We start from the raw sequence: 71,647 nt of genomic DNA on the forward strand, positions 1-71,647 counted from the left end.
GGTCTAAACAGAATCCTTATTTAGGTATTTGGGCTATAATGTTGTATGGTTGTTTGATAATTTGGACATTGGGCCTGCTAATGAATGTTTTATTTTTACTTAATCCAAAAAAAAAGAAAGAAAGACCGAGTTCTCAGTCAATGCACCGACTAGTTGACATTTGACCCAAACACGGAACGCACGCACACAGCCTAGAACAGCTGGTCAATCATCTGCCGACTTGAATTCAAGGGTCCCTTCCCAATAATAAACGCCTCCCCGTCCGTGCCTGCCTATTTCAACTTTTGAAACTTTCAACGGTCAACATTCAAAACCGCTACAACATTTCAAACTTCCTACTTCGGTTTTGACCCCGCGTATCAAAAACCCAAGAGACTATATAAACTCATTGAGATCCTACAATTCTCCCAGAACCAAAAAAAACATACATTCTCTCTCAGCTTTTGCTCTGATCAACTTGCCCTCTGTTTCTTTCTACTTTTAAAATAAATTACGCAACGAAAACAATGATTTTGTCTTGGAGAAGAAGAAAATCTACCCGCCACGCCAACAAGAAGAAGGAGTTTTTGGCTGGCGAGAATTTGGACATGGAGATGGAGGAGATCGCGGTTCCCACGCATTTTCGATGCCCGATATCTCTCGATTTGATGAAGGATCCGGTGACGCTGTCGACGGGGATGACGTACGACCGATCAAGCATTGAGAAGTGGATAGAGACCGGGAACAGGACATGCCCGGCAACTAACCAGGAACTCAAGAGTTTTGACCAAATACCAAACCATGCACTACGTCGAATGATCCAAGATTGGTGCGTCGAAAACCGGTCTTATGGGATCGAACGGATCCCAACGCCTCGAATCCCCGTGACAAAGTACGAGGTTTCGAGGATTTGTGAGAGAATTGCCGCCGCGGCACGACTCGGGGACGGTAGAAAGTGTGGAGAATTGGTGGGGAAGATCAAAGCATGGGGCAAAGAGAGCGAGAGGAACAAGAAGTGTATGGTGGAGAATGGAATTGGCTGCTGCTTGTCAGCTGCGTTAGATTCTTTTGCCAGCATTTCAATGGAGGATCATGTGGAGATATTGTTGGAGATTTTGTCAATGCTGCCATGGATGTTTCCAGTGAGTGAAGAAGGCCAATCAAAGCTTGGATCTGCAGGGTCTTTGCGATGTTTCTTGTCGTTTTTGGAGGGCAAAGATCTATCAGCAAGGCAAAACGCAGTTTTGGTACTGGGAAAGTTGCTTTCTTTGGATCAAAAACATGTGGATGACTTTGTTGAGAGTGAAGGAGCAATTGAAGCATTGGTTGGGATAATTAGAGAGCCTATTTCTCCTGCAGCTACTAAGGCTGCTCTGACTTCTGTTTTGTTCATGATTTCATTTCCATCAGCAGCCAGTGATGAAATCAGATCAAGATTTGTGGAGTTGGGTTTGGTTTCTTTGCTGCTAGAGATTATTGTTGACGCAGAGAGACGCCTGTGTGAGAGGGCTTTGGGAGTTTTGGAGGGTCTTTGTGATTGCAAACAAGGGAAAGACAAGGTCCTTGAGAATGCTCTAACAATACCCCTTTTGGTTAAGAAGATTTTGAGGATTTCGGAGTTGGCGACTGAGTTTTCGATCGCTATAATTTGGAAGCTCTGCAGAATTGAAACTGAGGAAAGCGTTTTGATTGAGGCACTTCAAGTGGGTGCATTTCAGAAGCTCTTGGTTCTCTTGCAGGTTGGTTGTGGTGATGGGATAAAGGAGAAGGTTACTGACTTGTTGAAATTGTTCAATCTTCACTCAAGTAAAATGGACTGTGTTAATTCATCCATGGATTTCAAGAACCTAAAGAGGCCATTTTTGGGTTAGGTGAAATTTTTTGTTCTGTAGATTGGGTTAGAAATTCTTTTTTGTACAAAATAGAAAGATATGTAAAGAGAATACCATACAATTAATTCAATTACCAGGTCGGAACCTGGAACAAACATTCATTCATTCAATGTATGCCGAAAGGTTGCCATTTTCCTTTTCCTGTTCTTTTTTTCTTTTGACAATGTTATTCTTGTCACCCAAAAGTCACAAAAGTGCATTTGCTTTTCATTAGAGCAGTAAATCCCAAATGACTATAGATTAATTCTGAAGGCGAGAAGTTGTCCCTTTAAACTTGGGAAATTCTGCCATACGAACACAGATGACATACAAACACTGTCTGAGCGTTAGATCAGGAGGACAGAGTTCGTTTGGCAGACGATCTATTACAGCTACGAGAGAGGATATCTCCCCAATGATTTCTACTATATGGAATCCCCAGGTTCAAGACTCTCTTCAGTGTCAAGTGTACTTCAATCTGGAGTTAACTAAGATGGAAGTAAAAATCTCTCCTCATTGGTTAGTGAAGTCACATTATCTGCCTCAGAGATTAAGCATGCGTCCTTCCTCTTGATTGCTCCTTTAGGATGCATAGGAAGGAGCTCCTAAAACATTATACAGATAATACTATGCTGGCGAAGAAAAAGAGTATCTAATAAGACAGAAATCTAGGATACAATGGCAATAAGGCTATGGATAATGTTTCTTCATACTTCCTCAAATCCATTTACAAGATGAGTAGGTGCAAAATTACTTCTATTGGACTGAATATGATTCTTTGACAGTCAAAGATGAAGAGATCAAAGCTGAAGCTGCAAAGGTCTTCTGGTCCTTTTTGGCTAATTCTAGAGGGAGCACAAGTCCTAATTTGGATGGCTTGAGACTTTGGAATCTCAAGCTCAAGAAATAAGCAGGGATACCTATATAGGCAATGGGTGTGTCGGGTATGTGTCGTGTCAGGATAATTATCGTGTCAAGAATGCTCAACTCGAACCCGACCCCATTTAATAAATGTGTCATGTCAGGTTCAAGTCGTCTTAAACAGGTTATTAAACAGGTTACCTTGTTAATAACATGTTTACTCCTTCATATTTTCCAATAAATTCGTACACTTGTGAGTATTATAATTGGATGATTAGCACATTAATTTGTGTTGTTAAAATAAAAAGAAAACAAAAGAAATATTAGAAAAAATATATTTATTTCACATTAAAAAAAAATAGAGGAAACAAGGGACTACATTAATTTTTTTTTTTTTAATTTTATAAAAACAACAACAACATCATGGCACGCTTCCTGATCCACAATAGGAAACTTTAGTTTAGCCATCTAGATCTCCTCTCTCGGGTTTTCACGCACCTCTTCTTAGGGCTCATCACTTGAGCTTCCAAAAATCACTTTCTTAACTTTAGCAAAACTTGGATCTCCTCGCGCACGTTTACCCAGTCAATCCAAGGCCTCCAGCTGCTCTTGCATGTCCTTAGAGTAAAAATCTACCATCTTTGATAGTTTTTCAATCTATTCCTGCAATATTTCAAGCTGGTGCCAAGTCTCCTCCGACGTCTTTGCCCTTTACCTCATGAGAATTGACAATCTTCATCACGAACCACCTGATTATCATCCCTTATTCTCAGCACATGCCCATCCTTGGGAGTCACCAAACTCCTCGCAACTCCAATAGCAACATTGTTATCAAAGTAACTGGTCCTTGTGATGAAGCAAAGTAAGGCATCCATACTTGGCAGCCTTTTGCCCCCATGTATGTGTTGGCGGAACTAGGTTTAGATCGAGCGAAATGGGAATGAAGATGCCATTTTAGTTCTGAGTTTGAGGATACAGGTTAAGATCAAGAGAAATAGAGAGGAAGAAAATTGGCAGAGCTAGGTTATTTTATTTTTTTAATTTTCTGAGTTATGATTTTGTGTTTTCCCCTTGTTTCCTTTTATAGACGAACACGGGGCCGCTTGTGGTTTGTGGGAGCCGTTTAGCAAAGTCATATGTAATTTTTGCCCAAATTTGCATGTCATGTTTTTTCGGTGCGGATTTCGAGTCGTATAACGGGTCGTATTGGAAATTGTCACCCCTCTATAAAGAAATAAACTTTTATTTTATTATTATTTTTAAGAAAAACTGCCGAATACCCCCTTGAACTATATCGACTGTCGAAATGTTCACCCTAAATTATTTTTCAGTCAATTTAGCCATCAAAGTATTTTAAATGGTCAATTTAGCCCTTGCTCTCAAGTTTTTAGACTTCCATCCAATTTTCTGTTAATTATAAGGGTAAGTTTGTCATTTTACAAGAACAATACCAAAAAATAATAAAGAAAATGTGAAATCCTGATTTCTTCTCTCTCTCTTTATTTTATTTTATTCTTTTTCATTTCCTTCTTCTTCCTCCCTCTCTTTTCTTTATTCTCTCCCCGTCTCTCTCCAGATCTGCCTCTCTTTCTCTCTCTCTCTCTCTCTCTCTCTCTCTCTCTTTCTTCTTTCTTCTATCCTTCCTGTGGTAACCTAGTACATAACTTCTCTTTGGGATTGAAATTACTGGGCTTAAGATCTCTCACCATTGAAGCATGCTTCCCAATACAGTATCTAAAAACCAAAAACACCACAACATCAAACACCAACCTCCATTGATAAAGAAAAACCATAAGCAAAAAATCACTCCACGACTTGTAAAATCGAAAAATCAGAAAAAGTACCTAATACCCAGATGAAGATTGAGCATCAAATCGCAATTCTAATGCCCTTTTGATATGGTATGGCCAGGCATCTTGGGCTCGCCAGAGACCTGTGCCGCTGTAGAACATCGAAGCCTCCACATCATCGATAATATCACAAGTAAATATCCCCAACTTCCCCATCAGATTCCCAGATACAAAACCTAGGAAAAGTCCTATCTGCCAAGCTCCCTCTAGCCCCATCCATTCGTAATCGTCAGATTCTTAGCGATAAAAGCCCCAATGTCGTCAAGCTCCGCTCCTTCCTTTTCCTCTTTTTTTTTTTGTTTTTTTTTGGGTGTTTTTCCAGTTTTGTAGTTTTAACAATTTAATTATTTTAAACTTCAAAAAAATTTTAATTTTAATTCAACAGTGAGTTACGTGCCTAACATGTGCCATTTAGACAGAAAATTGGATGAAAACTAATGACATGGGCTAAATTGACCATTTAAAATAATTCAATGGCTAAATTGGCTGAAAAAATAATTTAGAGTGGATATTTCAACAGTCGAGATACTTCAAGGGTATTCGGCAGCTTACTCTTATTTTTATTAAGCTTAGCCTATCATTGGCTCTGAAGTAGATTTTATTATTTTTTATTATTTTTTATTTTTGGTTGCTACATTGCCACCATAATTAGGGTGTTGCTATCTCAGATGATCAGATCATTAGTCTTAACCAGGTTTTTTATTTTTGGTCTTAGTTACTGAGTTTACTTAATGAAAGCATGTGACATGCTTGAATATGAGAGTTTCTATTAAAATGAAATATTATTTCTTCAGAGTCGAGAACCACTTCCCATTTCATTCAAAACCTATAAAACAAGTCATAACATTCCAGAACATCAGAGTGGGGGTAAGGCTAAAACATGAAAGTTTGAACAAATTGTACACAGAAACCGCAAGTTAAGACGCAACAAGAATAAACATACCAAACCACGATTACAATAATTTACATCTAAGTCTTATCTCCCATCCGCAGATGTGAAAGACTCGGCGAATCCATACGGTCGTGTAGGGATGCTAGTCTGAGTATTATCCAAGCTGGGAAGAAGCGATGAAGAAGAGGATTCCATATTGCTTCTGCCTTCATAAGCCTGCCACTTCTTAAGTGCTTGTGGCAATGACATTTCGAGGTCTATACCGTATATGTCTTCAGAACTCTGATCACTTGGTTTCCAAAGCTCCACTAGAGAAGATAGAACATTGACAGTATGGCCCATGTCAGGCCTTTGATACGGTTCTCTTGCACAGCAGTGGCCTGCTAACTCAGCAACAGTGCTGACACTGGCAAGTGTTTCCTCACTGAGATCAATTGTTGGATCAATGGCCTTGCGGAACGTGTCCTTGTTGATGAACATTCTCCGGAACCATGTTACAAGGTGCATGCTCTCCTCTGGCTGGCTCTCGTCAAGTGCTTTTCGCCCGGTGATTAGCTCCATCAAAATCACCCCAAAACTGAACACATCTACTTTAGTTGTCACACGGCCCGTAACTGCATGTGTTACAAATGTTTCGTTAAAGATTAAAATCAATATTAGTTAGCAAGCATTAACCAAAAGATAAATAGAATTTATCTTTTTCTGAAAAATAAAATGAATTATACAACATTATAAATTGCAGGACCACAAGAAAAAGCGCAAGCAAAAGACAATAATTAGCTTTGTTGTCAATCTACTGAAGTGGGGCTCAGCTGACTCAAAAAAGAGAAAAACAAAAGAACAAAAATGCTAAAGGGGGTTAAGAGAATCTATTGTTCATGAGGCCAAAACCAACTGGCAACAACTACTACAAGGGAAGCTTTCAATGAAAACAATCCAATAGAAGCCAAATATCCTACCTTTGTGTTATTATAAAGAGTAAACAAAAATAGCTTAATCTTCAGGTTTTCAAGTGAGCTCAGAAAACCTAACTAGCACTGATGCCCCCAAAAAGGCCAAAACCACAGCTGGCAGAGAATAGAATGATGCACTTTAGATTATTACTGAACATGCAATTTGGTGAAGCGTGGATTATACTAATCTATCGTATGGTCACTTTCTTGTCCCTGTACCTAACCCACAAACCCCCTAAGGAAATCATTACTTCACGTTTCTAGTTTGCTTTCTTATCCCAGTGATGGCTCCATATATCATAACATGGCGGGAAGCAGACTTATTACCATCTTACATCTATGAGTGTGACGGGTTACACAAGTTGATAAAAAGCTGATGTTTGCTTCTTCCTTTTTTTTTTTTGCCCCTTAAACTGGTTTGCTTGAGTATTAACACAATCTTAGGAAATGGACGCAAAGACCTAAGGTTAAATTCTGGTGGTGCCATGTTATGCAAATATTTTCCATGAACTTTTAAGTATCAGGTACTCAAAACTGATCTGGTATCGCTCTTGCGTTTTATCTTCTATCAGTTTCTTTAAGTACATAAAATTAAAAAATTAATTAAAAAGTAAACAGAAACAAAACTTACCTGCATATTCTGGTGCCAAGTATCCAAAAGTCCCTGCAATTCTTGTTTCAATTGAAAATTTACCCTCTGGAGCAAGCCGTACGAGACCAAAATCTGCAACCTTTGCCCTCATATCATCTCCGAGAAGAATATTTGAAGGCTTTAAGTCCCTATGTATAAAGCTCTGATGTGCCAAACCATGGAGATACTCAACCCCCCTTGCTACATCTAAGGCAATGGTCAGCCTTTTTGTCCATTCAAGTGGCTTCAGTCCTTCTTCCGGCCAGTTGAAGAGGTACCTACTGAGCGTCCCTTGAGGCATGTATTCATATACAAGAAGCCTTTCATTGCCATCCAAACAATATCCCAGAAGAGCAACTAGATGCCTGTGACGAACCTTTGTCAAAACCGAAATTTCAGACTTAAATTCAGTAAGCCCCTTACCAGCTATTACCCCAGACTCCATTCTCTTAACTGCAATCTTTGTTCCATCATGCAGTTCCCCTTTATACACTGTCCCAAAACCTCCTTGTCCCAATATATTTTCTTGACTGAAATTGTTGGTCACATTCCGGAGCACTTGAATAGAAATCACCATGTTTCCTGCTTCAACCATTTGGATTTCACTGGGCTCACTACTAGGAAGAGTATGAGTTTCACTTATTGCACCAACACTAACACTGGAGCCAGCAACTGTGATCTTCATGCTTTCATTATCAGACCCAGAATGGCGGGGATGAATTACCATTGCATTCGGGCTCTGAACTCTGCTTAACTGCTTTTGTTTTGTTCTATATATACAGATAAGCAACAGTGCAATTAAGAAAATCACAAAAACACCCCCGATCACGGAGAACACAATAACTCCTGTTAGAGTTGAAGATTTCTTTCCGTGAGGTCCAGAACTGCCATTATTTCCGGAACCTATACTTGGAGAAGGGTTAGTTGAATTTTGAGATGGTGCAGCTCCCGATGAAGTACTCATGTCCTTCCCTATATCAGGGTTACCATTCTTGTTTACAAGCACATTAACCTTAAAGTCTGGAACTTTCCCATAGAGCTTATTATTTGACACATCTAAAGTAGTAAGTGCAGGCAGCGTGGCAAGCTCCTCAGGAATAGTTCCAGTTAAATTGTTATCAGCAAGAATTACCCTTTGCAGGGACTTCAGTGATGCAATTTCGGGCGAAATCATTCCAGTAAGACCCATTTTCTGAAAATTGAGGACAGTAATGTTCCCATTACTACAGGTGACCCCAATCCAATCTGCACAAGGATCATTCCCCTTCCAATTCTCTGCAAACCTTTGTGGGTAACCCAGTGAACTCACAATCAAAAGCAAAGCATTCACTCGAGGATCACATTGACCAAGACTGGGCAAGCAAAAGTTATTAGAACCATTAACCATATCTACTGCAACCCCCACCCCAAAAGCTGGCATTGGCCCTTGGAGCAAATTGTTTGTCAAATTCACCGCCTCTAGTGATTTAAGATTCAACAATGAAACTGGAACGGGACCAGTAAACATATTATCTCTCAAACTCAAGCTCCGCAAATCTTTCAAACCCGAAAAGTCTGGTAATGGACCCGAAAATGCATTAGAATGCAACCAAACTTCTTTCAACAGAGTCATGTTTTGTATCACCCCAATGCTTCCACCCAGCTTACCTACACTCTCTTGGCCATTAAGCCAAAGAGACTGAATTTGCGACCGGGCAAAGCTCTCGGGCAATTCGCCTAGGAGGCCATTGAAAGCCAAGTGCAAGTTAACCAGACTTGAAAACGAATCGCCGTCGAAAAAATCCGGTACGTTTCCGGTAATGTTGGCCGAATTGGCCGAGAAATTTTGAAGTGATGATGCATTTCGGAGAGTTGCGGGGATTTCCCAACCCATAAAAGGGTTGTTATCAATCTCAACAGATTGAAGTGAAGTCATGTCAGTGAAGAAATCACTGGGAATTGAACTAAATTGGTTGTTACTAAGCAATAGCACTTGTAATAAGCTTAACCCATTTAAGCTCGGAAGAGGACCTGAGATTTTGTTCCACTGAAGCTCTAAACGCTCTAGTTTAGTGAGGTTTTGGAGGCTTGGAGGAAGCGTACCTTCAAGATTGAGGTGACCCAGTTGGATCCGAGTCACCCTTTTGTCATCGGACCAGCCAACATGGCTCCACTTGCGGGGGTCAGGGTCGGACCATCCGAGAGATTCAGATGGGTTGAGGCTCTTCTTGAGATCCAGCATTACTGAAGCATCATTGCTCGAACTTGGTTGAGAGTTGGCACACAGCAAAAATGAAGAAAACCCAGCAAGGAAAATAGTCAAAAGCTTGAACCCAAAATGTGTTTTCTTCTTCATCTTGAAACAACTGCACAATCACAGAGAGAGAGAGAGAGAGAGAGAGAGAGAGAGAGGGTTTTGTACAAAGTATTGCAGAAAGGTGTAAACTTTCAAGAAGTTGGTTCCATATTATTCCAAATGATCGGGAGATCGATAGAGAGAAAGAGGGGGCTCATTACATTGTTGAAGGAAAGTTAGAATCTTTGAGTAGAATGGTGATGGAGGGCAGAGAGAAAGAAAGTGTGCAGTGAACAGAGAAGCTTTTTTTAGCAAGAGGGGAAGACTGTCTGGCTTGCACATGGGGAGTGAGGACCACATGGGAGTCTCTGAATTGGGAAAGGGTGGGGGGGCTTAAAAAAGGCTGTCAATGACAGAGTAAAAAGGCTGGAAATGAGTCATGAATGGAGTGGGTTTTTGATACCTGGTCCATCAGTCCATTGGGGGTCAAGTTGGCCTTACAATATGCATAAATAAATAATAATAAAAGTGTTGTAAATAATAAGGTGGAGCCCATCTCTAATTGGAAGAGGCTTTGCTTACAAAAGGGTTCACACTCTTCCTTTGTAATTAGACATTGAGAATACTAAGAAAGACAAATGAATAGAGAGAAAACATTCCCTTCTCTCCATCTCAATTCCCTCTCCAATTCCTCTAGATTTATAACACGTTATCAGCACGATTTTATTCAAACAATACCAGCTGAATTTTTATGATGAAACCCAGTCAGAAAAACACAATTGATACACTCTCTTTCTCTCTCCTTTCTCTCTTCCTCTGAGCAATTTTCAAGCTATTGAAAATGAGCTCTCAGATTTGCAGATCCGCTTCTAGAGCTGCCAGGTCCTTCACCCATTTAAATTCAAATCCCCAAAAACCCAATTTTTCTGTACCAGACCACTCTCCCTGCTCTCTCTCTCTCTTGAAATTCCAGAGAAGAAGAGAGTAAAAAGCTCAGACCCCACCACAAGTCCAATATGGCCCAGACAGAGGTGGCCAAGACTCAGTTTTGTGAGAAATAACGATGGGAGGACATGGAGCTGTAGAGGTGGCCAAGACGGTCCTTGAGGTTGCTGACGTGGCATGGACCGCCATGGAGTGCGGCAACCACCACCTTCACCACGACGCCGACCAAGCAGTATCAATGGGCCAGGAAAACAACAGCTAATTGAACCTCGTGGGATTCTCCAACCTCTGTTTCTGCCCGAACCTGACCCAAAGTCTAATGGCGAGCCTATGGCGAGCCGCGACGGGCCAGACGGAGAAGCCCAACGACTACGACGGAGTGGAGTTCTGGTTAAACCCTGAACGCACTGGTTGGTTGACCAAGCGAGGCGAGTACATAAAGACGTGGCGTCGCCGGTGGTTCGTGCTCAAGCAAGGCAAGCTCTTCTGGTTCAAGGACTCAACCGTCACCCGCGGCTCCAGCCCACGTGGCGTGATCCCAGTGGCTTCCTGCCTTACAGTCAAGGGAGCCGAGGACGTCCTCAACAAGCAGTACGCGTTCGAGCTGTCCATGCGCTCCGACACCATGTACTTCATCGCCGACTCGGAGAAGGAGAAGGAGGACTGGATCAACTCGATCGGACGATCCATAGTGCAGCACTCGAGGTCCGTCACAGACTCCGAGGTCGTCGATTACGATAGCAACAAGTGTTGGGAAAGGAGGCCAGCTTGGTGACCTACGATGGTTCTGGGGATAAGTTCTATATGGCTATGGACGACAAGGTTATGGTTCATGAGGCTAAGGATGCTCGGTTGCTTGAGTTGTATTGGATGGTGATGTTGCGCTTCTTGGGCATCGGGTGGACCTTCATGGCTTGGGCTTCAATGGCTGTGGTAGAGAGAATATGCTATCGAGTACACATGATCACAGCCCCCACCCACGATATGTTGTTGAGTGCGCATGATCGCAGCCCCCACCCACGCATGATCACAGTTGCACAGCAGCACAGGCACAGGATATGCTGTCAAGCACGTGTTCTTAGAAAATCCCAAAAGTCTTTTTCAACTATCATGGGTTATGCTATTCTGCTGCACATATAAAAACACCCACCAAAATAAAGGGATAAGTACTCTGCCTCACTCTATCTCCTTCAATTAAATACATTATTAAAATACCTGCAGAATTTAATACTCATGATCAGTGTAAATTGCAGGTGGAAAGAAGAAAAGCCAACGTGATATATCTAGCTTTCACTAATATATCAGTATAATAATATTACACTATTTATTCGTGGTGTTGATAAGAACCCACAAATAATTGTCTTTACTTTTTCCACACATTTATTTTATTTACTGTATGGTGAGGTTTATTACCCATACAACAGTATTTATTTAAAAGGATGGTGCGGGTTTATCGTCCACGCCTTTACTTTTATTTAAATGTATGGAGCAGAATTAGTGCCCATACAAGTACGTTTACTTTACCGCAAATTTACTTTTACTTAAAGTATGATGTGGAATTGACCCTCATACTTTATGAAATTACTTTACTGTACATTATTTACTGTATGGTGTAGGTTTATTACTCATACAACAGTATCTATTTAAAAGGGTGACGCAGGTTTATCGCCCATGCCTTCACTTTTATTTAAAAGTATGGAGCAGAATTAGTGCCCATACAAGCACGTTTACTTTATGAATTTAATTTACCGCACATTTAATTTTATTTAAGGTATGGTGCGGGATTAAGGTCCATACAGCAAGCAATTTAATTTATGAATTTATTTTACCGCACATTTACATTTATTTAAAGTATGGTGCGGGTTTATCGTCTATACCAGTAATTTATTTACCAGCAATTTATTTTATGGATTAATTGTGTTGTATGATGAGTTTTTACAGTATGCAGATCAGGACCAGAAGTTCCTTGATCCTCATCATACAATTACATCAGGACTTGAAGATCCTTGATGATGATATGAGAGCTGGCAGTCTCTCCGGTACTATATTTGTAAACATGTGATTGGACTTTAGGGTCCTTGATCCTTGACATGTAAATAAGGACCTGGGGTTCCTTAATGATGTAACAGTACCGTATTGGTTAATAATGCCGTACACATGGATGATAACTATACTGGCAAATGTACTGTACACATGAATAGATACGTATTCATGACTTGATGAATAGTACCGGATATATGAATAGTGACGTATACATAAATATTAACCATTTTGGGTAAACCATCACTATTCAAAAAGGGAACCTACAGTTCCTTAAACTCATGGATGAGCAATTAAATGAGATGCCAGAAGTTCCTCAAGATATGGACAATTATGTAAGGGCTTGAAGTCCAGAAATATGTACAGAAAATTGTAAAAATGTCCATACCATGAGAATATGTGATTTTGGCTTGAGGTTCAAAATCTAACAGTGTTGAGAATCTGAAATTCCAACAATTAAATGGACAACCCTTGAGGTATTATTGCAAATTGTGGTACGCCACATATTTCTTTGGCATAAGAGAATGATGAATTGAGGCTCCCCACATATTTTGTTATATCTGGGCGGAAGCTTATGAACCCAAATATATGAGATATTAGTGTGGCTTTTACTCAATTCATATTTCATGTCCATTTGAAAAGGGCGAATAAATTATGAGTTTTGTGTTTAGCCCAGGCCAAAAATTCCATACGTTAAAATATGAAATTTGAGAGAGTCGATGTGGTTATTTGAACCTATAAGGCACAAGGTTCCAAATCGTCATTTTGAAAAGACGTAAAAATCACAAGTGCAAGTTTAAGAATGTGCGCAATTATTATAACAGGAACATACAACAGATAGATTTTTTCCACCTGCAATGAAGGTGCAGGCCCTGTAAAATCTATAAAATTACATTATGTTCTGGAATCCTCTGAAGGAAGAGGACGACGCCTCTTAAGCTTAGCCATGAGCCTCTCGTGGTCTCCCAAAATTCTTTCATTGGAGACCTGCAGCATGTCTAGCCTTCTCAGTGTATCAACGGAGTACGAACTCACCAGTTTCAACAAGGAATTATTCTCTCCTTTAAATTTCTCAACCTCCTGTTGAGACTCATGAAGCATTCTTTGAAGAGACGAATTTTCAATTGTTAGCCGCTCAACCTCGCTTGCTCTGGCACGCAAACGATCAGCCATGTTAGAAACAGAAGCAGCACTCTGAATGCTAAAAGCCATTGAGTCATCAATAGCCTCTTCCTCAGATCTCCCTGTCAACAGCATTTCATCCATTGGAGTAATGAAATTCCTAGCTACTATGACAGCAGTAGCATCATTCATCATCACAGAATCATTAACTGTGAGATGACGATTTTAGGATACAAAGGATGGACGCCAAATTTTGGCGTCACTGGTTGTTGTGGGAGTATCATTTAAATTGAAATAATTTGGGCAGAAAGAAGAGGAAGCCATTTTTAAGAAGGTTTCGAAGAAAGTCTTAAGAAAACTAAAGTTTCAGAAAATGAAGGAAGTTGAGTTGAAACGCAGTTGCTCCAATCAAGTTTCGCAAAGGCAATATCTATAGGAGGAAATATGGCTACAGTTCACAGGATCCCAATATTATCTCAGATCCCCATATTCTCTTTTTCTTTTTCAGATTACAAAACTTCACGCGGCCTCCATTAATGTTTGTTGGCACTTTCGGCGTTTTCAAAGTATTATTTTCGTCAAAAGCCGATCTTGCTTTGCGGATTTCACGGAGCTATTTTTTTCAAAAGCACCCCGAGAATCTCGCAATTTTCTTATGGTTAATTTGAAATTCACCGGTTCTACCTATTCCTCTTATTTGTGTATAAATGTGTTACTAACGAAATTTTCTTTGCAGAAGACATCCAGTTTTCTCCATACCTAGTGATGCGATATCTACTTGTTTTTCTTATCAGTGAGCACTTAATATGCCCGAGAAGCAAGACTATCTCTGATCATCCATTCAGGAAGCGAGACTATCCCTGATCACGTTTCCGCCACATCAGGGAACTGTGAAGGCAACCTTATGCTCTAATCTCCGGAAGTTCTTCTATACTAGAAGAAATGAGAGCTTGTTGTTTGCTCCCACCAGCTTCCTTCCTTGATTGCTGAGCTTGTTGTCTGCTCCCACCAACTTCCTTCCCTGATTGCTTACCTTCTCTTGCAATCAATATCACAATTTTTTTGCATTTTTTCTCTTTTTGTAACTCTCTGTTCATAAGAGATTTTATTTCTTTAGAATGAACATCTGAAGAAAGAATCCATGGAGTGATCCTAACTCTGAGGGTTATTTGTTTTTTGACAGAGAAAAGAGTTGTGATTTTGCTCTTGCAGGATATAACTAGATCATCAAGCGCTACATTATATTTACTGGGCCGATACGAGCTTGAATGATACTTGAGAAAAGTTTCTCCCACCTAAGGATGTAAGCAATATTTGTGTTATTATATGCTTATATACTTATTTGATATTTTATCTTGAAAGGTAACCAAATGGGGAGATAAGTCTGTTCCAAAAGAATGACTTGTATGTATCCATGAATTATTAATGCAAATTTTACAGATTGCAAGTTGGATACATTGATAATACACTGCACAGATTAAAGTCCCATAAGAACAGAGTATGGGTATAGCAGTGATCAATATGATGCACGCCTGTTGCGTAGCAAATGATGTGGATTGAAGTCCCGAAAGGACAATCTTTTGACATGTCAATATTGATATTGTGCATGCCTAATGCGTAGCAAATTGTATGGGTTAAAGTCCCAGAAATTAATTGACATGTATGTATTAATCTGTGGCATGCCTGCAGCATGACAGATATATGGGTTCTAAATGTTCCAACTCCCTAAAATAGAGATTATCCACGCCCTACTGTAAAATAACGCTCCATTGGAGGTTATAATCCACATTCTCACATAATAAAAGCCCCATGAAGTGGCTTGGGTACCCAAAAGCAAAGAAATGCTTATAATTGATGCATGCACGTGCAAATGAGAATGATGGGATCATGAATTGATGAATAACAATTTTTGGTTTTAGAGTAGCTACTCAAATCATCAATGGGCTGGGTTGATTGGAACCACGTTCAATTATTAAATGTCGACAATATCATTGGCCAAAATGGAATGAGGTAATTCCATTATAGATGAGAATGAATGTGAAAGAACAAACCCACAGAACGAACCCCAAAAGATGTTAATACTGAAATTTATACTTGGGTGTTCGGAATAAAAAGGGAATATACCTACTTTGTATGACACAATGTTTCTGGCAGAAACAAGGAATGTTGGGTTTTCTCCATATTTACAGATTCTATTGTGCCTCCTTATTGCACATTTACGGAGACAAACATGTTATCTTTAAGGGTTATTAAATGCACGAAGCATATCGCCAGAAGCGATTCCCTAAAGATGTATAAATAGCTGGGTAAAAGCTATATAATGTGTCATAAAGTTTAATCCCTTTAAAAAAAATCCTTGAAAGGATTGAAATTGCATGAAGCAAGTCCCTGAAGGACATGTGCCTGAAGCACAAAATCTGTACTCAATACTAATGTGCATAAATTGCCTCAGTTAGTACATTGATTATAATGTGTTTGCAACACATTAAAGCTTCTGAAGAGTTCAAGAAATATTTGTCTCGACCTAACGATCGAGCGTTGTGCCAAATGAGACTTTTTTGCTTATACTAAGAAAGTATTGAAGCATTTTTATGAGGATTATCCGTTGGACACTTTAAGAATTTTCCGGAAGTATATTGGACCGTACATCATATTTTTCAGATAGAGCTCAACTCCATCACCATCATTTTGGGATGATGTGAGGCATATTTGATGCAATCTCAGCATAACACCATATAAGGGCATATTTTTTAGTGAACTTACAAATAGCCCAAGTGTTATTAGATATGCGGACTCTGGAAATCTCTATGGTCGCTTACTGGAAAAAGCTAGTCATGAAGTTTTCAATGGGAGATATTCATCAGGGGGAGCGTGGTTTTAATAAAGACTTTCATACACTGTACTCTTTTTCCTTCATCCAGGTTTTTATCCCACTGGGTTTTTCCTGGTAAGGTTTTAACGAGGCAGTGTCGCTCAAGATTGACTCACAGAAGCAGTGTCAACTACGATATTCAGAAAGGTGATCAACAGTATGACTTAAAGATATTTTGCCAAGCATCAGGGGGAGCGTGCTATCAATAAAGATCTTCAAACACTGTACTCTTTTTCCTTCGTCCAGGTTTTTATCCCACTGGGTTTTTCCTGGCAAGGTTTTAACGAGGCAGTGTCGCACGCGCGTCAATATACATAGAATTTTATGTTACACATGATTATGTACTTTTTTTCCCTTTGACCAGTTTTTGTCCCACTGGATTTTTTACTGGCAAGGTTTTTAACGAGGCATATTCCGTATCATTTGTGGTCTCCAAGGGGGAGTGTTGTAAATAATAAGGTGGAGCCCACCTCCAATTGGAAGAGGCTTTGCCTACAAAAGGGTTCACACCCTTCCTTTGTAATTAGACATTGAGAATACTAAGAAAGACAGAAATGAATAGAGAGAAAACATTCCCTTCTCTCCATCTCAATTCCCTCTCCAATTCCTCTAGATTTATAACAAAAAGTTTACTTATTACTTTTTTTGAACATTTACTAAAAAAATTTATTAAGAAAATTGTGTCAATATTAATTAATTAATTATTTATATATAAGCGATATTTTAAGAGAGAAAATATCTTTATTATTATGATAAGGAGATAAATGCTTTTAACAATTTAAGCAACTAACTGTAGCGCCCTTAGACGATTACCTTACTAATTATTATTTTTGTATGTTTAGACTTGGAGTATATCTTCTTCTACGTCTCTCCTATCCCATGCACAGGTTGAGTGCCAGAATGAAACCATCTAGATAGAGTCGAAATGAGTAGAAGAGGAGAACATGCACCTGGCCTGTTTTTATTATTTTGTGTATGAAAAGCATCAAATCATTTTTATATGAAAAAATATGTCACATCCACAAACTTTCTTAATTTTATGGGTTAATCGTTTTACTAGTCCTTGAACTTTGACCTGATTTGCATTTGAATACCTAAATTTCCAAAATGATTCCCGTGGTCCTTTAACTTTAGTTTTCTTTGGACAAATGGTCCTGTCGTCAATTTTCTCAACTTTTTCTGTTAAATACATGGACAAAATGATATTTTTATATTAAATATTATACAAGCTTCATGAGCTTATATAAGTTTTGTTGAAATTGCTTTATTTATGAGCTTTTCATGTATATGCTTATTTTAACATGAAATATTATATAAGTATTCATATAGAGCCTATTTAGAGAGAAAAATCTAAAACTAGCCATTTGTAATTTTCTAATTGGTTCTTAGAAAATTTTAACACACTAAGAACTAATTAAAAAAGAGCAAGTAGCTAATTTTAGATTTTTTTTTTCTTTTTCAAATAGGCTTTATATGAGTATTTGTATAATATGTCACGTAAAAATATATATATTTTTTATTACTAAAAACCTATTTATTTATTGGCCAATTGCCTACTTGGTAAACCACCTGATGAAATGTCACTAGTATTGCAATTCAACAACAAAATTGTTAAAATGTTAAAATATAATATTTAATTGTTGATAGTTGATTCGAATTTTGACGAACTTTTATTTAGTTGTGGGCTGGTGTAATGACTTTCGTTGGGCCCTTGTTGGTTACTTCGTGGGCTAGTTCAACCTGCTGTTCTGTATTTTTGGTTTGGGCTCTTGAGCTAGTACATGAACACCATGTTCAACAATTCTTAAGAATTCTATAGTGAGCCTTAGGCCTAGGCACGGATCGGTTCGGAATGGTAGAAGGTTTTCTCGTTAACTAAATCAAAGACTTTGATAGACCATTTTCTCTTCCATTAACCAAACTAAAGACTTCGGTAGACTTCAAATTGGTTAACCTAATATTTGGTTCGGATTGGTTCGGTACGCCGGTAGTTCCGTAATAAAAACATACTAATAAAAATACAATTTATAATACTTCCACATAACATAAGTTCTTAAACAAATACACAAACTTATCCTTATAAAATATAAAAATCCAATAGTCTAATTCATCCAAGTTCAAAATCAAATAACTTAGTCATTATATCATTCAATATATACTCAAGATGTACTGGGAGCCACTTGTTTTTGTTGTTTGAATATTTGAGTGTTATTTTTATTGAATTATCTATATTTATGTAAATAATTTTGATATTTGTTTCACATTGAGTTTTTTTAGTTTTTCATGCTGAATCCAACCATATAAAGAACATAAAATTTGGATCAACGGTTGGAAAGTTACAAGTAAAAAACGAGACAAATGTCGAAACTAAAAGCATAGGAAATTCATAAATTCCTCTCTAACCAAAAAGTGCTACAGTACCGGGTGATAAAGGAGTGACACAAAATGCTGATTGTATTTATCTTTGATTTCTTGTTTTGTATTTAAATAATAGAATAAGTATAAATATCAGATCGGTACGGGTTTCCATCGGGTTAGGAATATTGTTTCCGTTAACCAAACCAAACATCTCAGTACGGATTGGATCGGAATAATTAAAATTAAAAAATAATTATTTAACCAAACCAAACCAAACTGTCGGTACCGTATGGTCGGTATGCGGATAATTCAGATGAGATACTCACCCCTAGTGAGCTTTATCTAAGACTATTTTTTAACCGTTGAATCAACTTACTTAGCGGTTAAAAAAAAATTGGTTAGTTTGATCCAACGATCGGATTAAGAGATAGTACACTAAAAAAAACCATTCTAAAGTCTGCAATTTTTTTGTTTTTAATGTGGAAATTATGAATGTATACAAAAGAGTCCTGTAATAGTCTCAAACCCCAATCCCCCAATAATTCAAGCATGTTTCATGGTGGGACAAAGCAGAGGAGCTTCAGGTGGAAGAACCCACCTAAAGCACCCTAAAGATCCTTAAGCTTGCACACCCTTAAGAAACAAGCTGGCTTATGTTTCTTTTAAGAACGAAATTTGCGAAAAGCACTCTTGCACATATTTGCAAATACATTAAATGGCCAAATTTCTGAGTCTATGCATTCTGCAAGGAATTAATTCCACAAACTTCATGCCCAGAAAATTATCAAAACAAGATCACTGGTTTTCACTCTACATATATGATGAAGAACCCAGCACAAACAACTAACCATTCGCTAATTTAAAAACAAGATCACTGGTTTTCATCATGATCGCTTGGTCAACATTTGGAGTTTGTGTGTGGTCGCCGTCCTCCTTTTATTATACAAGCAATAAATTTCTTCACTTACAAATACAAAGAGGCCAACATACTGGATCGCACTCCTCCGAAAGCAAGTGATGGGGAGCATCCAGTTCTACAGGCTCTAGCTCTCTGGATTCCATGACGACTTGGTCTAGTTTTTGACCTTCGGCTCTCATAGGCAAACCTGCAACTCACCATACATACTCTTTAAGGAAACAACAAAATGACGTCATAAAAATTTAGAAAGAGGTTTACGATTTTGTTAGCATAATAATGTCATCAATTCTCAGTACAAGGCATCGGTCCTTTGTTAATGGATGAATTTTGTATAAAGTATCGATAATATGTTTGTACGTTTTGTTATTGATATGTTGTTAACAATAACATCGACATTTTATCAATATCATATTTAGAGTTTGTCCTTCAGAAATTAAAAAGAGAGACTGAGACAGAGAAAAAGATTATTACTTGCTGCTGCAATAACCAGGAAGACAACCAAGCAAACCAATTTGAGTGAAGCTTTAGTCATCTTGCTGGAAGCTGTAGTTGGGCCTCTAATTATGGGGCCAGATTTATAGGTTTTAATTTGTCTGCTGACGTTAATGACATCTTAAAACAATAATCAGCTTCAGCTGTCACCAGCACATCTATTCTGTATTTGCTCTCTAAACTAATTGCAACTAGATACAAGAGATATCTTTAACTATTTGTAACAAGACTTGACTAACTTTTTTTTTTGAGACTGAAGACGAGACCTCAACTAACAAAATTTGACTTTCTCACAAACTGCTGACTGTTGGCTTTGCAAGGTGTTTGCAAACAATGTTTGGGACTGCTTTTTTAGGAAGCATTTTAGCTCATAAACGCTTTTAATAAAAGCGCTTTTATTATAAAGTTGTTGAAAATTTCATAAAAAATCAAAGTGCTCTTTCTGAAGAAGCACATGACAGGTACTTCTCCAGAAACCGTTTTTATGACCCATAAATGCTTCTAAACTTTTTTGTCAAACGCCGTTAAAAGCACTTTTAGCCTTTCAAAAAGCACTCCCAAACTGGCAATTAGTTCCACGTTGAAAAACTAGAATTCCTAAATAAATGGCTTGTGGATACTGATTGTTGTTCCGCCAACACTGACTAGGCCCATGTGTCCAAGTCTCACTGTTGGCCTCGGAGTACTCCTCAAATATATTTTCCTCTTCCTTTCTTTCCCTCACCATATCTCATCAACTTATTCTTCTCTTCCTCTCTCAGCCATCACCACCGCAGACCCTGCCACCCGGAGGACTGCCCTAATGCCTCATGATGCCGCCACCAAAGACTTATGCAGCCTCCCTCATGAATTCCTTGCCTTTCACTACAAAAATAGTCCAAATGGGGACTCTCTTTTTAAAACGGATATTTAAACAGTCTCATTCTTTTTGAAATGGAAACTGTTTTTCAGATCAGTACGAGTAAATATAATTCCTACTGTCATCCGTGTGCTTTGTTTAAAAAAAGTTATATGAGCTTTATTTATTTACTACATTAACTGCAGCAAGGAGGAATTATATTCTGATTTCAGACAAGAATCACAACTCTTCAGAACAATTATGTCCGTTAATTCAAAATTTAAAAATTAAATTCGAATTAACACTTATATAATAGAAATTATTAATTTCTTGTTAAACACAATTGAAGTCAAAAGCCAAGGGCATGGGCTAAAGTCAAGCCCACTTCCGAGCCCATTCAAAGTTGATAAGAAAGAAAGATAAATCGTTATAAAGTGCTGAGTGATTTTGTATTTTTCAACGTGGGACTCTATTTTTCTATTCAAACTAACTACCAACAATTGTCCCCTGCATATTGTTGGTGAATCCCAACCTCTGTAATTCATCAATAGTTTGGAGTCACTCATGCGCTTGGGGCCTCTATTGCTCCTTCGGTGCGCTATTGGGCAGTGTTGACCACGGTTTACCATGTTATGCCGATCTAGGCATGCACGTTGTTGCAATTTGCAAAGGTCAAAAGTGTATCTATATGCTTCGAAATCTCCATGTCTTAGCCTTCAATTGTTTGTATATGTTTGTTTGAGTACTCTCTCTCTCTCTCTCTCTCTCTCTCTCTCTCTCTCTCTCCATGGACATGGATCGAGTTGGAATCCATTGAGCTTCAACCAAAATTGACCATGTTCAAGTTCCCTAATACTAACTTCAACAGTACACAATTCCTTATAGTTATATGATGATAACCACTAATCACAAATTGTATACCCCTTGAATCCACCAAGGAGTTAGCGATATTCCGAATTCATTCAAATAGAGCGATATTCTAAAATCGAACTAAGAATAACTTACTGATTTATTTGTAATGGACATTTGTCTCAATATTAAAAAAATAAGTGTAATCTTGGCATTCGTTTACTATTTAATGAAAAAGAAAACAATAATGATATAAGATTTATCGTTAAATTAATTAATTTTTTAGTATCTTGTGCTAGCATATATAAGTTACTAATGGGCTGCCACTACTTACAACCATTTATGTAAGTTGACTTTCTCCCTCTCTTTTTTATATTTTTTCTCTAGGCAAAGTCAGTTGATTCTCATTTGTCCATTCTACATATTAGTTCCTTCTTATAATATTTTGCACCGTCAATGAACCTAATCGCTTCTTCCTCACTATATTATTTTGAAAACTACGGATATTTTAATTACAATATCTCATCATAAATTGTTCTTTCTGAAAAATGGAAGTAATTAATATCTTATATGCTCTAGAGAAGTAGGATCGCAAGTGCCAACAACACATTAACTACATGTAGTTTTTTTTTAAAGTCGAAAAGCGATAACATTTTATTAGAGGAGAAGAATGAAACAAGTACAAAAACCGGGCTATGTCATTTAGTTGTATAAATCCAATACGCATATAGTTTGGTACCCTCATACCATTTCTTTGTTCTCACTCCATCTCTTTGCTTCATCTCTAAGTGGCCTGAACAAACAAAGACAGCACAAACACCAATGGCCTCGGATTCCCCACTTCAATCCAAGTCTCCCTACACCTCAAATATCTTCTTCCTTTTTCTTCTCCTTTCAACAAATCTCCTTACTTTGTTCTTTTCCTCTTCCTTTTCCATCTGCTCTCTCAAATCTCTCTCCACCGCAGCAACCACCGCCGACCTTGCAACCCCAACGGGATTAAACCTCCCGGAGGCCCCTACAGAAGACACATCCGATCTCCCGCCGGAATTCCTTGCCTTTGCATCCGGACAACTCCTCCCATTTGGCTACAACATCAACTTTGACTCCAACACCATTTACCCTGCAGTTGGTCAAGCTTGCACACTCTTCCCCGATCTCCTCAGCCGCTTCATGTCCTACAAAGTCAATGGGTCGTGTCCGGATGACGAGTTTTTAGCCCAAAGGCTCCTCCTCAAGGGCTGTGAGCCCTTACCCCGCCGCCGCTGCCGCCCCGCCTCAAATGCTAACTATGTGGAACCCTATCCTCTTCCCAAAAGCTTCTGGTCCACACCATCCGACTCCTCAGTCGTATGGACAGCTTACAAATGCAAAAACTACAACTGCCTCGTCAACAGAAAGAAAAACCATAAGGGTTTTGACGACTGCATAGACTGCTTTGACCTCCAAGGAAATGAGAAGACTCGGTGGGGAAAAGGCAAAGGAGGAGGGCTAGACTTCGGTGTGGATGAAGTCTTGGGGTTCAAGAAACCCGGGACGATACGAATCGGGCTGGACATTGGCGGCGGAGTGGCCACATTCGCTGTGAGAATGAGGGAAAGGAACGTCACAATTGTGACAACTTCAATGAACTTGAACGGTCCTTTTAACAGCTTCATAGCTTCAAGAGGGGTTGTGCCTTTGTACATAAGCATTTCACAGAGACTGCCTTTTTTCGATAACACTTTGGATATTGTGCATTCAATGCACGTTTTGAGTAATTGGATACCAACGACGTTGCTTCATTTTGCGGTGTTTGATATCTACAGAATCCTTAGGCCTGGGGGGTTGTTTTGGCTTGACCATTTTTTCTGTGTAGGTGAGCAGATGGAAGAGGTCTATGGACCGCTCATTGAGAGCGTTGGGTTCAAGAAGTTGAAGTGGGTTGTTGGGAGGAAGCTTGATCGTGGGCCGGAGCGACGGGAGATGTACCTTTCGGCTTTGCTGGAGAAGCCATTGAAGAATTCTTGGTGATTAATTTGTTAACATAGAGAGAAAAAAAAAAAGAAAAAAAAAAGCCTTAGCTGGCTTTTGTTTGTGTAAGGGTTTTGTTTTTGTTTGGTCGTTTTCAATTAATTACATAGAAGAATATTGGAGACTGAGATATGAGAGATGTGAAGGAGAAAAGGGAAGAACACACATTTTATACAATGAGGTATTCTTAAATTCCAGCATCCCTAATATGCATATGTTTGCGCGAAGAAATTAATTTTACTCTAACCAAAATTAGGGATTTTAGGAATGTGAAAGAATTTCTCATTTGATTGGAGATCATAAATAATCTCGACTCTAAATGCCAACTAATTATATAATTAATGGTATTGCCAATAACATCGCCCCTAGTATTAGAATGTGTGCATCATATCCTTTCCTCTCTCAATCCAAACGAGAGATTAGAATAGTAGAGTAGTACAACCGTGTGATATACCTTGTACGTATTATAATATAAGTTGATATAATTTATTGACACTATCTCCTAAAAGGAATTAATATATATCAACTATGTGTTCCACCCACGTTATAACACATGTACAAACTATACCACATATATCTGTAATACCGTACTATTCTATAATTTCTCAATTTAAATACTAGGCTTTTTCAGTCATTCCCGTTTGTTATGTATAAATCCATGGTTTCTCACTTTTGTTAGCTCTGATTATTCATGGCTGATCACTTAGACCTTGTAAGTTGGTGTGTTTTGTAGGACAGAGCAAATAGATAGATTTTATCCACACAAAAAAAGAAATAGATGAATAAATAAATCGTCGTGCGGCCTTCCAAAAAAATGATCAGCCCGCCATGTCATCAGCAAGGATCAGCACACATAGGCTGCATTTGGATTAAAGTAAATTTGATAGAAAAATTTTGGAATTTTTTTTGTCAAGGTTAAATTTTCTAAAAGAACTAGAAAGTATGTATTTTAAAATGGATATGAAATAACTAAAACGCAACGAGTATTTTCCTTTTATTCAAATCATGAAATTATGTAAATTCCTAATATTGGGTTTAAAATCCCAGATTCCCAGCCAGGCAAGCATCTTGAGGATGCATGAACTATCAGACAAGTTTCCAAACTGTCACATTTATGTCCAAATTTCGTGAATTACGATTTTGTCCTCTTCCAAGGCAATTTCCAGGTGGACCTGAGGTTGGATAAATATAAATATATATATTCTTATAGAAAATTAATAAAATCAATACGTTGTAATTGTGAAAATATTAAAAAAGAATGCATGCATATATAACACTTCTGGCCTACAACCTGGAAAAAAGAAGAAGAAAAAGTAACTTTTTCTTGGCCATATGCAACCCCTCGATTTCATCGACCAGTCAACAAAAAAAGAAAACTAGAAGCTGTTACATTCTAAACATGAACTCTTCCCTAATAATATTAAGTAGACAAGTTTTCCTAATTGTTTTCTTCTTCTTCTTCTTCTGATCTTCTTCTTCTTCTTCTTCTTCTTCTCTTCCCATTCTTCCTACTTTTTTTTATCCCTTTTTTTCATGATTTGAAGTGAAGGATGAGTTCATCTGCGTTTAGTTTAATGCAAGAGGTACGGGACCACAAATTAATATTGCATTTCCTTTGTCTTTGTTCTTTGCCTTGATTGTGTTTCTTTATGCATTTGAACTCAAAGTTAATCTTGTAGTTTATGCTATACTTAGTCAGCAGATGAGCTAATTAATTATATGTCTTATTCCCATCTACTTGTTCGTACCACAGGATTGGGCTAGTTGTGGAACTAGCTTCTCCAACATATATATGGTTGTGTATATTTTACTCTTGTATGTATTAGAATGGGACAATCTAACCTAGAATCAATTAACAATGTGTTGAGGGCTTCAAATCTTTTAAACTATTAGGCAAGGCTTCCCTTTCTCAGTGTCAGATCAACACACAATACACTCGAGTGTTGAGTTAGTTACTCAAGTCAAATAAGTAGACGATATATATTATTGGGTGAAGTGAAAGCACGTGTGGCCGTTATGGTCAATATGTGAATAACATGTTCTGATACCATATTAGAATATAAGCATTGAGCTCTGAAAATGAATGAGAGGGTGCACGATCTTTTAAACTATTGAGAAAGACTTCCCTTTTCCATTGTGGGACATATACTCAAAATCTTGATCACACTCCACACAAACTCTCTTGTACTGATGAGCTATTAGTAGCCTCTTGCAAACATTACTTTGTAAATTTAAACTGTTGAAGATTGTAAGAGTATCACACTAAAAACTTGAAAAAATGAAAATTACAATATCTAAGTTTGTACTCCAACTAGTAATAATAATGAGGCATTTTGTAATAAAAAAACATTATACATATTGGGCTACACAAGTGGTTAAGTTAAAAATAATATCGATATTAGTAGTAATAAACCGTTGGTTATGAAATCTCAACCTCAATGAGTAATAAGAGGCAGAAAAAACAGTTAATTACTTTTGAATGCAATCATCTTCCACTACATGCATTGAATCTCTAGATTAGATTAATAGGTAGGATCAAGCTTGTACAAAAAGGAATGTATGAAATGTAAATAGCTATAATCCTCCAAATAACCAGTACCCTCTTATTGAGGGATTTATTTGAGGGACATTTTGTAAGATTTATTATAAATTTTATTTTAACGATTCGAGTTCTATTTTTCATGTCTTCATTCATAAATCATTCTTGCAACAAATTAGATAAATTGAAAACCATTAAGACATCTAATTATGAACAACAAAATAAATAAATACGGTACTTTAAAAAAATATTAAAATAAAAAAAATTAATTGAAAGGTCAAATGGCTTTAGATTCAAACGATTTTTGCCAAAGATGCACAGTGGGCTCACAAGGGTCCCTCAAATATTATTTGATGGATCCCTCCTTTAAAGCTTTTATTTTAATATTATTATTTAAAAGATAGATTTTCATATTGGAATTCCCCCATATTATAAGAAACCACAATAAGTTATAATCAAAATAGAACTTAAAAAATATAGAAATTAAATTGTAACTGCCCAAATGTGAAAAAACGAAAACAAAAAACTGGGCATTACGAAGATGAAATGATAAGGGAAGCTATTGCTAGAGGAGTAAAGAGATAAAGAAAGTGATGATAGCTATTATAGGAAGAATAATGCTACTCTTATCACATTCTCATACCACCTTATGTGACAAATGAGGTGGACAGCCACATCAATTAAAATTAATTTAACACTTTCTTTTCTTTTATGATTTATTGATATTTTTTAATTGATGTGACTGTCTACTTCATGTGCCACTTCTTTTAAATAGTAGTATAGATGCTAACGAGATCTAGTCCAGTGAAAAATGACATTGACTTGCAAACCAGTGGTCTCAAGTTCAAAGCACCTTGATAGTGTGTATGTAAGAAACTCCCCTCCCCCTTGTAGTTTAGACTACTGTTTGTATTCAAAATAGTAGTATAGATTATATTATATTAAAATCTCATATTTTCTACAAGTTATTTAACCATCATATTAAGTATAAGAATCAAATGCCTAACCATTTTAAAGACTGGGGCTCATTTTGATTGTGGATTGAATTTTTTGGGAATAAACTTTCCATGTCTAGTCCCGCTAGATGGGAATCGAAGATGTTCATTTCCATGTTTAGAAACGCTTGGAAATGAGGACTAGGAAATTTAACTTTCTCTCATTCCCAAGTTTGGTTAGTGGAGTATAAGGAATGAAAAGTTTGTTCGGTTTTCCAACAATACTCTTGATTTTTTTTTTATTTATTAAAAGTTATTAATATGAAAAGTTTTTTAAGGGTCAAAATTGGTATTTAAAATTAATAATAAGAGTAAGTTAGACCAAAAAAACTGAATTAAATGATTTCCCAATCCCGGGCCGAGGGGGTGGGGATGGGGAGTTTCTCAAAGTGAACTAATGGTATGAAATTTCTCCTACATGGGAAGTCCATATACATGAGTCCAGAATTACATTCCCAAGAGTACACTTATCAAATATGGGAATGCAATTTGAAATCCATTCCCAAGCTCCTACACCTTGAACCAAACGGGTAACGCTTTTCCCGACCAACAAATACACGACAATTTGGGAGACGTGGGTTACACCAATTAGCCAAGAAAGTCAACATGCCCTCTTGCACTCAAGTTTGAGTCCCCCTCCCAGTAAATTAGATTAATTTAGAGTAATTTAGACTGTTGCTTGTATAAAACACATACACACACACACGACAATTTCACTCTGAGTTGTAAATGCTGAAGTATTTCATCGCAAAGGATTTTTAAAAATGTGAGAATATATCTTGCCACTATATGGGATGGAATTTTCACATGATCACCTTAAACACTTGTTGATGACGAAAGTTTAACTGTTACAATAAAGTCATGTTTACAATAGAGGAATTAATGATTTGCAATTGAATCAACTACTTCCCCTAGATCTCATTCATGAGTTGGAGTGTGTTTGATTATGGATTTTAATGTGGAACTATATAACCTTAGGGAGATCAGGAAATAGAATCATTCCAATACCGATGTGTTAGTAAACACATTAGAAGCAAGAATAGGAATCATCCAATACCCATTCTTGATATTGTAGTTATTTTCATCTATAGGGAAAATTTTCACTCACATGTTTACTTACAAGCAATGGAGGAAGTCATGAATTGGGGAACTTAAGAATAAGGGAATGTAGACTTGGAATCGGATAAACTTCTCCCCCTACTTGATCTAATTCCTTGTTTTGAGGGTATTTGATTACGATTTTTAACATAGAACTCACATAGTTTTTTATTCCTTATGTTTAAGTAACCGCATGAGAAGTAAGGAATTTGAATCATTCCAATATCCATGTGTTAATAAACACACAATTTCTAATACTCGTTCCTAATAAATAAACGTGAATATAGTTAATGAAGGTATCACTCATTTGGCAATGAAACAAAAATTTTGTCCCCAAAATATGAGCAATTATTATTATTATTTTTAATTGATAAAATGCACAATAACTTTTAGTTGATCTTTTGTGGGGTTTTGTGCATCTCTCTTTGGGTTGCATACTTCATTCTAATGAGTTTTTCTGTGATGGTTTCAACTGAGTTTGCTTGCTGCTCGTGATTGGGGTCATGTTTGGTTGGAGAGGGACAACACAGTTTGCTCTTTCTTGTCTTTAGTACAAAAATATCTTTATCCCAATTTGGGGCATGATGTCTTGCAACCTTGGCTTCCTTTCTTCATTAATAAACTCATGCCCTTGATTTCTAACTAGATAAAAATAAAACAAAAACAATAAAAAATTCTTGTTGTAAATTAGGCTCCCATTTGTTGTATACCGCTCTAAATGAATTGATTATTATATTCTCTTGTATAAATTGTGTGACTTTCAAGCATACCGCACTTTGTAGGTTGAAGCAGCAGTTCCCAGTGGAAATCAAAAGCCAGAATGGCTTGAATCATTTTTAGGAAAAAGCTTCTTTGACGACTGTTTAGCTCATCCTATACGCAAGAATGAGTTGAATAAATACTGTATCAATTGTAACAGGTCAGCTTGCCAGTACTGCATGGCTTCAGGTGCTCATCGCCTGCACAGAATATTGAAAATTTACAGGCACGTCTATAGGGATGTTGTCTCACTTGCTGCCATGGAAAAGTATATTGATTGTTCCCAAATTCAGGTACATTTGATTTCATGTATATATTATATATTCTGTGCTGTGCTGTGCTGTGCATTCCCTTTTCAAAATTAATGCTTGTGTTGTTTTCCTTCTTTTCATTCTGGTTTTCTTTCAGCCATATAGATGCAACAAGCGATTGGTTATATCTCTAAGTCCTCTCCCCCACTCCGGCCCGATATCTAACATTGGGGCAGCATGTGAGACCTGTAGAAGAAGATTAACTGAACCAGAGCTCTTTCGCTATTGCTGTATTGCTTGCAAGGAAATTATCTGACTGCAGTTTATATATATTTTTTCTGTGTATATTTATGTTATTATATTGGTTTCATTTTACGTTTGACTCAATTTGTTTAGAATTTATGCTAAAACTTCAGGTTGTAGCGTTTTCAAGGAAGGCCAGCGACTCAGATCCTCCATTTCTTACCGTCCAGAATATAGACAAGGACAAGCAGAAGAGAGTTCTGTCACCTGAAAAATGTTCACGCAAAAGAAAGGGAAAACCTTTCAGAGCTCCCCTTTTCTAAAAGCCGTACGTGAGTTCACTTGCTTCATGTTTAAAAACCCAAGTAAATCACTTTTTGCAATCATGTAATTAATTTAACAATGAAAATTTTTCTCAGTCAAACGTGCTTTCTTGTTTTCTTTCAGCTCTTTTTTCAATCTCTCATATCTAGAATAGCATGGAAGGCTTCTTCAAGAACTGTACAAATGCAGCATCACCAGACAGGCTGACTCTGTGTGTGGAAGTGAGAGAGAGAGAGGGAGAGAGATGAGCATGACTCAAAAGAATTCTTTATTATTGGCTTTATCTGTCCAAAAGAATGAACTCAAATCCGAAATTTACAATTACTATTTTCGAAGCAACAAAGATTAGCAAATCTATATGCATTTCCCTCATCTAGTTATTCAGTGTGTGCAAAAAATAGAAAAAGCATCAGAACAGTCAAATCTAAGACAAGGTTCAAATTTAGGCGGCACCAGTGAAACACAACATGCTGAGCACACAAACAGTGGAGGAACAGTATCAGCATCCTCAATTCCACAGCAGCGTGTATGCTGCCACACCTCGCAGATGTCGCATGCCACCATCCTCTCCCCATCATCATCTCTAGCTCCACACTCACATCTCACCATCCAAGTGTCTGATCCACCTTCATACCTCAAAGGCGTGTCTAAATCTATCCCAGTTCCTCTCACACCAACTTCTGCTCCCGATTGAACTACTCCAAAAAGTACTTCCATATCCTCCATTTCATCCAACCCTTCAATTCCCTTGACCACAAACCGTTCTGTGATACAATAAGTATCCCTCAGTGCGGTCTCAGCTGCTAGCTTTAGCTCTCCAATGGTTGCATGCAGTGGCATTACTACTATCTCACCAGGTGGCAGCTCTCTCTTGAACTCAATGTCCATGTCCATCAAACTGGGCAAGAGTTGGCAAATGAATGTCAACAACTGTTCTTCCTCATCCCTAAATGAACATTCCTTTACGAAGTGTTTGGTGTCCAATATTGCTCGAGTAGCCAACTCCACCAACTCCGATTCTGGGTATCCCAATAGCACATGCTCATACAGATAAAGCACATCGTTGTAAACATCAACTCCAGGAACTAGAGATGCTGATGGAAGGGACTGAGGAAGTACCTCATTTTCAGGTTGAGAGACCTTAACTCCATCTGTAAGATCATGAACTGTGTACTCCAAAATCCGAGTTGTTGGGTTCACTGCACGGCAGACAATGTGATTCCCAACAATCACATTGCTCAGTGATTTCAGCACATAATCCAACAAACCTGTATCTCCAATATGTAATCTAGCTGTATCTCGCACATCTTGCCGGGTCATCCCACCATGACTAAAGTCTCTCTCTTTCTTTTCTTGCAATGCATTCACAATCACATCTGCCGCAAACTCTAATCTTCTCTGAGGCCATCTGCTATCCATGTGAGCAATAACAGTAGTGAACTTCCTATACCTCACAGACTTTTCCTTCATCATCAGGGGCTTAATCTGGTGGGCTGCTCTGGTTGCAGGTTTTGCAGTGGAAGATGAAAATGCAGAAGTGGCCATTAATGATTTCTTCTGTGCAGGAACACTAGCCTTGACAGTCAGCATAAACCTGAGAAGATCTTTGATGGTGATCAATTGTGTTTCACTCAAATTTTTGTAATAACGAATTATTTGTTTCAGTTCGTCACACTGGTCCATATCACTAAAAGCCTGGATGATCCTTTCAAGTTCTAATGAGCTCAGAATCTCAAGTGCTCTTTCATAATTGTGTTCTGTGACACCAAAGCTTCCATGGCTAAACCTGTATCCCCATCGACCAAACCAAGAATGCCCATATGCGATACCATGGAGAAGGCGAAGATCCATAGACCGCTTTTTGGAGACATCCTCAACAGTGATTTTCCTGCAAAATAGAAGAAAGCATCAAAACCAGTTCATTTATTTTCAATAATATAATTGCGAAATCAAGAAATGTAGGGTTTTCCTATTACCTGGTTCGAAGATTTGTGCAAACTCTGTCCCAAAGATCCATAATCTCTCTCCCACAGAGATGCTTAGAACCCCCTTCGAGTCCATTGACGCAGACCAAGTGAGCGTACCCATTACAGTGAATCAACCCATGCAATAGATGGGTCGGAAGATCACAGATGCCATCTTCCAAAGGCTTATGCCACTCATCATCCATTGGAATTATAATATGGTACTTTCGCTTCGAAACAAAATGATTACTCCAACCTAAACAAAAATAACATGTCATGTCCCAACCAGAGAAGAAGCTGAGTTGCTGAAGATAGAAGATAAAGAGAAGCTGGAATGACAGTGCTATAGCAGAAAGGATAGAGTGCCGTGGAATGACTACACAAACAACTACCAGAGTGCTGTGAATAAAGAAACCCAAAGGTTCTGGCATTCGTTTTATAGAAAAGGGAAATGTAAGTCATTGAACATGGATGGAATGAAAGAATTAGGAATCATTTCTAGAGTTAGGGTTACAAACACGTTCTCTAACTACATCCAGCAACCCTTATATGCTCTAGTCTGTGTCCAGCCCTCATGCTTCAGTTGACGTACGCAACAACAACAAAATAGAGCAAAAAAGGTTTTCAGAAACAGCAAATTTTCAAGCAATATCCAATTCCCGGACCTCACACCAAAATAGCAGAAACCCACCGGAAAATCGAAAAACCAAGGGACAAAGGTAAAGATAAGCAATTGTTGGAACATCAATGACCTTTCTAGCCCTAAACAAAAACTTGCAGAAACGCAATTGAGAAATCAAAGAGAAAACCACATTGGAACAGAGTAACTAGAGTTCTACAGCATAAACAACTTAAAAACCAAGGAATTGAGGAACATAAGCAATTCTGGTAACACCGATGACCAGAAACGTAAGGAATTGAGAAACATTCATATTGGAACAGAGAATTCGAGTTCTATAGCAGAAATCCACTTTACAAACCAGCAAATAAAGTAAAAGATAAGCAATTTCTGAAACACCAATGATGAATTCCTAACCTACTCAAAAATTTGAAAAAACCCAATTGAGAGAAATCGAAGAAACCAATCACATCAGAACAGAGAAATTCGAGTTCTACAGTAGAAACCCAAATGAAAAAAGAAGGAACAAAGTAAATCATGAGCAATTTTGGGACAAATGACCAATCCCTAACCGTGAACAAAAATTTGCAGAAACCCAAACGAGAAATCGAAGAAATAACCAAATTAGAAGAGAGAAATTCGAGTTCTAACCTGTGCAACGGCAGTGATCACAAAAGGGTCGTTCAGAGGTCTTCACATCTTCTTCAATGATGTAAAGAGGAACAACAAGGCTTCTGTTGTCATGCACAAGAAGAGTGCACCAAGTGGGCATGCCCTGGACACTGTAGTCTTCAAGCTCAGCACATTCTTGAAGAAAGAGACGAATGTTGTCTCGAAATGGACCATTTGGACCGATTGGGCAACCAGGGTCGCAAAACGAACTGAACCCATAAATCTTTGGCCTTCGCTTCCTCTTCTTGCAAGCTTCAAGGATTGGAATTGACATGGTCTTCACTTAAAATTTCTAGCTTTAGCTTTCTCTCTCTCCTCCAAGACTTTGCTTTCTTAAAATCTTTAAAGACTTGGAGTTTGTAGCTTTAGCTCTCTCTCTCTCTCTCTCTCCTCCAAGACTTCGTTTTCTTGAAATCGTTAAGGACTTGGAGTTTGTTGCAAAGGCGTTCGTCAGTTACAGGCTCTGCCTTTTCAGTTGCTACCGATACAATTTTCCCGCTTGAATTGGAATATGACTCAATGTACAAAATGACCCTTACATATGACATATTTTTCAAGTTTACCCGTGGGCGTTAGTTCTTAGCTGCTTGACCTTGACTTAGAGCAAGTCCAGCAGCTAAGGCTGGACTCGGGCTAGGGGTGGGGGTTCGGGAGAAAAATGGGTTTTCAGCAACAAAAGGCAGCCTGGGTAAGAGGTGGGGGCCACAAGATTGGGTTGGCCCGAAGTGGAGTTTGGCCCGAGCAAGAGCCCGAGGGCGGTGACGTTATGGCTAACGCCAGGATGGCGTCAACCCTTCAGCTTTCAATTTTTTTTTACCGTTAGCACGTGTATTGCACGCGCCAACGTTAAAAAAAATTTGAAACGACGTGCTACAGTAGCTGCCAACGGCTACCTTACACGTGTCGGCCTATTGGCTCTCCGATTCGATTTTTTCCTTCAATCCAACGGCAGCCAATTTTTCTGCAATAAAAAAAAAGAAAAAAAATGTTAAAAATTACTGAATTTTTTTTGTATAAATACCAACCAATACTCTTCACTTTTAACACCAAATCCTCTTACATTTTCTTCTCCGTCTACTATTATTCACTTTCAACTCAATATTTTTTTCACTTTCAAGTTGTATTTTTCTCTATCATATTATGGGTTCTTCTAGTGAAAATGGAGGGGCATGGAGCATGATGGAAGATGTTAGCTTGTGTGAGGCTTGGGTTCAAGTTAGTCATTGTCCCGTAACAGACAATGAGATTAAATTTTCTCATATGTGGAAAAAAATACATCAGGCATTTTGTGAAAGGGCAATTGGTTCGACACGTACAGAAATGACATTATCTAGTAAGTGAAAAATTCTTAATAAAGAGTTAGCGAAATGGAGAAATGCCTTGGGAAAAGCGATGGACAACCATAGAAGCGGGGAAAACCTTAGAAATGAGGTAAATTATTTGTCATTTTCGTTCTATTAATTTCTATGTCATATTAATTTTTATTTAAATGTTTCTTGCAATTTATATATTTTGCTAATATTTATTGTATTTTTTTTTTTTATACATGTTGCATTTTTTTTAAAATTTATTGCTTTTGCATTAGTTTTTTTTTTACATGTTGCATTGCCAATATTTTTTTAAAGTTTCTTGCATTTCCATTTAATTTTTTTTATAGATTATGCAAGCACAAATGTGGTTTGGTGCTACTGGGTAAGGCAAAAAAGAGTTTCAACCATACCCATTGTTGGGAGGTGGTGAAGAATTGTAAGAGATTCCAAATTATTCCAACGGGTCCAATGGTAGTGTTGAACGAGACGCCACTCCATGAGACGCCGGCATCGGATTCACCTATGGATTCTCCGATGAGTCAAGACTCATCCATCGAAAAGGAGCCAAGGCCTATTGTGAGGAAGGCGGCAAAGGCGAAGAGAGGGAGTAATTTTAGCAAGAATGCATCTAAATTTTTGGAGGAACTTTCAAAGCACCAAGCCATGAGAATTGAAATGGACTTGAAACAACAAGAGCACGATATGGCTATTCAACTACAATATGCAAAAGAAAGGGAGTATGTACGCAAAGAAAGGGAGTATGTACGCGAACAAAACATTGAAAAAAAAGATTGGGAAACCATGGCCATGGATACAAGTCATATGTCCCCTGAAACAAAACAATTTTGGAAGCTAGAACGAAGGGATGTTATGAGATGAAGACTTTTCGTGACGATGGACCTAGCAACACAGATTGGTTAAATGATGAAAACCATTAAAATAGTTTTTTTGCCTTTCATGTCTTAGTTTACTTGCCTTTGATTTCAGTGTATTTTTTGTTTTGTTTAATTCATGTATTTTATTTTATTAGTTGTATTGATTTTCTTTTAGTGAATAAAGAAAATATTCAACAAAATTCCTTTTTATTCAAAACATTTCATACATAAAAAGCAAACCACAACCAAAGCATAAAAAATAAACAAACCACAACCAAAGCATAAAAAATAAACAACCCACAACTAAAGCATAAAAAAAAAAAAGCATAACTAAAAATACAACATAAACATAATAAATTAAAAAAACATCTTCACTTCACTTCATTCACCTTCATTGCCTTTCACCGCCCATAAATGCTCCATCAAGTCAACTTGACGGCGTTCATGAATATACCACGATTGCATCTCCGTGTAGCGATCAATCATACGGGGCATGAAACTACCGTCTCTAACCAACGGTTCATGTTGCACTGGTTCTCCATTTGGCCCCACTGGTTTTTCATAAATTCGTGTAGGGCCATGTCCATGGGATTTGGTTCATACACTTCATCAGCATCGTAATCATATTCATCTTCCACAATCATGTTATGGAGGATGATACAAGTCATCATTATAATCCTAAGCACCTCCTCGTCAAATAGACGCGCCACACCTCTGATAATAGCCCACCGGGCTTGAAGGATACCAAAGCACCTCTCAACATCTTTTCTGTACCCCTCTTAATAGCGAGCAAAAAAATTTTGCTTATGAGATCGAGGATGTGAAATTGTTTTCACAAATGTTGTCCACCTCGGGTAGATGCCATCAGCTAGATAATACCCGTTCTGGTAGACGGTACTGTTGATTTCATATGTGATATTTGGGGCTTCACCTCTCAAAACATCATTGAACACCGGGGATTGACCCAGGATATTCAAATTGTTTTGAGATCCGGCAACTCCGAAGAAGGCGTGCCAAACCCATGTATCAAAACCAGCAACTGCTTCCAGGATGATATTTTATGCCCTTTTCTATTTTCGTAATCCCCTTGCCAAGCAATTGGACAATTTTTCCACTACCAGTGCATGTAGTCAATGCTACCAATCATGCCAAGAAATCCTCAAGACTCAGCTTTTTGGAGAAGTCGTTGCAGGTCCTTGGGCGTAAGTCTGCGTAGGTAGTCTCTGGTGTACAGAGTTTCCACTGCATCACAAAATCGCACCAAGCTCTCCAAAACAGTGGACTTCCCCATTCGGGCAATCTCATCCACCTGATCAGCAGATGACCCATACGCCAACATTCGTATCACAGCTGTGAACTTTTGCTCGGGAAGAAGTCCCAAATTTTCAGCACAATTTTTCTTTTGAACAAAATATTCATCATAATTGCAAATATCATGCATGACTTTATTGAACAAATGGTGTTGCATTCTATATCTCCCTTGAAAATGAACATCAGAGTACAGAGACTGTGGGATAAAATAATCTTCCAGAAGATTCTTACCCTGAAAATGTCTATGTTTGTCCACATTTGGGCCACGGCCTTCTCGTGAACCACGGCAACTCTGGTTTTCTTCCTCCAGCAAAGCAACTGCTATGCCAAGTTGCTCATCTAGTTCTCTCTACGCCCTTTTGCTTGCAGCTCGTCTACGCATTCTTTCTCTAGTTTCTCGCTCTTGCCTCTCCAAAACCTCTTGCATGTCTGCCATTGAGAATGGAGAATGAAATCTAAAATATGAGAAATGGAAATGTAGAGAAGAATTGGTGTGAGAGGTATGAGCTGAACCTCTAGTATTATAGAAAAATTTAGACAGATAGATATGTAGAGGATGAAAATCTTATCTGAAATTTTAAATTCAAATGAAATTTGAAATTTGAAATTTATCTGAAATTTGAATTTCGAAATGTATCTGAAATTTGAAATTTATCTGAAATTTAAAACCGAAAATCTTATCCGATATGAATAGTATTGACACGTAGGAACCCAAAAATCTTATCCGAAAATATTATCCAAATTAATTGTTTAAGTAAACAAAGTTGTGAAAAAAAAAATGAATAGTATTTGTCATGGCAAGCCTAAACTGGTGGAAACACACTTTGCTAAGGGGGCTAGGGCAGCCACTATTCACGTGAATAGTAGCTGTCCTAGGGCTCCTCTTGCCATGGCAAGGGGCTAACTGGTAGAAATGCTCTTAGGGTTCGTCATCGGGCCGGGCCAAGGTTTCAGAGAGCCAGGCCGCCAGGGGCCTAAACGGGTCGGATTTAAAAAAAAAATTTATTTTTTTGTAAGTCCATTAAATCTTTTTGTTACACATTTTTTGTCAAAAATGATGAATGAATAATTTTCTCTTAAACAATAGTGCAGATTACTATATAACTTAATAAAACAAAACTATAATAGCCAAACACTTTTAACAAACCAATACCAATAGCCAATATATTTGAAAAATATTATATCTAAAAATGAATCTATGAAAATGTGTTACTTATATCCCAACCTAGGATTGACATCATGAAAACTAAAGCAATTTTTGTTGCTTTGAGGTTGGGGAGCCTAGGACGGGTCTAGTCGGGCCGAGGGTTTCACATCCTAAGCCCAAGCCCTACCCAACCTTAGAGTAAGTCAAGCAGAGCGGGCCTAACCAACGGGTTAGGCCCTGCTTTAGCCCGTCGGAACTCGGGCTACCCACTTCAAGCCGCGGCTCGCAGGCCAAATGATGATCTCTACCTTGACTTGAGCAAGCATTAAGTTAAATGAGGTGATTATGAGTATGGGCATTTTAGTCATTTAGGGAAACGCTATAGCCCATCTGAACTAAGGGCTCGTTTAGGAGTGATTTTGTAGAAGCGATTTTACTCATTAGTGATTTCAGCATAATCACTTTATGTAGTAGCGCTTTTACACAAAATCAGTTTATTGTTTGGCTACCAATATAGAAGTGCTTTTATACTGCAAATTTGATTTTGATTTTGATTTTTTTTAAGAAATAGAATGCATTCATAGGATTAAAGTAGCGCACATATAACGATACGAAATAATGGCCTTGTTAAAACTTTCATCAGAGACATGTCATAAAGCAACAAGAGAGTTCGAAACAGTCATGCAGTACCAATGCCAGAGCAAGATAAAATAAAATAGCAAACTAATACGTAGACCTTCGTCGCAAAGACCTCCGATGAGAACACTATAACACAATCCAACTGTCAAAAGAGTCCTGCTATGAAATCATAGTCCTTTGCACAGCCACAAGACAGTGAAAACATCATACAGAGAACATAATACGCCAAGAAGAAAGAAAACAACCACTAAGCACACTATCTCCAGCTACCTCCAATAGCAATTGGCAATGAAAGAAGAGAAATCTGCAAGGAGCAACATAAAGAAGAGAATAACTGTAAACAAGCCAGGAAAGAAAATAAATAAAAAAGCCCCCAAGCACGCCATAGCATCTCAACACTGGCAAAGAAACCTCCTATGAAAACGTAGTCCTTAAGACATGTACAAAATCAAAGATCAGTTAAGGGGAGAACGAAGAAAACACTATGCAACAATAAGAAAACTAGCCTAGCCACTTAACCTCAACACAGAGATCTGGTGTAAGAGAATTTGCCTGATGTCAAGCCTATGAATACTCCAAGAACACATTAAGGAACCCGTCTAGTAGACTCTACTTGGCCAGTCTCCATAGGTTTGTCAAGAAGAACACCAACATCACCCGAATTCGCAGTTCCCATCGCAGAGTAGCCAGCCAAACTAGTAAAGATGGGCAAAAGATGGTGCCCAACAACCCTAGTTGCCAAAAACCTAGCCCAACACCATGAAAAGAAGGATCAAAGTTATAAACCCTGAAAAGCCACCCACGCCTAATCTCTAGACAGCGACCGTCTTCTCCTAACGGTAAGGCTTGAGATCGCAGATCGGATGACAAAGAGGGAGTGAGGAAAGCCACCTTCACAGTGACCGCTGATCCCAACGAAGCAGCTTGCATCATGATCATTGTTGACTTGGAGATTGTCGGCACATTAGCAGGAGTAAACCCACTAAAACCACCATACCAAGGCAACCACCAGAGACGTTGACGCACCAAGGAGAAAGAGAACAATGACCAACGCCCAGGATATGAGAGAGACAACAATGAGGCCAACACCCTAGAGTCAAAGAGAAGAGTGACGGCAGTGACTCAACGTGGAAGAAAAGTGACTCGACGCTGCCAAGTCGAGGACGGTGACGACGGCTGCTGAATGTGGATGAAAACGAGCATGGTTAGGCCAAGGAAGGGATGATGGCTAAACGTGAGAAACCTAAAACCTAATATTTGATGCATGGCTCTTCTAGTGTAGCGAGAAAGCGACCCCTAAAAGGATTGTGATGTTATTCGTAGTGTTTGGCTTCCTAAAGAAAAAAAAAAAACTCTGTTTTCTAGTTTTTTAATTTTATTTTCATAATCAAACATTTTAAAATTGATAACCAATCACATAATATTAAATCTTGGGCATTCTTAAACGAAAACTGAAAGTATATAGCATCAAATCATACCAAATTTTTCTTTTGAAGAAATAAGAATAAATATTTTTTTAGGATGAGAAACTATATTTTTAAGTGACACAAATATCAAGTAGACATAAGAAGATTTCTGATTCTCTCACATTCCTCATCTATATCTCGTGTACAAGTTACATTTTCTTCTACAATAGTATCTTTGTACTAGTCCCTTCCTAATCTGTTTGGGGAAGTTGCTCTTTGATTAATACAAGTTATATCTTACAAGTGCATGAATCAATCTAATAGTATAGTAAGCAAATACCAGAGTCGTTTCCGTAGAGATTTGTAAAATTTATTAATTAATTTCAAATACAAATACCATAAGAAAAATAGAAAATAAAAACAAAATATTACAATATTAAAATAGCGAAAATAAGTTACTCAATATTAATCTAAGTGTCGAGAATTTAAGGCAATAAAATAAAATAACAAATGTTGGAAATTGGTTTTGAAAATCAATGAATGAATATTAGGTCTCCGATTTCACCACAATAATCATATTCTATGTATCGAGTTAATTTGAGAACAAAATTGGAATTCAATTCCAAGTCTTCGTTCTTTTGTTATTATGATGATTCATTCAGCTGCGATGTCACCAAGTATTGTCCATTAAACCCAACTAATGAACCCCATAACCAAATTCAATCGAGAACCCATTAAGTTCAAGAAGAACAATCAAAAGCCAAGAAGTGTCTTACCGTGAATCTGGCTTCAACAATAACTCATTCATTCATAGTGCATACAAGTATAAGGATGTCGTCCAATCTTATTTTAGACAATCCAAATACCTATAATGGCCAATTACAAGTATCACTATCACAATTATAATAATGAATGAAACAAGGAATATAAATTGATTAAAAGTAAAATATTAACTCAATAACATAGAACTTCAAAATATGGTCGACAAGATGTATTTATAGGCCAGCTTCTTGGTTTTGGAGAGAAGATAGGAATTAAATCCATCTGGAATAGGGAGTTTCTTTTCCTATTTGGATTAGGTTTGACCTTTGATGCATCTCTCATGTGCTTTTGCCTAAAATCACTTTAAGTGATTTTATTACCTATTTTAAGCGCTTTTAATTTCCAAACACCCTTTTTTTAAAAGCAAAAGTGATTATACTCAACTTCAAGTGATTTTCGCCCTCCCAGAATCACTCCTAAGCAAGCCCTAATTCTATGTGGTGCACTTGGATAGGGTTGGTTTTGCAGACGGCCAAGATGTGTTGATTGTTGAGATCCAACAATCAACTTCAAATGTTTGTTTGTCCACTCAACATTGTGTCGTGGCCTATCCAAGAACTTTCTTATCACAGTTGTCTTCTAAATTAACCAGTGGGTATATTCAATTAAAATTTTTAGGGTGTTACTACTTGGACGACATTGATGTCCACCCTTCTAATACATGTGCGTCTCACATACACTTGTGTCGCCCACCTCAATTAGAGAGGCGGTCAGCAATGGGGTCAATAAATGTCTTCCAAATAACATTATTTAGATTTTAATAGATTTTAAAGTAGTTAGAACTCTATAGGTTTTATTTGAGTTTTCCATATATACTTTGATTGATTTCATAAGTATTTTGACGAAATTTGTTGGAATCTTATCATAGAGTTTGATAGATTTTTATAAACTTCTATAAATTCGAAATAGTGGTGGGTCATCATGTTTGATGTTGGTGATGATAATAGAGATAGTGCTAGTGGGGATGGTAGACAATTAACGGTGGTGGTAATGAACATGTCAAGTGATGGCGGTGGTGCTGGTGGTGACAACAAAATTATATCGATGGAACATGGGTGGCATAAATGGTTGTGGTGATGGTGGTGCTGGTAGCGGTGACGACAGTGGCGGTAGTGGTGACGGTAGGGGTGGTAGTGGTTGTGGTAATGATGGTGGTAAAGGTGGCAGCGATGGTGATGGCTTTGGGGTGGCAGTGACAGTGACGACGATGGCATTGGTGATGATGGTGGTGGCAGTGGCAGAGGTAGTAGTGATGATGGTGGTGCCATCGACTATGACAGTGATGGTGATAGTCATGACAAGATAGATGGTACACTACGCCAAAAATTGAAAGCTACATCACCTAAAAGACGTTGAAAAGTGAATTTCGCGATGTTGTTTTAAAATTGGCTACAAATCACATCAGCATTTATAGAAGCGACGTCGTAGGATATCTAATACGGTGGTTTATGAAAACATATTTCAAAACCACGTCGATTGTCAAGACGAAGCGAACACTGTTCACTTAAGTGACCTAAATTTTCACGACTCCCTCTTGCTCTTCTAAGTTTCCCTCTCGATGAAAATTTCCAATCTCTCTCGACCTCTCCGTATCTAGACCTCACTTGGTTCAAACCATCTCTCTCTCTCTCTCTCTCTCTCTCTCTCTCTCTCTCTCTCTCTCTCTCTCTCTCTCGTTCTATCATATCTCTAAGGTCATCATCTCTTTCACATTCATTGTGGGTTCCGTGGATTTGGAGTTGTCTTGTCGTGGCTACCGTAGACATTGGCGTTCACTGCCCTGCCCTTGGTTGTCATTGACATTCACGTTCATTGCCGTCGATTTCTCGTTCCCTGGGCTTACGCCATTGAAGGTCACTGAGCTCTCTCAAGTTCGCGACCCTTCATCAACACTCTCAGGTACTTTCGCTAAGCCTTTTACTTTGTCAATCACGAAATTGGGTTTGGGATTCTCCCTCTTTTGAGTTCAGAGATATGTTTTTTTGGCTTGTTTGGTTAGATTGGAAGGTTTCTCCCTTAAGAAATATTGTTGTTCATATTTTAAGAATTACTCAGGTTCCTTCATTTTGCTTGATTTGGTTGTTGCGGTGCTATTTTCATGCGTTGTTTATTTGCTTTTGTTTTGTTTTTTCAGTAGATTTCTTATCCACTCTCTTCAAAAAATATTTGGAAGGCTATCATTGGTAGATTTTGATTGACATTGTTGGGTTCTATAGATTTCTGTTTATAGCAAAGTGGCATGCTAGAATACATGATTTTTACACTTTACTTTGGTACACTAGCTTATTATTGAATCAGTTATTTTATTTTTTGAAAATGCATTTGGAAGATGGGTAAGTCATGGATGTTTGCTGATATATGACTGAAAATATTAGAGTTGGGTGTGAGGATATATGGGTGGTGGATAAAGTAAATGTCAATGACTGAATGAAGTTAATCATGTATGACATTTCTCTATTTGATTTGTTTCAATGTATAAAGTTTTCTATAGTTTTAGAATTATATTGTTGTAATGTACGAATTTTACAAATCAAAAACTATGATATGTGTCTCTACATTTAGTTACTTAAAGGTTATTTGATCATTATACTATAGCTGTAATTTTGTGCACCTTACTTAACGTTCATCATTTTTCTATAATTTTCCTACTATGGTTGTGATATTTTGCAGGTTTATATCTTTAAAATTCCTACACTATGGGGACATCAACAGGCCCTCAAAAAAAGCCACCCAATTCCCCCAAAAAGAAGCTTTGCATGACTTCTAAAAAAATGAAATTGGTTTCAGCTCATTCGAACGATTCAAGTCCGAGTACAATTACATCGGATTCTAGGAAAAAAGCCTCGCGGTATGAACACAATGCCCCAAGTTATAAAGAGGAAAACACAAGGGGTAAAAGCAGTAATAGAGTACAACACCAAGTGTATTTGTTTCATCCCACGAGTCCTTGTGCGTTTGAATTATTCTTCAGTTTTTTTGAACGTCAATTATGGTCTTTCACTTGAGAGCAAAACTTGCTAGTAATAGCTTCTCCAAGTATATTATTGTTGTGCTTCTTTTGTGAGATCATGCTCTAACTCTTCTTTTTTTATTTGCATATTTATATGTTTTCACCATCATTTTATTTATATTTTTTTTTTCCTCTTGCAGGTTCTCTATGGTCTTTTTTATGCTCATTTTTACAGGTTTTCTATGGAAATATAGCCCAATGGTAAAATTTCTCTTTCACCTAATTTTATTTGTTTATAATCTTAGTTTTTTTTTTCTTTCTGTCATTTTGATTTATTTACAGGGATGATGGAGGAGACTTCAATTGTGCATCATTTGTATGTTTGGTTGCGGAAGGCTTGGATTAGGAGTACGTAGGTCTTATTAGGAAAAGCTTGTACTACTTAATTACCATGTATTAATTGAATATTTATATTTAATTGGTAGGAAGTATGTTTGTTGTAGACTAAAGATTGGTTAACCATGTAATAACTATTGAATCTTCAAGTTTTATGAAAGAAACTATTTTTGAGTGCATATATTCATTAATAAAGCATTATGGTTGGTTTTCTAGTTAAAATCATTGTATAGCATCATAGGAAACCAAAAAGAACTAAAATGTAATAGCTTGGGAACCTATTAGACGACGGTTTTTATAATAAATCGTGGTCTTTATAAATAATTAACTACGGTTTTTATAAAACAACCATCATCTATACAAACAATCCACAATGGTTTTATTAAAAACTGTCGTCTTTCCTCCTATAATTAACGATCTTTACATCTAAACAACGACGGTTTTTAAGAAAATCCGTCGTCTTTATAGGAAAACAATGACGGTTTAAAAACCGTCATCTTTATGTTACAACAACGACAGTTTTCTTTAAAAACCGTCATCTTTACAATAAACAACGACGGTGAAAAGCCGTCGTAGTTTGACACCCAAAAAGATAGCGGTTGATTTAACGATGGTTTCAAAGCATTACAACGACAGTAGATCCCCGTCGTCTATTTCGTTTTTTTGTAGTAGTGGTAGTAGAGATGATGAAATAATATGTTGGGAATAAATAAATATATCTATCAAAATCTGGGAGGGGGGAGGGGGGGGAACAAAGATTTGTCATGGCCTAAAATTAGTCTAGAATCAATTGAAATCCTCCATTTTTTGTATTTCCCTTAAAATCATTGAATTTTTTAATACACCCAAACTTTTAAGGAATCCTTTAAAGTCATGATTGAATACAACCAAATTTAAATGGAATTTAAAAAGTGTGGATTGAATACACTCATAATTTTATATGCTTTTATAAAATCATGATTAAATACACCTGGACTTGTAAACTTCTTTTAAAATTAGTCATGGCCTAAAATTAATCTAGAATCAATTGAAATCCTCCATTTTTTGTATTTCCCTTAAAATCATTGAATTTTTTAATACACCCAAACTTTTATGGAATCCTTTAAAGTCATGATTGAATACAACCAAATTTAAATGGAATTAAAAAAGTGTGGATTGAATACACTCATAATTTTATATGCTTTTATAAAATCGTGATTAAATACACCTGGACTTGTAAACTTCTTTTAAATATTTTAAAATTTCAATTGAGTACACTCTCCAAGAAAAAACGATTGGAACATGGCTCAAATGGCTAAGAAATAGGAGTTGGCGTACTTTGGTTTCATCACATCATTGATTATTTAAAAACAATTAAGTTTTTAATCCTTTGGTAAAACATTGCCTAAATGACTCCGCTGTGCGATATAACTAATTGAGTTCTCAAACAATTAAGTTACATACCTCATTTCTCCATGCAAATAAAAAGTAAAGGTATGTAACTAATTGAGGTCTCATTATAAACCTACTGTTTTACTTCAAAGTTTCCAAGACTAATTAAATTAATCAAAGTTCCCATTTTGGGTTGCATCAACTTTCGGTGGAATGTATATAAAGAGTAATGTTCTTCATTGTTTATTCTATAAGTTACTAAACAATTCTTTCACTTTCCCACCCAAAAAATATAAGAAAATATATATAGAAGTATGACTATAACTTCAATGTTGTATATATGCACTTATTTCATGTATTAAATTGAATCTAACCTCAATTCTACTAAATATGTTTTTCTTGGAATCCTTAATGATCCCTATAAGTCTCTTATCTTTCTCAATTTTTCTACAAGCGACTTGTGGATGCCCAATATTTGCAGATTATATAAGGCATAGTTATTTTAATCAACAAGAATTTCCATTGAGTGGAAGATATGAGGTTAACTTGGATAGTTTATTAATAGTATTATATGAAAAAGATTGTCATGGATTTCAAGCTGACACTTGGGGTAATTACAGTGATAATTATGTTGAAAGCAATATTGGAATGACATCTCCGTCACAAATTGTAGAAGTTGTAAAAGGTTCATAAGGCAAATGATTCATAGGCTTTGCCCCAAAAAGTGAGGTGCTATAATTTGGTATGACAATTGCCTCTTAAAATACTCAAATGAATATTTCTTGACAATAAGTGACCCAACAAACGGTGATTTGTGTGACGAATGGAACATATGTTGATCCATTGTTGTTTAATCACAAAGTTTATGAGTTGTTACACGAATTAGGTTATAAAGCTGTTGATGATCCACTGTTGTATGCCCATGGAAATCTACAGTTTGGTTTATTGAGTGGTTCAATTTATGGTGTAGCTCAATGCACTCAAGACCTCCCTATCGTAAATTGTAGGAAGTGCTTTCAAGTTGCAATGAGTGAACTTCTAGTTCAAAGTTGGGGAATGAGAGTTGAGTGTGCTTATTATGGGAATTGATATATTAAACTTTACTCCTTTATATATACTATGTATTAACAAAATTCCCTTGCTCAAGTAGAAGGGATTAAAATATCAATCATTTTCCTTTGTGCATCAAATAAATTCACAAACAAATCTGGAATTCCATATTAGCGAATGGGTTTTATCCTAGTGGAAAATGGCATTGACTTGAAGACCAGTTGTCTCATCTCTTTTCATTTTTCGAAGGTCTTCTTTGTTATACTCTGTAAGTACATCATGCAATTGTCTTCTTACATCAGTTTCATAAAATTCAGTGGGAGCAAGCCCCGATTCTTGGGTGCCATCAAAAGATACTATATTTTTATGAAATTTATTATCTCTAAGTAAAAACCAACGATGACCCTTATAGCAATACTTTCCTCCATGTTTCAACCAACGAGATCTGGTGTGAATGATGCAATAAGGACATGCTTTCTCTCAATTAGTGCTCCAACCCGATAAGTTTCCATAGGCAGGGAAGTCATTGATAGTCAAGAATAATGCAGCATGTAGTTTAAACATTTGATTACTGGAAGCATCATAAGTAAGTATACCTTCATGCCACAATTCTTTTAGCTCATCGATTAGCGACTGTAGAAATACATCAATCTTAGGACCAGGTCTTCAGGCCATCAATGAGAACATATAAAATAAATCAAAAGTTTGCTTCGTGCACATCCATGGTGCCAAATTATATGGAATTAGAACAACATGCTATGTATTGTGATTTATGGACATTGTTCTAAACAAATTGAAACCATTTGAAGCTAAACCAAGCCTAATGGTTGTCACTAGCAAAATATGAATTCTTCTCATCAAATGTTTTCCACGCAGTTGTATCGGCTGGATGCCTTAGCGCACTGTCATTAGTACGTTCCTCTGTATGCCATTTCATAAGCAACGTTGTTTTAGAAGATATAAAAAGTCTTTGTAATCTTCTTTTTATGGGAAATATCTTGCTTGTTTAGTTGGTATTTTTCTATCCAAATTCTGAATATTTCCAAACTTACATTCCAACGGTTCATATCTAGATTCTTGGCAAATGTCACATTTTTCAAGTTTCTCATCCTCATCTCCGAATAACATACATCTCATGTCTTGAATTTCAAATCTAATTCAATAGTTATCTTTTGAGCCTCATAATAAGAGTCTGGTAGTTCTACTTCATTAGGGAAAGCTTCTTTTAGAAAACTCAACAACAATGTCACTGACTTGTTCATCCATCCACAAACCACTTTTATATGTAATAACCGAACAATGAAAGACAGTTTTGTGAACTTTTCACATCCTGAATACAAAGGACATTCTGCATCTTGTAAGAATTTCAACTATCTTCTAGTTTCATCATTTCGCCCCTTAGCATTTGGTCCCTCACCATTCGGCCCCTGACCATTTGGTCCTTCACCATTCAGCCCCTCATCATATTCATTTTCTATTGGTCTATCATTCACTAAAATAGAATATGCATTTGGATGCCCAAATGCGTCATGTAGCATTCCAATCATATCATCACCAACAATCGAATCAAAAGTGGCGTCAGTATCTTGGTTTGCACATAATGATAGTTGTGGTGCCCTATGCTAAGTCCAATTTTTGTACTTGGACATAAACTCATGTCACATCCCTGGATTGGCTCCGTCATAGCACAATATTGTCCGCTTTGGGCCCCTCCCCTTAAAGTTTTGTTTCTAGGAACTCACGAGCAACTTCCCAGTGGGTCACCCATCCTGGGATTGCTCTAGCCCAAACTCACTTAACTTTGGAGTTCCCATGAAATCCGAAGTCAGTGAGCTCCCAAAAGGCCTCGTGCTAGATGGAGGTGGGCATGTACATATAAGGCACATTACCTTTTCTCCATTGGTCGATGTGGGATGTTACAATCCACCCATTTAAGTGCCCGACGTCCTCGTGGGCATACTCGCACCACACGGCAGAGTGGCTTTGATATCAAATTGTCACATCCTGGGATATGCTCCGCCGTAGCACGATATTGTCCGCGTTGAGGCCCTCCCCTCACGGTTTTGTTTCTGGGAACTCACGAGCAACTTCCCAGTAGATCACCCATCCTGGGATTGCTCTAACCCAAACTCGCTTAACTTCGGAGTTCCTATGGAATCCGAAGCCAGTGAGCTCTCAAAAGGCCTCGTGCCAGATAGAGGTGGGCATGTACATATAAAGTACATCACCCCCTCTCCGTTGGTCAATGTGGGATGTTACAACCCATCCCATCTTATATGCCCTCTTACTACATCCCTTGTGAACAAATTGTGACATTTCTTGCATGGACAATAAATCTTTGTATCATCCCTATTTTTAGAAAATCCAAAATCCAAAAAATTCTTAACTCTAGTGAGATATTGCGTGGATGTTCGATCTCGTATATCTATCCAACTCTTGTCCATACTTTTCTATTTGTTATTCAAGAACAAAGAAGAAATAATACCTACCAATCAATACTAGAAAATAATATTTGTAGAAACATAAAGTTGTGGGAGATAAGCAATCTGACCTTCTAAAATTTAAGCTTTTTATATCAATGAAAACCACAGCTATCGTTCACACGAACAATTCTTTATTGAAATCTCTGAATCTGCAATAAGAAATATTAAGAAGATTCTAATTGTCTTGTCTCATAAAAAAAATAATCATAAATACTAATTGTAATAATAAAAACAACCTTAACAAACCCAAAGTGCTTTAGTTCTAAATGAAACCAGTTCTAAGTTTCAATTGTTTCAGCGAAATACTAGAATGATGTGAATTCTTTTTTTTACCAACTTAATGGCATTTGTAAAAACCAAATGAAAACTATTCTTTCTTTTAATTTATTTAATTTTCTCTTGTACCGTACAAAGAGAGTGAAACCATAACAAACATAAATTGGGCTTATAAAAATCAATACCATATAGTCTGTTCATCCATGAATAGTCTACATCTCACTTTCATTGAAAACATAACAATTGTGATCAAATTCAAAGACTACAATAAACCGACGACAATCACCAAACCAAAATTATAAGGTAGCCTCACTCTATCTTGATGGGATAAAGTTCCCAACTCTAACCCTATTTACACCATTAATACGCCAACTCCAACTAAAATTGTGGTCAAATTCAAAGACTCATTACTATGATAAATCTTGGCCTATTTACACAATTACAAACATAAAAAATTTGGGGCTAAGTTTCATGGCATTTTCATGTAAAAGAACAGGGGAAACCAAATTGCATACAATATGAAAACAAAACATGATCAAGTAGGACTAAATAAAAATCAACAATTAATCATATGAACACCAAATACTCAAATAAATATTTTATTTTATTTTTTTGTAAAGAGGAGATTCAGTAAAATCCAAATGACAGAGGGCTAAAGGGGCACTACAGAAACTAAAGGCAATGAGTGATACAATCCCTAAGACAACTGACAATCCATAAACCATATAGGAAACCAACCAATTCCATAAACCATGATTAGGAAAAACATAAAACTAACGAAAAAAAAAATTTAGAAAAAAAGCCATACCAAATACATACCTTGATAAGAGGAGGAAGGGTTCCCAAAATCTAAAAGTCGTTGATAAGGTTAGAATCGTCTCTTTAAATTGGCTGAAACCCTAGAAATTTTGCAACAAGAAGTTTTAAAATTCAAAACACAAACAAATTAGAGAATCCCAATAGAGAGACTGATAGAGGGATGGAAAGATAGAGAATGACAGAGAGAGAGAGAGAGAGAAACCAACCGATTGTTGTGATCTCTAGCCTTTTTTGGCATCGATTTTGGCATCGACTTGAGGAAGTCATGGACGAGGACTTGTGTAGTGTGGATTCTTATTTTGGGAATATTCGAGATCTGTTTAGCATCATTTGTAAATGTGTGTCCTCATGATATTTTTCATAAGTTCTAGCTATATCTATTCAGTGAGTTAGTGATTGATCTAAGATCTTCTAAATGCATATCCCTCCATTATATGCAGCACTTCCAAAACACGAAAGGTCTTATTTTTGTGGTTGATAGCAATGATAGGAACTAAATTTCAGAAGCCAGAGATGAGTCAGATAAGATGTTGAGTGAGGTAGTTTTCTTGATTCACATGTCTTATTTTCTGTGCTGCTACTTTATGATGTGATTTACAAAGTTAAGTTCTCATTATGAATGAGACAAGAATTTTGTGACTTTGTGGAGTTTGATTTTGGTTTTGCTACATACTTCTCGGAGTTACATTCTATGTTCCATTGTTGTACTTATATTTCTTGATATTTTACTTGCATCCTTTGTATCAGACTATATGAGTGTTAAGTTATTTGTGTGATGATCGAAAACAAACTCATGCATAATTTCTAGAATGAAAACGTTTTATTTGGAAAAATAAGAGTTCACATATATTGTAATACATCCATCATTATTTGGGTAATTATCTGTAACAATCAATAAATGTATCTCATACACTCAAAAGAAAGATGAGAAAATCTGGACTCGTAGATAAGCAAAAATAGGACATATTGTATCAGTCCTCTAAATAGTTCATCAACATGATTTTTCTAGCAGTGGTACAACAATTGCACATACTCTTGACATTTTTTGGTAATGGAATTCGAAGATAAAATTTGAGTCAGGATAAACTGAGAGATGCTAGTGCACTAGTATTAGCCAACAAAAATGATCTTCTAGATGCGATGACTATTACATAATTGACTGAAGAGCTCGGTATGAATTCCCTTAAACACAAGCAACAATAACCTATTTTCCAATTTTCAGTATGCAATATTTAGTTCTCATATGTGACCATCATTTCTGACTAGAGAGTATTAACTCTCTAGTTTCTCTTATGTATGAGCTAAATGAGTGTAAAACTCTAACACCTTAATTAAACTGGAGATTGGTCAAACTACATAATATAGAATAATTAAGTGGTTGTTGAATCTCATGTAAAGATGATGGAATATGGCCTAAACTATGTGTCGAGGCAGTTGAAAGATCATGAAAAGAACTACCCAACAAATGATTTGGAGCTTGCTGCGGTGGTTCATGCGTTGAAGAGTTGGAGAGGTTATCCGTATGGGAAGAAGTTCAATGTCTATTATGATCACAGAAGTTTAAAGTATATTTCCACCCAACGTGATTTGAATCTTTGACGAAGAAGGTAGATGGAGTGTATCAAATATTATGATTTTGATTTGTTGTATCATCCAAGAAAGGCAAGTAGGAGGCCTCAAAGCATGTTAGCGAGTTTGATGCTGGCAGACCGAGATCTCTTTAGAATGATGAAGGTGTATGGTTTGGAGGTATGAAGGGATAGTATCTTAGCTAACCTGAATTTAGAACCACAGTTGGAAAAAGGAAGTAATGATGAAACATAAAGAAAATCCAGGCTTGCAGTAGATGAGGCAAGGGTTGAAGTGGGTGAAGCAGCTGAGGAGTGGAAGCTGCACTCAAACGGTAGTTTAAGATATAAGGATCAGATAGTTGTACCAAGGAATCAAGATATTAAGGAAAAGATAATGGACGTAGCTAACCGTACTCGCTTCACTATGCACCCTGGAAGTACCAAGTTGTATAAAGATCCCAAAAGAATGTATTATTGGAGGGCAATGAAGCGTGAAATAGCAAGGTATGTGGGACGTTGTGTAACTTGTCAACAAGTAAAAGCAGAACATCAGAAGCCAGCTGGAATGTTACAACCATTACAAATCCCTGAGTGGAAGTGGGAATTCATCACAATGGACTTTGTCACAAATTTACCCAAGTCACCGAGGGGACACAATGGAATTTGGGTCATAGTTGATAGACTCACAAAGTCGGCTCATTTCCTACCGATAAAGATGAACTCAACCATCGACTATTTCGCTTAGCTAAATATGGAGTGGATAGTCCGACCATATGGAGTTCCAAAGATGATTGTATCATATTGAGATCCTTGATTCACTTCTCGTCTATGAAAAAGGTTGCAATCGGAACTCGGTACTTAATTGGATATGAGTACGGCCTATCATCCTTAGTCTGATGGGCAGTCCGATAGAGTAATTCAAATTCTTAAGGATATGTTAAGAGCATGTGTACTAGACTTGGGTGATAAGTGGAGTGAGCATCTCCCACTTTCCGGGTTTGTATACAATAATAGTTATCAGAGTAGCATCTAAATGGCACCGTACGAAGCACTTTATGGGAGACCGTGTTAATCACCAATGTGTTGGGCCGACACCGAGGATCAACTTGTGCTAGGCCCAGGCCTTATCAAAGAGACAACTGAGAAAGTCAGAGTTATCATAGAACGGCTACAAGCTGCTCAAAGTCGACAGAAGTCGTATGCGGACAAAAGGAAACGTCCCATTGAGTTCAATATTGGGGACCTTGTATTTTTGAAGGTTAGCCCTCAGAAAGGGATCCAAAGGTTTGGTGTACGAGGCAACTGGCACCAAGGTATGTTGGACCGTTCAAAGTAATTGAATGTGTCAGAACTACTGCATACAAATTGGAGTTACTGCCTCAATTGTCCTACGTACACAATGTTTTTCACGTTTCCCAGTTGAAGAAAAGTGCACCTGATCTCCCTTAAATCATGCCATGGTCGACTTGCCTATGCAGCAAGATGTGACCTATGAGGAAGGTCCTGTGAGCATTTTGGCCTACGAGACAAAACGACTCTGAAATCGAAACGTGCCGTTGGCCAAGGTTAAGTGGCAACATCATGGAGTCGAGGGAGCAACTTAGGAGCTAGAGTTCGATATGAGAAGAAAGGATCCACACTTGTTTGAGTAAGGAAATGTGTCTTGTAAATCTCGAGGACGAGATTTCTTTTAAGGGGAATGGATTATGAGCCCTGAGAAAATTTTTGTAATTTTAGAAGTTCTCACAAGTGTGTAAATGAGATTTTGTGGTAATGTGAAGTATTTTGGAATTTTTTTGGAAGGTATTCATATTTATTTTAAGAGTTAAAGAATTTTCTGGAAAATATTTGAAGAATTTTGGACATGTAAAGGCAACAGAAAAATAGTAGAGGCGAAGACGAGTCTGTAGGAAGTTTCAGGGAATTCTTCGGAGCTCGGAGATAATTTTGGTGGATTTTAGAAGTTCTGGAAAATAATAAAAATTGGAAAAGAAAAAGTAAATTAGGTGTGACACGTGGCACGTTCTCGAGCCCTGATGGGGTGCTGACGTAGCTGATCAGATGGGCTAGAGGCACAGGCAGGAAACTGACAATGGCTAACGTGGCAAAGCGTGAGTGGTTCGCCTTCTTCTGACATGGTCGTTGGCGGACCTGCAAGGCGGACCCGACCTTGTTGAGGATTAGCATGTTTTCTAAACAGGTCGCGCTAACCTGGTTCGATTCCAACCATAGATCGGACTCCAGCGAGTTGTTCTAGACCATCTCTAGCTTGATGCATGTCGTTGCTTCTGAACGACATGTCGTTTGCTTTTTTTGGCGCAATCTAGACCTTTGATCTCAGCCTTCCATTGTTTGTTCGAATTTTATATTTATTCAATCCTAACAATCCGTTTTCCTCCACCTTGCCTATAAAATACCCCAAAACTTTCATTTTCTGACTCCAATTCTGATTTGGGAGCCTCGCACTCCTCCTTAAGGTATTATTTCTATCTCTCTCTAGTTTTATTTAATTTATTTTTAATTAGTTTTAATTATTTGTTTACTTACTTAATTTATTTATTTATTCTTAATTCTTGTTTTAGTTTAATTAACTAGTTTTAGTTAGTTCATTTAATTTATAATTTAGTTAACTAATTGGTAATTTCCTAATTTGTTTAAATTAGTTTAATTTGGTATCCAAATAATAGTTTAGACTTATTTAATTACTTTAATTAGTTCCAATTAACTAATTTAATTAATTTCCAATTTAGTTAATTAATTTAATAAATTACTAAATTTGTTTAATTTGTTATGAAAGTCTTGTATTAAAAAATTAACATTTATTTATATATTTATTTTTCAAAAATTACTTTTAAATTAGTAATTAATTATTTTGAAATTATTTTGGACTTTTGGAAAAAAAAATTTAATTATTTTGAACTTTTGAAAAATGTTTTCCAAGTCCCGAACCTAAACCCTAACTTTCAGTCCTTGTCCAAATTTATTTCGAACCTATTTCGAGACCTTAAACCCTAACCCTAATTCAATTCCTAGGGTAGGGAACACGTTTATACTACTTAGGGTTTCTAGGATATTAAAAAGAATTACATTAACTTAATTATTTTTTAAAACTTGGCCGGGGTGCCCCCTACTGGGTAAATGATCATATGTGATGCTCACCCCTACTGTTGGTGTAGATTACAATCAGGTTGACTACCTAGACGCTAACTAGGTTCGTGGCTCGGCATCTTAAACTTGTCATTTCTCCCTGTGCTTCACGTGATTTGCAGGTCAAGAAACTCAACTTTTGTAATCTTGTAAAATATGTTGTAACTAGGTTTTGTGTACCCTTTAAACACTCTTGGCTTGTAGTCTTTGTCTAGGGTTGAGTTTGAACTCCTCATATTTTGTATCTTCAAAACTTGGTTGCTTGGAAACTCAAACCCTTGTAACCGTTGGGGTTGGTACTTGTCATTGAAATACTCTGATCCAACCATATATTAACCAACAGTTCGTTTGATAACCATTTTACTATGGACGGACTATCCTTATGACTAACATGGCTTCAAATTTCTTAAGTGTAGAAGAGTTCAATAGAAAACCTACCACCATGACTTAATTTGGTTTCAAAACTCCTCAATTATGCTTAGAATTCCCCATTTTCTTTTTTCTTTTTAATTTAAATTTAAATTTTTTTATTTTTATAAAAACGCAATAGAATTTTATTAGATTAATAGGAAAAATAGATTACAAAAGACACAAACTGTAAAGAGAGCCATCACAATAGCAATATGGTAGACATGAATAAAAACTTTCCTAATGACTTGAACCAGCCAAGAAGCAAACAATTTCTTACAATCGGTGACAAGTCATCATTTCTTAAATGGAAAATTATAATCTAACCCCACTGCTACCTAGAAGAAAACGTTGCTATCAAGTGTCTAAAAAAGAAAAGTAAAAGACAGAGGAAAGGTTTGCCCCTAATCTATAGAAGGCTATAATAAAATAATAATAAAGCCTAAAAAACCCATACCCTTATGGGCATTGAATAACATTATGATCAAGTTGTTCTTATGTGTTGAAGTTGCCGGAAATGCATCTGGGCCGTTACATTACTTGGATCAGAAGCAACAACAGCATTTTGATCCTCACCTTTCTTCATGTTTTCTCCAAAGATTGAAAGCTTGTCTGAAATAGAAGAAAAAAAAAGATGAACAAGAGAGCCCACAACAAGGGGAAGAGATGAGCATATGATTGCAGCCTGTCTGATGTTCATAGCTTATGATTAAAAATAAAATGGCTTGCTCTGGTTTTCTGGACTTGGATCAAACAATAGCTCAATTTGGAGATTGTTATGTGGTGTATTGGGTAGAATTTATAATGGAGAGTGGAGTGGAGGACAGTTGTCGCTTTTTAAGTCGATAGATATTTCAACGTACGTGATGATCAAGCTAGCCACTCTAGTTGACCATTACTGTGCAGAAATAATGCAATGTAATGTAACTGGTCACCCCCATGCAAATTGCAATACGAAGCCTCAATTGGTGTCGGCATGTTAGCCACCTGTTAGCCTTTCCATGTGTCATTCATTTTTGCTGCGTAATTACATGGTGGTTTCAGAGATCATTTAGCTGAAAATTATGTCGCATGACTCTTAATTACAAAATATATATCCAGCATCAATCTGTTATTAGAATATTTATTCCAATTGCAAACAAAAACCAACGATCAGAGCACGTAAGCTTTAACTTCTGTCTCCTTTCTGTTTTTTTGTTCTCTTTTGAGAATATAAATGATAAGAATGTCATATTTAATCTCATCTATTAAAAATGGAGTAATTTAATGGCTTAAAAATTGTATTAAAATTTGTGTATAAAATATGATGTCACATATTCGCCCTCTTAAGTTGAGGCAGAGATCCTCTTGTCGGGCCCATTCATATTGTATTTTCATAATCCAAACCCTCTATTTTTAAAATATTCTCTCAAAGATCATCTCTACAAAAAAATCACTTGAATTTGAATCATTTGACCACTCAATCGATGGTTGTAGTTTTAGTGCATTCTTAAACCACCAGGTTTGTCAATTTTATTGATCACAACTAAATTTCTTAATGGTTTTCAATTTTACTAATTTTTATTTTTATTTTTAAATAAAGTCTTATATAATCATATCATTTAAATAAAATTTATATCGGACCCTACAAGGAGATGATATTATAGTATATATATACCTTCCCTCAATTGAGGAATCTCTCAAATAATTTTATTTTAAGATACACTTTGGGGCCCACATGATGATTTGTGTAACTAATCCACATGAGGTATCCATTTAACTTGCAATCAAAACCAACTAGATACAACCAAAATTATTGTTGTCCTTGTCTCTCACCTTGTCAACTGCTATTATAGTGTGCTCGCACATTGTTATGCTTTGGTTTCTCTTTATCTCACAAACCTTGAAACTGATATTTACTCGCTAAGTACAACAAATGGAGAGATACATTCCAGTTTGGATACAAAAATCATACAAGGACTATATTAAAATTATAACATAAGGCCAAAATGTTTATGTCAAATGTGTATCACTGACTAAATACAGCTTCTGACCATCATTTATTAAGTCTACATCAAGAATTTTACCTCCATCTTCTGATAATATTATAAAGGAACCACTTGAAAATTCTAGTAGGTCTGTCGCGGTTTTGATGAGCTCTTGAATGGTAGTAGGGACCCACAACACAATTCCAGGTCTTCTTTGTTCTTTGCCATCCCACGGATGGAAAGGAAACACAGTGCATTTCTTTGGGTGCAGTTTATCTGCACGTTGCAACAGAAATTTGGTTATTAACTTACAAAGTTACAAAGCAGCAGTAGCAAAACAATGATGAAATCCCTTTCCACAGTACAAATGGAAACACTGTGTGAAAGATTTCCTAGCCTGTCTTGGCAAAGAAACTCATATCCATGCCCAAGTGCGTTTCAGATTGGGACTCAATGCAAGAAGGAAGCGACATTAGAAAGATAAGGCGTTAACCTTAAATTCTGACAAATGACACTTGACTTTCTATTGCATGATCCAGTAAGACAAGTTGGTGGGAATCATTCCTATTTTAAGGTTGGTGTAAACCTTCCTGTTAGAATTTTCTTTCTGGCTCTTGTTCTCTCTAATCTCTGGTGAGGAACAAAGAATAAAAGAACTTGTTGACTGGGCAGTTTGACCTGCCTACAGGTCGTTAAATTTAATTCCGGTGTTCCATTCAATCTTAGCAAAGAATATATAACCTGGCAAAAAAATTATAACAGATTCTTCTCAATACCTGTGAGTACTTGAGCACGGTAAGGAGACTCTGTCAACTGAGTAGCCTTTGCTTCTTCTAGCAGTTTAATCAAATTCTTGTTCCCACACATCTGACCTTCATCTAGTGGGGTATTCCCCCATCTGCGGGGGTAGGGAGAAAAGAATCATATAGTGTTATTGAAGCAAGAAGAGAAGCTACTATATAACACTTGAAATGAAAGATAGAAACATGTCAAAAACTAGGGTAGGAGGAAAGATGCTATTATGTATCTCAACCTAAGGGTACAATTGTAGGAGGTATGAGCTATAGCCAGCAATGGCAAGGGGTTGGATCTATAAGGTTTAGATTCTAAACTACATGTCAAACAATACTAGAGAACCAGCCTAAGAGAAATTACATTATGGCAGTGAGTTTCTCATTGACAAAATGGACAATATATATATATATATATATATGGAAGGTGAGCAGGTAAAGTTTAGTTCTCCAAGCTCTATTACTTGAGAAACCAAAGCACTCCATTAATGAGTTCAAGACTTGCAGACAAGGGAAATAGAAGCAAGAAAAGTGAAGAGAAAACACCATTGGTCCTGTGTAAGTTTCAATATGCATGTTCTAGAATGTTGCAGTGCTTGTCATAATTTTGGAAGATGAAAATAAACACAGGTAAGTCCAAAACATTTCAAAAGAAAAACCTGGCTCTTAATAAAGGTCAGATAATTGGCTTTAAGATCCAGGGGAAATTTTACAGTGATTTCCCTATACTGATTTATCCTAAAATTCAAAAGATCATTTGTAATTGTTTAGGCACTAAAAGAGGTGCATGTAGGTTGACGGCCATGGAAATGAAACTAACCTTGTTACAAAATGCAGATAATTAGATCTAACCACTGCAGTCTGACTATATTTAATACTCTATAGACCCTACCTAGGAAACATTATAAACTGAAATGGTTAAGATATGTATGCATCCAACCCAAACGGAAATGAATTTTCAACCTGTCTTTTGAGAAAACGCTAGCCCCAGCTTCTAACAGCAACTTTGCCATCATATATAATCCCTCCGAGGCAGCTACATGAAGTGGGGTCCGGTGATCATAATCTTTGGAGTTCGGGTCAATGCCGTTTGACAATAACCTTTTAATGAAATCTGAGTCCCCCCTGGTAATGGCTGTACATATAAAACTACCAGCATTGTCCATCTCCAAGGAGGCCCCTTCTTTAATAAGTAAAGAAGAAACTCGATCGTTGCCGTTTTTTGTGGCTTCAAGTAAGGGTGTGTTCCCAAAAGTGTCTAGAAAAAATAAACAACTTATTATAGCGTGGTACTACGATTGGGGTAACAGATAAAACCATATTTGGATTCTTGTATCGTAAAATTACCTTTGATGTTGATATCTACGCCTTCCTGAATAAGGAAAAGTGTAATATCTTCATGTCCCCTTAATGCAGCAACATGCTGTAGAGAAGAAAGACTCCTTTCAGACAAATCTATCTCACTTTCTGCTCATCTTTTAAAAAAAATATCAAACTAGTCTCAGGTCTTTTTACGAATTCTTTTCTTGTAAAAGAAGCTTTTTACCATCGGCATCACATTTATTACTTAAGGGCCACATCTTAAAACTTCATTAAATGCATTCCATAGTCAACTCCTGAAGTTGGCTAAGCCTTTTCTTTAGCAAAAACTTTCACAACGCACACCCACCAGATAAGTCATAGATGCATTCACAATGATAAATCTAAAAAAATTCATAAAATTTCATACCAATGGTGACCTTCCATCATAATCTGTCTTGTTGGGATCAGCTCCAGCACGGATCAAACCTTTTAGCTGAAACAGATCTCCATGATAAGCCGCACTATTGACCTTCAAAGCAAGTTCAGCTTCTTGTTTTCCAATGTGAAATGTAATGTCTGATTCTAGTTGTTTGATGCGAGGTGCACCCTGTAACATTTTCAGCCATATGATGGACACTCATTGATCATTTAACATCAAGTTTGTTTGAAAAAACAAGAGGAACATGTATTCAAAACATTGCCACACAGTTATAGGCACATTACAAAAAGATTATAAATTACCACAGAAAACTTACCTCTAGGAGGTTGTTCAAGATTTTCCTCCCATCATAAAAATATATGTCAAGGATGCTTGTAAAAGATTGTTTATCTAGTCGCAGAAGCCTACACAACTCACACACCCTAACTGTATAAAGTTGGGGAATGTTGCAAAGAATGGAGATTTCTCCAAATGAGCTGTTAGGTACCAATTGTGAAACAGTTTCTTCTGTTCCATCTTCCGCGATGCCTACCTCCTCCTGTACAAGAATATTTTTGTTAGTCTCATAGCAGAAGGGTCATACCAATGTGATGCGAGTTCTTAATATGAGTTTGTTTTAGAAGGGGACAGCAAATAGACATGTAACTTATGAATTGTAGGAGGAACGTCAAACCAAAGAAACACGTTTTATGAATTGTACTTTTTTGTTAACCAGTCAGTACGCAAAAAAAAACTAGTTCTCATGGTACCAATTTTGCGGTCAAGATCAGTTAAAAAGCTGACCAACATAAAGTTGATAATTCTCAGTATCTGGTTTTTCTCCATTTGCAAAAAGTAAACTAAAAATCTGGTTTTTCTTAGATATATTGTTAGTCCGGCCATTACCTCTCTTTTTAACCTTCTAAGAAGCCAAACCAGCATAGCATGACACCTCTACCACTATGACCTACCAGTTGTTAACTCCAATTGGTCCGTACAACTACCATCGCCATTGCCAGCGACCCACCACCATTACTACACCTACCAACATCCACACTTGTGTTGTCCCATCATCACTACCACTACACCACGACGACTGCAGCCCTCTCTATCACTGCCAGTTCTACCAGTCACTACCAAGTGACACTACTTCGACCTTTGGACAGTCAACACTCTTTACCACTAGCCAAAAACTCACCACTAATACCCAGCTTACCATTATAATTGCCACCACTGCTTCTACATATCTTGATTTGTGCAGAAAATTAGAAATATAAAATTGTAAACCAAGTAGCATACAGTTTACAACTAGGACAAAACTTATTTCGGAGGACAAACTGCATACAGGTTTAAACTTGTATGAATTGGTTGAATTAGTTTTCAAATTGATGACTGACTCTAGATTATTGAATCATACCAGTTCACCATGACAGACGAAATAAAGTTGATCTACCACGTTTCCTGGTTCCATTATCACTTCTCCAGGGAGAAAAAATTCCTCATGGAGTTTAATAACCTGCAAAGAAGAAAAGAATAAGAATAACCCATTTCACTTAGTCACAAAAAGCAGGGATATCCATGGAGCAAGGAAGATCCTATTTAACATTACATGTGGTGCTGCACACGAAACTACCGAGTGTTAGACACAACTGCACCATGCATACAAATAGCTGCTTTAAGGTGGCTTTCTTCTCATGCACAAGACAGTAAACCCTTATATCCCATCCCATGTATTGTTTTTTAGAGAAGGTGCCAGATCAAAAAATTTCCATGCAACAAAGTACAACAATTTGTTGAATGTTTCCTAGGGTACAAGAAGAACCAATCCTACATGTTTGTTATTGTCTATGATAATCCTGGTTGACATTAGCAGCCAATGAAGCGTATAAACAAATTGGCATTGTACATTTGGAGCAAGATCCAACTATCAATGTTTCACGCAAACATGCTTTGTCATCTATTTGTGCAAATGGAAAAATTTACTTACAATCTGATTGATGAATTCTGCCGAGCATCCCTTGAAGAGAGGAACACTTTCAATGTACGGGAAATATAAAGTGTGTGAAATCTGCAACGAAGAAACAACTAATTTTGAGGATACACAAGTCGTTTTTAAAAGATACACTCAACTAAAATCCCATGATGTAGAACAGTCTGAATAATGCATACAGATTGGAATGAAGGAAAAAAGTTTCTGAACCTTTAAAGAGGAATGAACATGAGGTATCTCTAATAAAAACTACCAAGGTTCCTCTGGGTGTGTGGCCGCTTGTGTGTGTTCATGTGCATGCATGTGTAGATAGTAATGAACAACAAATTTTATGTTAACCTATTAGTCTTGCAGCTGTTACACATTAATTTACTTATCCATTTAACAAAAACCAACCCAAGTTTTTCTAGAATATGCATATGAATTAAGTTGAAATGCTTCTCATATAATTTACTGTAACTAACTCGACAATATAGAAAGTTGACAGAGCTTTTATTCCTATTTTACCTTGGAGCGAATTGAAGCAGGAATTTCCTGGAGAACAGCAGCCTCAGTGTAGGTACTCTCGTATTGTAAACGCAAGTGACCTTTGATTTGATTACGAAGATCCTTCCCAAGTCTATTTCTGTTCATATATTTTATAACATCCGTCATTTTGTCCCTGAACTTTTCTGTCTTTGATCCTTTTACAATTAATGCTGTCATGTTACCAATCAAATACGCTCCAAGAACCATGTCAAAAGATACATAAACCATAATGAATATCATCTCCCTCAGGTTGACTGCATGAATATCTCCATAGCCTGTGAAAGAAAGAGTGTTCTTCATGTAATACTAAACATTCCAACTGGATAAGTGCACATGGCAAGTATAAACCATTATTGAGTACCACCAACAGAATATGGATCCTCTGGGCGTGTTAAATGTGGATTAATGAACAAAGATTCTGTAAAGGAATTACTTGACAATTTTCTACACAAGCAACTAGACAAAGGAAGCGACGTACAGATTAGGCCATAGAGAGATACTACACAAATATACGGATACCAATACCACTCCTGTTCTTTGAATAGAGATCAATAAATAAAGCAGTACGGCCATGATGATCCACTACATTGTCACTTACAGGTAATCGAACACCATTACCATCAACAAATAAAAACCTCCTACAAGTAATACCATCACCGTGAAATTTTTTTAATGGCCTTTTCATAAATATACCCATTCTAACATGACAGTTTTTAATCAACCATCAACTTTCCACTCCTTAAATAAGTCAAACTGGAACCAGCAATACACATGCAGTCAGGTCTTGTGCAAACCATGATTCAAAACCAACCATATCTTCTTTAGGTTGCCTTTGTTTGATCCTTACACAGAGAGAGAGAGAGAGAGAGAGAGAGAGAGAGAGAGAGAGAGAGAGAGAGAGAGAGAACAATTAAAAGGAGTTCCACATAAAACTAAAAAATTGAACATTGACAGAATGCTAGCATTAGTTCCAGCCAAAGACTAACTTCATAAGAAAATCAAGTCTTGGGTTGAACAATCACAAACTAAAGAAAGAAAAGAAAATTGGCATATTGCATTGCTCTACCATTGCAGAAGAGCTTTCCTAGCCAAAACAACCATGATAGTTGCCAACCAGATTTACAATAAAAGAAGAAAGAAAGAAAGAAGGAAAAGCACCACCACTAACAGAAATCACGTAAGAACTAGTCCTTAAGTCAGCACTAGAACAGTTTTTTTTTAGTAGGATAGTCGCAATCACAAGATGAAAACTGAAATGATAAGCAAAATGCGGTTGTATTCATTAAAAAGATATTTAAAAAGTAACTTACCAACAGTGGCCATAGTTACAATGGCAAAATACATAGAAGTTGTATAGCGCTTCCATAAGTCGATATCCCTGAAGTTTGAATAACTATAGTCACCTAACTTCAAACTTCCAATCCATGTGTACCCCTCTTGTGAAGCAGGCAAGGTGGTAGCCAAATAGTAAAAGATGCAGGCTGCTGTATGCGTGCAATAGAGTTCAACAACAATAAGCTTTATAATCCTGGTAAAATTGTAATTGATACGAATATCCTTCTCTAGGTCTTTAAAGAACTTAGTGACTTTGAGCACCCGACTTAACCTTATCCATAGGAGATACCTCACTTCCTCTCTTCTCCCACAAACCTATTCAAAAACAGCTTTCACCAAGTGAATACGGAAGCAGAAACATATTGCAAGCATTATAGTAGATCAACTTTATTACTTTAACAAATCAAGATATATGCTGCAAATTTATTTTGATCTCATAAATTCGGTACATCTGCCTGCAAATCTCATGCATTGGCAAAACAAGAGTAGTAACAAACTAACATTTCCTGCCTGAAAGTGTTGATGGGCAAGTCACATAAACCGCCCATCCGTAAAGAATACAGTTAGGAGACCCATCCAAGAGCATGTATTATCCTTGAAAGCAATAAAATGTTTTCTGAACAAATAAAGGCGTATGACTAAGGATTGTCACTTGACATAGAGTTACCTGCCCATTTATATACGAAAATCTGAGTGTTAGCTCAAATTTTAAACTTAAATTTAAGAGTTGGTACATCTATCCTAAGCAGTTAATTAAATTATCTCGCGACAATCTTTTCATATAGTTACTTACCCATAACTATAAAAAGCTACCACTCAAATGTCATAACGCATAATCCAGAATAACAATAAAAAATGAAAGACCCCCTGCTACACCCTCAATATTCAAAATACAAAAAAGGAGAAAATGGTGTTGAGAGATATATATGGGTAAAACTGGAATTACCTTGTAGATGTTATCCCAAGGCATACAACCAAGCAGATCAATGATAAAATTAGATTTCAAGTACCTGCAAAGGAAAAGTTAAATTCAGCACTGCACTGAAATAAAGTAAAACGCTAAAAGAACATGGCTTGTGAAATTACCATGTACATTTGTTTGCTTTAAAGTGGTAACTAAATTCTATAAATACCAGTAAGTAGTGATTACTTGCTAAGAAGTTTAAACAGTTAAAACCCATTACCACAACCTACTCTTCTATAAACATAGACAATCAGATTGTGTTTCCAACATTTCAGCATCTAGCTTATATGACTATGGTGGTATAGGATAAGAATCGACAAAACCGTATATATATGCTACTGTTGCTAAGACAATTGCATAAGCTAACATAACAGTTAGAGTGAAAAGAATATACTAACCTGAGAGCAATAGGAGTTCGCTTATAGACCATTCGATATGTCTGACCATCTCTGTAAGCCAGGAAAAACTGCAAAATTATGTCCAAAAGGAATGCCACCTGTCCTACTACGTCCAGTATAAAAAGTTTCTCTTCCAAACCCCTGAAAAACCCAAACTCGAAAGGTGTGAAGAAGGATGAGTACACTGCCCACACCAGTATGAATTTCGTCCATGCCCGATACCACCTGCATTTGGTCGTCACATTTCAGGTTTTCTTTTTCTTTTTAACACAAAACGACCAAAAGCCAAAACACCAAAACAAGAAGAGGAGAAAAATAACAACAAAACAAAAAACTTTCTTTGGTGAAGTTGATAATAACATATATTATATATATATATATATATATATAATGTTTCCATACATGTATTTAATTGGCTGAACATAACACTAACACTATGTTCAACCATTAAGTGCCAAATATAGTGCTATGTGTTGTGTTCAATGCTGATGTGCTGAACATAATGCTCAAACCACAGTTTGAGCATTCATTTGTCAGTCACCAATCCATGATGGACATCATAGAAGTTTTGTTCAAGATTTTTTTGGTTTTTTTTTTTGAAGACGTGTGCTGGGTTTTGTGAGGGTCTAGGGATGAAGGTAGAAAGAGTACTTTTTTCTAGTGGGTTTTTTTTTTCTTGGAAAAAATGCCAAGGGTTGAACTATTCTAATATAATCCTAACCCAATATTCTACTCTCCTTCACTACTTGAACTAATGCCAAGGGTTGATGCGTGTCTTTACTTTACAATCTCGAGAACATAATGTATCAGTTATCATGCATGAGATTATTCCTTACTCATTTCTATATGTGGAGAGAGAACATGGAGATTCAAAAGATTAAAACCTAGTCTTAAAGAAACATAATCACCCAATTTTTTACTCCAATCATCCTTATTAAAACAATCAACAAATTAGTAAAAAAATGCATTTATTAAACATGAATAATGCATACATACATGTGTAGTACATTTGATTTAAAGTTTTTTATATGTTAAATTTTGGATTTGGTCGTTTGATTTTTTGAATGTTGATATGAACTTTTTACAAATATGATTTAGTCTTAGCCGTCCTCGAAATTTTTGTGTTTGTATTTATTTTATATCTGAGTTTTGAATACTATGAAAGCGTTACTTTAATTTTGCCATTGTACACCAATCCACCTTATACTATACATGAAATATGTACAATTATTTATAAAATACTAAAAACATAAACACATCACTCCACACGTGTTATAATTTTAGAGATTAACGGTAACATTTCTAAATCATTATCCCCAAGAAAAATCTACATCTAGGCTCGCAAAATTGGGCTGACATGTCCATGATAGATATGGATAACTACGACTATGTGATCTCAATCCTGGGATCGACCACAAAAGGAAAGCCAAGAATTAGTCAATAAGAAACAACATCTACAACCTACACCTAATTTATCCAATACACAGACCAAAAAAGAAAATTGATGTTTAATAATAATTATGAATAACGTACAATCGTTTCAGAAAAATAAAAAAAAACAAACAAATTATCTCTTGAATTGGAAGACAACTTTATTTAAAAAAAATTTGTGGCTAAAATTTAAATTTACTATTTAAGTTATTCCATTTTTAGTTGAATTTTATTTATTTATTAATAGTTGTGTACTTATTTATTAGTTAATTGTTTGGCGTCGCGGAATCTAAAAAAAGGAAATAATAATAAGCATGAGTTGCACATGCAAGGCAAGAAACAGCTGTCCTAGTCATACGGTGCTCTAGTACCAAAAATAAGTACACAATTAAAAAAGTACTTCAAATTAATTTCTCACTTTTTTTTTATAAATGATAGTCTGAATTATTGAAAATGAGGGTTTTTACACATACACACAACGAAGATGTCATGGAGATTCGAACATAAAATCTCTGGTCTACAAGTCAAAGTTCTTTTTCCATCCGATAAAACCCCGTTGGTATTTCTTACTTTCTATCTTCACCATAAAACTTGTGGTATAGCCCAACTTGTTTTACTAGATATTTGATATATTTTGTTGTCAAACTAGTGAATTGGTACAAAAATTCACCTAATCACTAATTTAAAATGAGTTATTATTCACACTTCGAAAATAAGCGTGAATTGCTTATATAATAAACCTAGATGATAATTGTCACGCTGTATTTTTTTTATAAAAAGAATTTACTCAATTTTGTAGAAAGTAGCCATCATGATACTAGCAATAATTAAACATTAATATGCTACGCCATGTGAAATCTATGACTGTATCGCATGACAGTAACTCTTACGGTTGGCGTTGTATACAGCATAATCTCTTTCCACAATAAAGACAATCACCATGTCGACGTCCGCATAACAAAAAAACCACTGTGTCGACGAATAATAATTTTCTTGAATCATCCATCAATAACCTCTCCTTTTTCTTTTTTGAAAATCCATCAGTAACACCTATTTGATTTGAGATATGGGGTCCACACACCGGCATGCATCTTACTCAATTCAAACACCTAAAATCCAATCATCCAGGTGGAGAAAATCGAACCGTTCATGTGATTTTAAATTTTTACCATCGCAAAGTCAAAACCAAATGACTGGGACGCGTCGCAGCCGTTATCAATAAACAAGTCGGCAGTATAAAAATGCGATCTCTCCCTCAGTACTTTTCATTCAGTTACTATTCGTAAACCCTGTGATACTATAATATGTGTAAAAAATATTCCTCCTTATAATTTACACTATCGTTTATATTATATAAAATTAAATTATAATAGATAAATACTGATTTTTTTTTAATTCGTTGCTTTGCCGAAAAATTTGGAGACACAAATATTCAACTTTCTTGTTCATCGCTCGCTCAAATTTTAAAAAAACAATAATAAAAATAAAGATAAATTAATGAGATTGAAGATGAAGCGTACCAGTTGTCAGGATGAATGACGCCGTGGGAAAGGCCTTTGACGCCATTGATGAGGCTCTGGCGACTGAACCGTCTCAGAATCGAAGAGGAGTCGTCGTCGAGCCCTAACTCGTTCTTGATGAGATTGAATCGGCTTCCGCGCGACGATTTGATTCGGTCCCTGAGATCCTGAACCTCATACTCTTCCTCCTCGTCCTTCAACTCGTCGTCGTTCCCGTGATGCTCTGCTACTCTCCTCGACATTTCTCAAATTCACCGAGTCGATCGACTGTTCGTGTTCGCTTCAGATTGAGAATTTTAAATAAAAATCCAACACTGAAAAGAAAGCGCGCGCATCTTCAAATCATGAACGGAGCGATAAATATATAAATAAATAAAAAATCACGAGGCGGCCGTGGTGCTTATGACATGTTTGGTTGCGGAGAAAATCCAAGTACCTTTTTCACGGAAAACCTTAGCGATTTGTTGTGAAAAGATATCACGAAGACGCAAGGTGGAGAAAGTGAAAGCTCCAAAGCTAAAATCTGTTCAAATCTGTTTCTTTTTTGGGGGGTTTTTTTTTGGTAGTTTTAAGCCAGGCACGCAACGCAGAAAGACTGCAGTACTGAGCTTCAAATCTGTTTTGCGCTCTTGCCAATTTATACTTGCAACTCCTATTATGCTTTTTTTCATGCTGACGAATTTACAACATTTTACGTTTTTTTTAATATATTTTATTTTATAAATATTTGTATCTTCTGCGACGCAACGTGTACCGCATTGGAGGCTGGGGTGCCCAATAACAAATCTAATTATTCTCTCATTATGTTTTAGTACATAATGTTTTATTTTAAAAATGGATTAACATGTTAATCACACATCGAATCCATTTTATCAAGATTCCTTCAATAGGTTTTTTGAACTTCTTCTCTAATATCTTAAAAAGAATATTCAGTTGCATGGTCTACAATAAAATCAAAGTTTTTTTTTAGGTTAAGTTAATTGATTATTGTCTTCTAAAAAAATTAATTGATAATTGATTTTTTTCTTTGAGGGAATAATTGATATTTTTTTTTATAAGAAGGGAATAATTGATATGATGTTGTTGTGTGAGTAGTGGAAACTGGCTTCTTCTTTTTTTTCTTCTTCTTGTTTTTTTTTTCTTCTTCTAATTTTGGCTCTCAAACTTGAGGAGGAAGAGATTGCGTTGTACACACTGTTGGTATGAGGAAGAGGCTGTGTGAACGACACGAGCTCGAGGTAGGATCAATTATTATTTGTTTGTTTAATTGATAATTTGATATGCATTTTGGTTAGCTTAATTGATTTTGATTTTAGTGAGTTTAATTGATGATTTGATATGAATTTTGGTAGACTAATTGTGTAATTTTTATTGAGAAATTTATTTTTGCTTGTATTTCATGATATGAAATCTTGTCCGCAACAATTGTAGTTTGATTGTAATATTATTTCTTTTCCATGAATGACATTAATATTGTTTAAATTATAAGGGTATTTAGTTGTCTAAATTTTTTTTAGAGCTTTTGCCTTTTCAATATTGCCCATTCTTTAAAAAAAATTCTGGGTCCACCAGTGAATATAGGAGATAAAAACTTTAGTCAAAAAAACAAAAGAACCAGACAAAAAGACATGAGATGAAATACCCAATTCAAAAAACAAGAATAATACATAATATTTTGAAAATAAAAAATTATACTAAGTTGAATATTGTTTGTTTAGCTGTAGATCAAATACATATTTGTCTCTCAAATTTTAGTTTTGGTCCATGTGTTATTGATTTGGTCAATTTAATACTTGTGTTTTAGTCTATATATTTTATGCTTAATAACTTGACGTAAATGTACACACTCGTTGGAGTACAAATGGACCAAGCAGACAGAATGACCAAAATTGTAAGAAAGTAAACCACATGGACCAAATTTAATTGAAACACATGAACGAAAAATGATATCTAAAAACCTCAAAGACCAAAAGTTTATTTAACCCTTAATTTTATCTATTCTTCTCTATTTTTCGTGCATCTTGCTTCTCTTTTTATTTTTATTGTTTCCTTTCGACCAAACAAGATTTAAAATAAAATATGAACGTCGGTGGGATATAATTCAATTGGTTAAGTTTTTTCACCTCTATTTATGTGGTCAGAGATTCGAAATCTCAAACACTTAATAAAAAATAAAGCATAATAGATTCACAAATCAATAAATTAAGTTATGGTACATTTCATATTATGTCTTAAATTATAAGGTGACGGGCAAAGCAAGATGGCAGCTGGCGGCGGCTGGTAAACAGCTAAAATTAGGTTGCGATTTCGATTAAGATTGGTTTGATTAGGTTAGTAAGACGTGGATGTGGAAATATAAATTAGATTAGATTAATATATGCTCATGGTGATCTTCTCTTCTATATAGTATCATTCTCGATAGCTTGCACACATTCCCCACGTGGGAAGATGTCAAATTAAGTAATCCAATTTGTTTTGGATTTGAAGCATCCTATGTATAGGCTCTAATACAGACTAGAGCAGCAATTTTTCTTATGTTTGGTGTTAGGTGAGAGTTTGTACGTATTAATCTGAATTAGAAAACTATGCACATGATTGTTAGTTTTCTTTCTGTTTTTGTTGTTGTCTAAATTAGCTATATTTCTATTTCTAATAATTTCTTTTTTTTTCTTTTTTAGATTAAATTTATTGTTGATGATTATGCATTACAAAAGATGGCAAAGCTTTGGCGAGATCATAGATGTCAATTACTAAAACAAGTGCGGAAACGAGAATAGCTTGTTGGTATTAAATGCGCTGCAAAGCAATTGAAGCCTGATAATATAAAGAGTATGGAAGAATGACAAAGGTTCATCAAGAAACATTTGGGGTCCAAAATACAAGGTAAAACTATTTCATTATTTCATATAGAGCAATTTAATTTTCAATATTTCCATTTTATAACAATATAACATCAAACAATTTATAACTTATATTTATAGGAGATAAGTGTGAGAGGAGATAAGTGTGAGATTCAAGAAGATGAGTGCAAAGCAAACAATGCAATACATAATGAGTTGTAAAGGCTATGCTCGCCTAGAAGATTAGATGGTAAAATTAATTTTTTCTTAACAAGTACATCACCTGATTGCAATATCTTATTGCTTGTTGGTTAATTTGTTACTTTTGTTTATACCATATTTGATCGATCGTTAGTTTCATGACACATGAAATACGGGACCCACAAAGGAGACCCTCAAAGCCTAATCAGACACTGAGGCCCATAAACAACCAATTAGCAATTTATTAACCTTCCGTAACCTAACATGCCGATCCGGCTCAAGAAGGCACCGCAATCCCACATCGAAATAATAGCCCAAGGTACACTGCCTTTCCTCTATAAATAGGGCTCAAGGCCCAAAAAATGAGGTAATAGTAAAGAGAGAATGTAGGGGAAAGAAAGGAGGGGAGGTTGGCTGTCGGTTAGTAGGGAGGGAGTTGTCAGTGGGTTGGGGTTGCCAACGGTGGGGTGGGTTAAAGAGTCGGCCATGGTGGCTTAGGAGGGTTTGACTGACATTATTTATTTTGTTTGGACTTAAGGGTATAGTATTAAGAGTTTGACGTGTCAGTTTTAGATCGTTAGAATAATAAAATGGTCTAAGATGTACTGAAATAAGGGTAAATGTATATATTATCTAAATGCAGAGGTTTGAAATTCATCTCATATTTGCCTATGCAAATCAATGTATTTCTTTATGCATAAATTAACGTTTAAAAGATAATAAATTAATGTTTAAATTAATAATTATTGAACACATA

The 71,647-nt window shown here is 36.6% G+C and overlaps 7 protein-coding genes and 2 long non-coding RNA genes across 10 annotated transcripts; 5 read left to right on the forward strand and 4 right to left on the reverse strand.

Annotated features, from left to right (window-relative positions):
• Positions 394–2,009, forward strand: LOC18782508 (U-box domain-containing protein 21). The gene has a single exon (XM_007215314.2). The coding sequence runs from the start codon at positions 507–509 to the stop codon at positions 1,848–1,850; it is 1,344 nt and encodes a 447-aa protein (XP_007215376.1). The 5' UTR covers positions 394–506; the 3' UTR covers positions 1,851–2,009.
• On the reverse strand, positions 5,325–9,800 carry LOC18782078 (receptor protein kinase TMK1). The gene is made up of 2 exons (XM_007214887.2): positions 7,038–9,800; positions 5,325–6,067 (listed from the first exon to the last, which is right to left on the reverse strand). Exons 1-2 carry the CDS (start codon positions 9,370–9,372, stop codon positions 5,538–5,540), a joined length of 2,865 nt encoding a protein of 954 aa, XP_007214949.1. The 5' UTR covers positions 9,373–9,800; the 3' UTR covers positions 5,325–5,537.
• On the forward strand, positions 10,561–11,047 carry LOC18781675 (pleckstrin homology domain-containing protein 1). The gene has a single exon (XM_007215049.2). It carries the CDS (start codon positions 10,577–10,579, stop codon positions 11,030–11,032), a length of 456 nt encoding a protein of 151 aa, XP_007215111.1. The 5' UTR covers positions 10,561–10,576; the 3' UTR covers positions 11,033–11,047.
• On the reverse strand, positions 19,326–20,149 carry LOC109948207. The gene is made up of 2 exons (XR_002270812.1): positions 20,040–20,149; positions 19,326–19,755 (listed from the first exon to the last, which is right to left on the reverse strand). It is a non-coding gene; the product is annotated as an uncharacterized LOC109948207 (long non-coding RNA).
• Positions 22,487–23,957, forward strand: LOC18781827. Its single transcript, XM_007217534.2, has one exon. It carries the CDS (start codon positions 22,570–22,572, stop codon positions 23,758–23,760), a length of 1,191 nt encoding a protein of 396 aa, XP_007217596.1. The 5' UTR covers positions 22,487–22,569; the 3' UTR covers positions 23,761–23,957.
• On the forward strand, positions 25,219–29,718 carry LOC109948108. The gene is made up of 3 exons (XM_020560037.1): positions 25,219–25,343; positions 29,175–29,444; positions 29,560–29,718. Exons 1-3 carry the CDS (start codon positions 25,311–25,313, stop codon positions 29,716–29,718), a joined length of 462 nt encoding a protein of 153 aa, XP_020415626.1. The 5' UTR covers positions 25,219–25,310.
• On the reverse strand, positions 30,223–33,592 carry LOC18784229 (PHD finger protein MALE MEIOCYTE DEATH 1). Its single transcript, XM_020560639.1, has 3 exons — positions 33,204–33,592; positions 31,946–32,189; positions 30,223–31,857 (listed from the first exon to the last, which is right to left on the reverse strand). The coding sequence occupies exons 1-3, from the start codon at positions 33,496–33,498 to the stop codon at positions 30,351–30,353; spliced, it is 2,046 nt and encodes a 681-aa protein (XP_020416228.1). The 5' UTR covers positions 33,499–33,592; the 3' UTR covers positions 30,223–30,350.
• Positions 42,372–44,252, forward strand: LOC109948215. 2 transcript variants are annotated; one of them, XR_002270821.1, is made up of 4 exons: positions 42,372–42,633; positions 43,405–43,683; positions 43,885–43,945; positions 44,027–44,252. It is a non-coding gene; the product is annotated as an uncharacterized LOC109948215 (long non-coding RNA). The 2 variants fall into 2 exon arrangements; XR_002270820.1 differs by having other exon boundaries at positions 43,405–43,626.
• Positions 56,987–68,655, reverse strand: LOC18783097 (potassium channel SKOR). Its single transcript, XM_007217627.2, has 14 exons — positions 68,286–68,655; positions 67,850–68,163; positions 64,899–65,123; positions 64,483–64,546; positions 63,512–63,851; positions 62,181–62,476; positions 61,671–61,751; positions 61,101–61,199; positions 60,021–60,242; positions 59,693–59,872; positions 59,311–59,386; positions 58,927–59,221; positions 57,949–58,070; positions 56,987–57,448 (listed from the first exon to the last, which is right to left on the reverse strand). The coding sequence occupies exons 2-14, from the start codon at positions 68,089–68,091 to the stop codon at positions 57,198–57,200; spliced, it is 2,493 nt and encodes an 830-aa protein (XP_007217689.1). The 5' UTR covers positions 68,092–68,163; positions 68,286–68,655; the 3' UTR covers positions 56,987–57,197.

The sequence above is a fragment of the Prunus persica genome, chromosome G3, assembly GCF_000346465.2.
Source record: "Prunus persica cultivar Lovell chromosome G3, Prunus_persica_NCBIv2, whole genome shotgun sequence".
Taxonomy (NCBI): domain Eukaryota; kingdom Viridiplantae; phylum Streptophyta; class Magnoliopsida; order Rosales; family Rosaceae; genus Prunus; species Prunus persica.

Excerpts from the sequence above, each read along its gene's own strand:
- LOC18782508 (XM_007215314.2), top strand. The coding sequence starts at position 507 with ATGATTTTGTCTTGGAGAAGAAGAAAATCTACCCGCCACGCCAACAAG.
- LOC18782078 (XM_007214887.2), bottom strand. The coding sequence starts at position 9,372 with ATGAAGAAGAAAACACATTTTGGGTTCAAGCTTTTGACTATTTTCCTT. Across the intron at positions 6,068-7,037 it reads CTTGGCACCAGAATATGCAG|TTACGGGCCGTGTGACAACT; the intron begins GTAAGTTTTGTT and ends TAACACATGCAG.
- LOC18781675 (XM_007215049.2), top strand. The coding sequence starts at position 10,577 with ATGGCGAGCCTATGGCGAGCCGCGACGGGCCAGACGGAGAAGCCCAAC.
- LOC18781827 (XM_007217534.2), top strand. The coding sequence starts at position 22,570 with ATGGCCTCGGATTCCCCACTTCAATCCAAGTCTCCCTACACCTCAAAT.
- LOC109948108 (XM_020560037.1), top strand. The coding sequence starts at position 25,311 with ATGAGTTCATCTGCGTTTAGTTTAATGCAAGAG. Across the intron at positions 25,344-29,174 it reads CGTTTAGTTTAATGCAAGAG|GTTGAAGCAGCAGTTCCCAG; the intron begins GTACGGGACCAC and ends CGCACTTTGTAG. Across the intron at positions 29,445-29,559 it reads TTGATTGTTCCCAAATTCAG|CCATATAGATGCAACAAGCG; the intron begins GTACATTTGATT and ends GTTTTCTTTCAG.
- LOC18784229 (XM_020560639.1), bottom strand. The coding sequence starts at position 33,498 with ATGTCAATTCCAATCCTTGAAGCTTGCAAGAAGAGGAAGCGAAGGCCA. Across the intron at positions 32,190-33,203 it reads TGATCACTGCCGTTGCACAG|GTTGGAGTAATCATTTTGTT; the intron begins GTTAGAACTCGA and ends ATTTTTGTTTAG. Across the intron at positions 31,858-31,945 it reads TGCACAAATCTTCGAACCAG|GAAAATCACTGTTGAGGATG; the intron begins GTAATAGGAAAA and ends TCTATTTTGCAG.
- LOC18783097 (XM_007217627.2), bottom strand. The coding sequence starts at position 68,091 with ATGTCGAGGAGAGTAGCAGAGCATCACGGGAACGACGACGAGTTGAAG. Across the intron at positions 63,852-64,482 it reads CTTGGGATAACATCTACAAG|GTTTGTGGGAGAAGAGAGGA; the intron begins GTAATTCCAGTT and ends GTTTTTGAATAG. Across the intron at positions 61,200-61,670 it reads CAGAATTCATCAATCAGATT|GTTATTAAACTCCATGAGGA; the intron begins GTAAGTAAATTT and ends TCTTCTTTGCAG.